Here is a 72,089-nt window from a genome sequence, read left to right as displayed (position 1 = left end):
GGAGGCTCATTGTGAGGAGTTAGAGAAGTTTTTGATAGCCGATGATCCAGAGAGGTTCTTCCAAGTCGGCATACGCTTGCCGCACCAGGAGAAGATGGAGTTGTTGGAATTTCTGAAAGACAATATTGATGTTTTTGCGTGGGACCCTTATGAGGCCCCCGGCGTGGACCCGAGCTTTATTTGTCATCATTTAAACGTCAACCCTGCTATTGTTCCGAGAAGACAGCCACCTCGGCGTTCTTCCAAAGAACATTCCGAGGCCGTCAAGCAAGAGGTGCTCAAACTCAAGAGGGCTGGGGCTATTAAAGAAGTTTTCTACCCCGAATGGTTGGCGCATACGGTTGTGGTTAAAAAGAAGAATGGAACGTGGAGAATATGTGTGGACTTCACAGATTTGAACAGGGCCTGCCCCAAGGATTCGTTCCCAATGCCGCGTATTGATCAACTGGTGGATGCCACTGTCGGACATCCTCGGATGAGTTTTTTGGACGCCTTCCAGGGTTACCATCAGATTCCCTTGGCGTTGGAGGATCAAGAGAAGACTGCTTTCATTACTCCAACGGGGAACTGCCACTATAAGGTCATGCCATTTGGGTTGAAAAATGCTGGGGCTACTTACCAAAGAATGATGACCAGGATGTTCGAATAGCAACTGGGGAAGATTATTGAAGTATATGTGGATGATATGGTGATGAAGAGTAAAACAATACCTTCACACGTGAAAGATCTGGCCGATACCTTCCAGATGCTAAGAAAGTACAAGCTGCGCCTTAACGCCTCAAAGTGCTCTTTTGGCGTGGGGTCTGGAAAGTTCTTGGGATATATGATTACTCATAGAGGAATAGAGGTAAACCCAGCACAGGTTAAGGCTATTTAGGATTTGCAACCGCCTCGGAACCCAAAAGAAATCCAAAAATTGACTGGGATGATTGCCGCATTGAACAGATTTATATCTCGGTCAGCTGACCGGTGTCGTCCTTTCTTCCAATTGTTGAACAAGTAGAAAGGGTTTCAATGGACCGAGGATTGCGTGTTAGCTTTCCAACAGCTTAAGCAATATCTTTCTCGGCCACCCATTCTGTCTCGCCCCGAGGCGGACGAGGTTCTGTTTGCTTATCTGGAAGTGGCCGTCCACGTGGTCAGCCTGGTCCTCATAAGGAATGAAGCGGGGTGCAAAGACCGGTCAACTATGTTAGTAAGTCTTTGAATGAGGCCGAGGTGCGCTACCTACTCTTGAAGAAAGCACTTCTGGCCATAGTTCATGCCACACGGAAGCTTCCTCATTATTTCCAATCCCACACGGTGGTGGTGGTGGTCCTGACCCAATTGCCTCTCAAGGCGGTGTTACGCAGCGCCGATTACTCTGGCAGGGTGGCAAAGTGGGGAACCATTCTGGGAGCCTTTGACGTTAAATACAAGCCCCGCACCTCGGTGAAGGGCCAGGTCCTCGCTGACTTGGTGGCGAGTTTGCGAACCATTGCTAGAAGAAACTCTAAAAGAAGCACACATGGATGGAAAATCAGTTGGTGTGATCACAGCCGCAGTGCCTTCGACTTGGAAAATGTATGTGGATGGGGCAGCTAATCAGAGAGGGTCTGGTGTCGGACTTGTCCTGATATCCCCTGAGGAAATTATCTTCGAAAAATCTCTAAGGCTGTAATTCTCGGCTACTAATAATGAAGCCGAGTACGAAGCAGTCTTGGTGGGCATGAACATGTTACATAAGATGGGTGGAAAGGAAGTCCATGCATTCTCGGACTCTCAGTTAGTGGTCGGCCAGGTCACGGGGACCATGGAGGCTAGGGACCCAAGAATGCAGGAATATTTGGCCCAAGGTCAAGCGTCAGCAAGCTGAATTTGACTTCTTCGTCTTAGCTCACATCTCTAGGAGTGGAAACACCCATGCCGATTCTTTGGCTACGTTAGCAACGTCCTCGACTCAGGGTTTGCCCAGGATTATCCTTGTGGAGGATTTGCTAGAGCTAACTCTTATCGCTGTCAATGCGGCTTGCATCCATCTAATAAGGCTTGGACCTAGTTGGATGGACCCGGTCGTATCTTTTCTTAAGAACGACATCCTTCCTGAGGACAAGTCTAAAGCAGAAAAGGTGCGTCGAAAGGCCCCACGTTTCTGGTTGTCCGAGGATCAGAAATTGTACAAACGATCCTTCTCGGGACCGTACTTGTTGTGTGTACACCCGGAATCAGCGGAAACGCTTTTGGAAGAATTGCATGAAGGGATTTGTGGAAGCCACACTGGGGGAAGGTCCTTAGCCCATAGAGCCCTAACTCAGGGTTATTGGTGGCCTAATATGCAGAAGGAGGCTCAGGACTATGCCAGAAAGTGTGATCAATGCCAGAGGTTCGCCCCTAATATTCATCAACCTGGAGGGGCTCTAAACCCTCTCTCCAGTCCTTGGCCTTTTGCACAGTGGGGATTGGACATAGTGGGGCCATTTTCGAGGGCTGCAGGAAACAAAAGATGGCTTCTCGTGGGGACAGACTATTTCACTAAATGGGTTGAGGCCGAGCCCTTAGCAAATATCAGAGACGTTGATTCCAAGAAATTTGTCTGGAAAAACATCGTCACTAGATTCGGTATGCCACACACCCTTATTTCAGACAATGACGTTCAATTCGACAGCAAGGCTTTTAGGAAATACTGTGGTGACATGGGCATCATAAATAGATACTCCACTCCAGCTTATCCTCAGGGAAATGGGCAAGCCGAGGCCGTTAACAAGGTCATAGTTAGTGGGCTCAAGAAAAGGTTGGACGATGCGAAAGGCAGATGGGTAGAAGAACTCCCACATGTTCTGTGGACGTATCGTACTACACCGCGCAGGTCCACGGGAGAAACACCATTCTCTATGACTTATGGAGCCGAGGCGGTTATACCTTTGGAATCTGGTTTTCCCACCCTGAAGACGAGTTCTTTTAGCCCGGAAAATAACGATGGACTCCTGGAGAAAGGTCTTGATTTATTTGAGGAACGACGCGAGGCAGCTATGGTCCAAATGGCTTATTATCAACAGAAACTAAAACGGGGATATGATGCTCACGTGAAGCTAAGGCCACTCGCACCTAGAGATCTTGTACTAAGAAAAGTAGTGGGCACTTCTAAGAACCCAGCTTGGGGTAAGCTAGGACCAAACTGGGAAGGCCCCTATCGCATTGTTTCAGTAGCTGGCATAGGGTCATATCGGCTAGCTGACCTAGATGAAAGAATTGTACCACGCCCATGGAATGTAAATAACCTTAGAAGGTATTATTATTAATAAAATGTGCTTTTGTTAATTAACATTTCAAAGTTATAAGTACCTCTGGGGCTTGCAGTTACTATTCTTAAGAGTCAAACAGAAACTTGGTTAAGTGTAGTCCTCGGACCACAAACCTTGTGGAAATTGATATCTTATCATTTGTTAAACAGAACCTTAGTTATGCCGGGTCCTCGGACCTCCTACTTTGGGGAAATTAACATTTGGAGTTACTATTCTTAAGAGTCAAACAGAAACTTGGTTAAGTGTAGTCCTCGGACCACAAACCTTGTGGAAATTGATATCTTATCATTTGTTAAACAGAACCTTAGTTATGCCGGGTCCTCGGACCTTCTACTGTGGGGAAATTAACATTTGGAGTTACTATTTTTAAGAGTCAAATAGAAACTTGGTTAAGTGTAGTCCTCGGACCACAAACCTTGTGGAAATTGACATCTTATCATTTGTTAAACAGAACCTTAGTTATGCCGGGTTCTCGGACCTTCTACTGTGGGGAAATTAACATTTGAACTTACCACTCTTAAGAATCAAACAGAAACTTGGTTAAGTGTAGTCCTCGGACCACAAACCTTGTGTAAATTGATATCTTATCATTTGTTAAACAGAACCTTAGTTATACCGGGTCCTTAGACCTCCTACTTTGGGGAAATTAACATTTGAAGTTACTATTCTTAATATCTTGTCACTGTTCTTATTCTTGTCACACGTTTTGTGGAAATCAGTATCTTACCATTCGTTAATTTGATCTTGAGTTCTATGTCTTTAAGTGTTGAACAAAATTTTGTAAGGAATGGTCCTTGGACCTTACATCCTACTGAAAGTAATACCTCAAATTACAAAAGTTCAAACCATCAAATTAGTTTTTTAACTAAGGCATTGTTTAAAATCCAAACTAAGTTAATCTTTGTCAGGTTCTTAAGTACTCTACTTTGCAAAGCAAATATGCGCATGACTGTCTGGAGATTATAATTGTGCAACTCCTGGGGTCAGATTTGTCTGTTCTGTTCTTCTTTAAACTATGTATTAATGAGAACTTCTACGACAAGCACAAAAAGAATAAAGTAAAGCAAAAACAACATGAATGAAAGTTGGATGGAACTGTTCTTTATGAAAGTTGGAAAGTTCCTATACTAGGCCCTAAACTAGGGAAGGGGGTCTTGGAGGGAGCTGTTGCCAGCCTCAGTGCTCTTCAGTTCCAGCTCAAAGGTGGACAAGGCTTGTTTCCCTTTGTCTGTTGAAGGAATGAGGGGCTCCATGTTTTGAATCTGCTCCTTCTCGGCACCACTACACTCGTTCTTCTCTTTATGGGAACCTTCAGGTTCTGTAGGATCAGGAACAAGTTCTTGCACCACAGGAGGAAGGGCAGGAGAGGCAGCAACAGGAGGGTCTTCAATTTCCTGTATGTTTAGGGGAAGCCAAATGTTCTCGGGCTTCCTCAGCTTGGAAGCTTGAGGAACCCCTGCTGTATTCATGGCCTCTCCCCAGACCTGCTGATAGTACTCTCGGCACAAGGCCGCAAAAGCCTCTGTCAGCTGTTCTTGCGTTCTAGTCACCCCCTCCTGATAGCTGGCCTTCTTCGTGGCCTCCAGTGCGTGCTTGTGGGCGTAAGCCTCCTCCTTCGCCCGCGTAAGCTCCTTTTCCAAGTCAGAGCGTGCCTGTTGGACTTGGGCAAGCTCGTCATCCTTTTGGCGGAGAAGCTTACGCTGCCCCTCCACTTGGGTTTTCATCGTCTTCAAGCTGACCTTGTCACCATCTCTCTCTCTTTTCAAGTCGGCCAGCTATGACGTGATCTTCCCATTCTCTGCTAGGGCCTGGCTTAGGGACCTTTCTGCCTCTTGCCTTAGCTCTTGCTCCATCCTAGCGCGCTTCTGAGAATCCTCCACGAACTTCTCGGCCGCGAAAACTTCTTGGATGGACTGCAAAAATGTCAGGAGGTTAAATACGGTAAAGTGTTTACAAATAAATATAAAGTACGAGTGTGAGGTGGAACTTACCAGAGCTAAACCCCTTTTTAATGAAAGGAACAGCTGAGGCTGACCCATCTTCTCCAAGGTTTTCATGTCCTTGGGCAGTAGAAGAGGACGCTCCAACACCTCGGCCAAATGGTGGGCGTGGCCTTGTTGGACTGCCCTAATACTGGAGTGGCAGGGAATTGGTGCGCCGTCCAGCCTCAAGTCAGGAGACCAGGTAGCTGGTGCTCGGCGCACCTCGGCCACGTCCCTGATCTCCCCACTTTCAACTGAGCGGGCGCGCCCTTTGCCCTTGTCCAGCTTCTGCTGCTGGGCCGGCAGTGGCTGTTGTTTTAGCTTCTTTGGCTTCTCGCCACCAGCCCCCTCGGCATCCACTTTTCTTTTCTTCTTAGAATCGTCGGTGGGAGGTTTGGGCTCGACTGGAGGAGGGGGTGGTGGCAAGGCAGGGGGAACTTGGGACCCCCTCGTTCCCTTATTAGCCACTCTCGCGCCTCTCGCGGTCATGAGGCCCTTAAGCTCGTCCATGTCTTCCTTGACGGAGCTGTCTTCTGGACGTGCTATCACTAGGCCCTCGATCCCAGAAATCTCGGCAGGCTCCTCGTCCTCGTCGGAAAGAACAACGAACGGGTTTCCACGAGGTCGTGGGGCGTCCTCGAGTTGAAATTGATCTATCTCCTCGTCCAATGTGTTCGAAGAAGACACCTGCTCCTCTGGGACGATAGTTGCCTGAGAGTGTGTAGCGAGAGGGATCGTAGCAATTGGTTGTGAGTACAGTATGGTGTGGGGGGCGTCAGGAAGGTCGTGGTCGGCCAGGAAATGCGGTCTAGCTACGTGAATCCTCCTACGCCGCCAGTCACCGGAAATAATGGTGTTCTCTATCTCCTGGAAGTCTGAAGATATCGGATCGTAGCCTAGTATCAGATGAGCCGCTCTAAGTTGTAAATCTTCGCTGACGAATACCTCGGAGCGTAGCACGCGGTTCAAATCTGCAACATTGCAGTGGCTTAAGCGTGGGCGCACGAGTTGCTTATCTACAAAGAAAAACATCAAAATAAACAAACATGGTCAGATTCGTAAAACATGTAACAAATTAAAGTTAGACGCTCAAGTAAATGCAAATGCACATTTCTAGATGTTAGAGGGAGTTATGTGGTGGGAAGTTAAATCCTAAGGTGTCGCACCTGGATCCCCCCACTCAACTAGGTAGTGGGGGCCGTCGTGCCAGTTGCCAGAAACGATGAGGTAGTCATCCTTCATGCCTTTATTGGATTTGGGCAGACAAGAGATTAACCTAACGACACTAGAACGGGATTTGATGTAATAACCTACCTTGGTAAGTTTATGGCACTCGTACATGAAAACAACGTCGTGCCTGGTAAGGTTGAGACCCATTTGCTCATTTAGAGCGTCGACGCTACCTAAAACTCTAAAAACGTTTAGAGCGCACTGATCGGGACACAACCAGTGGTTGCGGAGGTACTCCCTAGTTACGGGTTTCATTGGGAGGGTCATCCCACCTTCTACGAAGGCGACCATTGGGATGATGACCTCTCCGGTTTTCCTAAAACCGGCCATGGCTTCCGCCGGGCAGTATTTTAAACCTACGTCGCTGGGAATATGATACTTGACTCTAAAACCTTCCATCCCAGCGGCGGTATCAACTAGACACTTAAACTTTCCCATCAGAAAGGAACGAAAGGCTAAGTTCTAAGAGGGAGAGCGGTTATAAGGGGAGCCGAGGACAGGGTCCGAGGAGAAAGGGTTAAGAAAAAAAGGAATAAGAACTTACAAATTTCAAGTTGTGTGAATTTCCACGGATTTCTGCAGACAAAAGGTGATTACTGATGTTTTGATGGGATTAGCCTCTGAAGAAATAAATGAAGGCGCAGGTTCCCGAAGCGTCACGACGTGCGGGAAGCGGCCTCGAAATTGTATTTGTCCCGCCCAAATTTTCATGGAATAACAAGGACCGTTGGATGCTCATCTCACCGTTGAATGTGGGAGACAAGGTGTAACTTACGGTAATAAATGCGCGCGTTTTTTAAAATAAAACCGCCAAGTGGCACCCTCTGGAACGCGAAATGGTCTCCACACGTGCAATTATTTACAAAACGTGTGGGGAAAATTCTCGTTGGATCAAAACCCTATTTTTCTCCTCGGATGCTGAAAAATAGAGTTTTGAGGGGCTATTGTGGGGAGTAAAAGGACCCAAGTGGGCATGTGGGCCTTTGGGCTCTAGCAAGGAGGGCTGATTTGTTCATAAGTTAGGAGTTTGTTAGTACTATGAATCGGCCCATATGCCGAGGGTCCGAAGATACAGTCGAGGGTGAGTTCCTCCTCGGACCGTTCCAAGAGGACTCGGAGATTCACTACAAAGGTCAAGGCAGAATTCTGGAAAGACTGTTAGTTAAAAGGGGGAGGCCCTGAACCTTCTAGATGCACCAGTGTTAAAGAAAATATCAAGAGTAAAGGCTGCCACCTCCACATTAAAGACTCTACACCTACCTCCCTGGCCGCATTAATGGGGAAGTGACCCCTGAACAGTAGGGCTGAAACTTCTAATCACTGTCCAAAAAGTATCAGGGAATGAAGTATTTAAGGGGGGTGAAGGCCAAAGAGGGGGGGGGGGTTTCTGTAACTAAGAAAGAAATTAAGAATTGTAACCTTTAAAGAAAGAAAGAGAAATAATACAGAAGTAGTCCTCGGCTCACGTCCGAGGAGGTCTATTTGCAATTATCGTTTATTATTTACAAGTGTTTGTAACTTTTAGCCTGTTATCAAGTTCTCAGTACTTCTAACCTAGGTTTCAAGCCTACACTCTACAAATTTCATTGTTTAAGGCTCATTGGGCCTGAGCCCGTAGTTGTCTTTGGGTCCAGGTGCAATTGTGCACTTACAACTATCAAATTAGAATTAAAAAAAAAATTACACCTATCATTAGAGTTTTTTACTCACAAATTATATATATATAAAGAATTTTTTTTTTTGGAATTATCTTAAATAATTTGAAAAATTTTAAATGAATCTTATCATTTTGGCCTCTCATACCTGATAATATATATATATATATATTTAAGAAAGTCTAAAAATGTATAACTTTCATTTAAATAGAATACAATTCATAATTATATGTGTCAAAAACTTACAATAATTAAATATTTAGCATCTTTAAAATAAACGCATAGGTATTTTAACAATTACCTCAACAAATAAAAGGGAAAAAAAATTCTAATTTTCATCCCAACACATCTAGGACTTACTTGTACCATAACAATAGAAAAATTGAAAGGTCAGAAATTTTGTTGACTTGCCGCACTACCAAGTCCCCCACACAATTGCAGAACATATTGCTCTTAGTGCTTTCATAAGTGACTCTCTTTCGGTCTATATTGGCGTTTGTCTTCTTCTTCTTTTGTCCTTTTGTGTTTACAATATAAAAAGTAAAAGCTTTGTGTAACTAGATTAAACAAGAAAGAGTAAAAGACAAACTTGAAGCTTACGTAGGCCCCTGGCCCCTCACCTCTATGAAGTGCTCTTGTGTTACTTTATTTTTCAGTTGCTTTGTTTTGATTATTTATAATATATTATTTGTTATTATAATAATTAATATATTATATATCGTATGACATTATAATTTATAAATGTACTTGATTAGTTTGATTAAAATGTACCATATATACTACTATATTAACATGTATTTAGTTGTTGTTTATAGTACATATTGAGTTATGAAGTATCTATATCTATATCTATACTACTATTTAAGGGGCTTCCCCTGTTTGGATCGGATTTTTTTTTTTGTTCCAAAATACCCCTACACCCCTAGGTTTAAGTAGAGACAAAACAAAAGGATAGTTTGGTAAAAATACATGTCTAACTTGCACTAAAATATTGCCTACAAAATAGGAAAACTCCTCCACTAACCCACTTCTTCAAAGCAACTATATGTTTATTGTTTTTTTTATAAAAAAAAATATAAAAATAAGTTAAATACCCCACGTTTATCTAAAAATAAATCTAAATATATATAATAAAAAAAAAACTAAAGGACAATCCAAATTTTTTTTGTTCTAAAATACCCTTACTTTCCTATGTTTAAGTAAAGACAAAACTAAAGGACAATCCGGTAAAAATATAATCCTAACTTCCACTAAAACATTGCCTAAAAAATAGGGTCACTTTCCTATTGATTTTCAAATTTATTTATCCACTTATAAATTAGATTATCAAAATAAAAAATTATATATATAATAAAAAACATAGATTTTTTTTTTGCTACTACCACTAAAAAAAGAAAAAGAAAGCCTCATCTCAAGCGCGAAGCGTGTGTGATGAGGCTAGTCTATACTACTATTTAAGCGGCTGCACCTGTTTGGACCGGATTTTTTTTGTTCCAAAATTCCCCTACACCCCTAAGTTTAAGTAGAGACAAAACTAAAGGATAATTTGGTAAAAATACATGTCTAACTTGCACTAAAATATTGCCTACAAAATAGGAACACTTTTTCACTAACCCACTTCTTCAAAGTAACTATACGTTTATTGTTTTTTTTTTAAATAGAAAAATAAGTTAAACACCCCACGTTTATCCAAAAACAAATCTAAATATAAATATATATATATATATATATATATATACACACACACACACTAGTCTTTAAGCACGCGCTCACGCGCGTGTTTAGAGGCTCTTCTATTTTTTGGGTAAAGGTTAATAATTTGAATCCATTATAATTTGGGATTACTACATTTTCTAATCATAAAATACTTAGGGGTGTGATGAAAAAAATATTTCATCTACAAATGCATAACATTCATTACACCCTTAGGTATTTTATGATTAGAAAATGTAGTAATCCCAAATTATATTGAATTCAAATTATTAACCTTTACCCAAAAAATAGAAGAGCCTCTGAGCACGCGCGTGAACGCGTGCTCAGAGGCTAGTATTCTGTAATTATCACGCGCTTCTCAGATGCTCTTTTAATAGTTTTGATTCATTATAATTTGAGATTACTATATTTTCAAATCACAAAAAAACTTAGGGGTGTGATGACTCCTATAATGTAGTCACTAATTAAGTACACATCCATAACAAAAATTTCAATGCCTAAAAAACCAAAAAAAAAAAAAATTAAATAGGAAAATCTCTCACGTTATTTTGTTTTGTTATCAAATTATTTTTTAAAATTTTTTATTTAAATGAGATTTATCAAGTTTTTTTTTTTTTTTTAATCCTAAAAGATAGCCACTTAGTACTATTATGTATCCACTAAGTACACATCCATAACAAAAAAATTCAAATACCTAAATACCAAAATAAATAAATTAAAAAAATTCAAATACCTAAAAACCAAAATAAATAAATTAAATAAGAAAGGCTCTCACAGTCTCAACTCTTACATTGTTTTTTTTTTTTTTTTAAATGGGAGTTATGAAGTTATATTTGATCCTTAAAAGAATAAATTATAAGAAAGGCCGTCAACATTAGCAAGTACTATTAATCACCAAAAATATCATTTAATTAAAAAAATGTATTCTCTTGAAAAAAAAAATGATAAAGAAATTGTAGTAAAAAGGCAACAGTTGTTAGGGATAATTTCATATGGAAGAGATGGGATTGAGAAAAATGGAACAATTATTAGTAATAAAAAAAATATATTATTACATTAAGAGTGTACATATGACAAAGTCAATAATGTAGTCCTATAATGATCCAATCAAAGGCTTTTTTTATTTATTTATTTATTTACAAATTGCACAATTTGATACTTATCCAAATTGCACAGTTTGTGTTCTAATTGTAAGTTTGTGTTTTACTGTAATATTGTAATCAAAGAAAATCAATGTAATATTGTAATCAACGGAAAGAAAAACCATGAATAAGCTTTAACCCACAAACGTATAGTAATTTTTTTTATTTTTTTTTAAATGATGATATAAGGAAATAAGAAAATGAAGAAGATCCCGAGTCCAAATAATTAGAAAACCATTGATTTCTTTATAAAAACAATATAGAAAAGAGCAATGTAAATTGACATACATGTTGAACTGAAACAATTAGAATTGCACTTTTATTTTTGTAAGTAAAGTTTCTTTTTCTTTTTAGGATTTTGAATTTAGAGAAAATGATGATGATGGTGTAGAGAAAAAGAATATAGAATTGAGAGGAATTGAGGAAGAAATAAATTGAAGAAGTCGAGATTTAAAACTAACGTGACTGTTGTCCTATTTTGTAGGCTGTGTTTTACATGAGAGTTAGAAATTATTTTTAGCATGTTATTCTCAAGTTTTATCTCTACTTTTTAGTAGGTTTTTTTTTTTTTTTTTTCAAATTCAAAACAAATATATTTAAGGAAAAACAAACGGGAGATGAGATTAAGGAGCAAGGAAAACCAATTATTCAAAAAAAAGATAGTGAGTATTTGCTAGGCCAATTGAAAGAGTGCATCATTCTTGAAAAGAAAGTTGATAAAGTTCAGGCACGAATTTTGTATCTATAGGACTATTTCATCTACACTACACATTAGGATTACCACGTAAATTTTTCTCTCATGTTGTTGCTTCTATTTAAACACACAAAAGCATTTATGATACCTAAAAAAAAATGTAACACAGATTAGCCTCATGTCTAATGTCTAAATTATGCAATTATATTTCAATGCAATACCAATTATCAAAAGAAAAACAAAATAAGAAAAAGGGATGAGAAATCCCCAAAACACTTGCCATGAGTAAAGGACAGAACTTTTGAATACCTTTTAGAAAATTATTTAATAAAATTTGGAAAACTTGATAAGAAACAAAGAAATTGTGATGTTTGTCAGATCAATAAAACAGTTAAACATTGATATGATCCAAAGAGAAAATAAAAACAAAAATAAAGTACCCAATAACCGAAATCAATGAAAGAATAAGAAAAAAAAAATTGCTGGTGGAAGAAACAAAAAACTTACCAACGACTTTGTTGGGTTTGGAGGCAGACTTGGATCAATGAAGACTGAGGGAGAGCATGAGCGACTCAGAGAGAGAGAGAGAGAGAAAGAGAGAGAGAGTGTGTTTGTTTTAATTTTTTAATAATACATTTTTTAGAATTTAATTTATAAGTGGATAAAATAATTTGAAAACCAACTGGAGAGCGGTTTTATTTTGCAGGTAATGTTTTAGTGGAAGTTATTTTTACCAAAATTTTCCCTTATTTAGTTTAGTTTTTTTTTTTAATATTTAAATTTGTTTTTGGATAAACGTGAGTTGTTTAACTTATTTTTCTATTTAAAAAAAAAACAATAAACGTATAGTTACTTTAAAGAAGTGGGTTAGTGGAAAAGTGTTCTTATTTTGTAGGCAATGTTTTAGTGCAAGTTATACATGTATTTTTACCGAACTATCCTTCAGTTTTGTGTTTACTTAAACATAGGACTGTAGGGGCATTTTTGAACTAAAAAATGTGGAATCCAAACAGGTGTAGCCGCTTAAATAGTAGTAGTATACTAGTCTCATCACACGCGCTTCGCGCATGCGATGAGACTTTTCTTTTTTAGTGGTCATATTTTGTAAAAAAAAAACTATATTTAATTATTTTATATATATATATGATTTTTATTTTAAAAATCTAATTTATAAGTGAATAAATCAATTTAAAAATTAATAGGAGAGTGGTCTTATTTTTTAGGCAATTTTTAGTGGGAGTTGGAGTTAGATTTTTACCGGATTGTCCTTTAATTTTGTCTCTACTTAAACATACGACTGTAAGGGCATCTTTGAACTAAAAAATGAGTTTTTACCAGATTGTCCTTTAGTTTTGTCTCTACTTAAAAATAAGACTATAGGGCATTTTTGAACTAAAAAATGTGGAATCCAAACAGGAGAAGCCCCTTAAATAGTAGTATAGATATATATATAAAACTAAAGGACAATCCAGATTGTTTTTGTTCTAAAATACCCTTACATTCCTATGTTTAAATAGAGACAAAACTAAAGGAAAATTCGGTAAAAATAAAACCCTAACTTCTACTAAACATTACCTAAAAAATAGGGTCACTTTCCTATTGATTTTCAAATTTATTTATCCACTTATAAATTATATTTTCAAAATAAAAATTATATATATAATAAAAAACATAGATTTTTTTTTTGCTACTACCACTAAAAAAAAAAAGCCTCATCTCACGCGCGAAACGCGTGAGATGAGGCTAGTTACTATTTAAGGGGCTGCCCTTGTTTGGACTGGATTTTTTTTGTTCCAAAATACCCCTACACCCTTAGGTTTAAGTAGAGACAGAATTAAAGGATTGTTTGGTAAAAATACATGTCTAACTTGCACTAAAATATTGTCTACAAAATAGGAACACTCCTCCACTAACCCACTTCTTCAAAGCAACTATATGTTTATTTTTTTTTTTAAATAGAAAAATAAGTTAAGCACCCCACGTTTATCCAAAAATAAATCTAAATATATATAATAATAAAAAACTAAAGGACAATCCGGATTTTTTTTGTTCCAAAATACCCTTAAGTAGAGACAAAACTAAAGGACAATTCGGTAAAAATACAACCTTAGCTTCCACTAAAACATTGCCTAAAAAATAGGGTCATTTTCCTATTGATTTTTAAATTTATTTATCCACTTATAAATTAGATTCTCAAAATAAAAATTATATATATAATAAAAAACATAGATTTTTTTTTTTTTTTTTGCTACTACCACTAAAAAAAAGAAAACAAAACCTCATCTCACGCGCAAAGCGCGTGTGTGATGAGACTAGTTATGCATAACTATTTTAGATTTCATATACACATGAAAACAAATTTATACATGCCCCCAAAAAGAAATTCGTGACTCTGCCACCAAGTGTCAAGACAAATCGGTTTGTAAATGGTCTGTCTCTATGTTGGATTTTGTATTGGTTTCTTTGATTAGTCTTGAAGTTTTTGACTTAGAATGTGTTTGGATTCAACTGAAAAGGGGCTGCGTTTTGCGTTTTGCGTTTCAAGCCTCTTTTTTTTTTTTTTTTTTCCAGCCGCAGATGTTGACTTGTCTTCCGTGAACAGTGCACGGATGCACTGTTCATGGACCCACAAATTTCACTTTTCAGTCACTTTTTCATTAAAAATGGGTCCCGCGGTACTATTCACACATTTTAAAATTATTTTGCTACAGTATTTTCAGTTTTCAGTTTTCAGTTTTCAGCAATAAGTTCTATCCAAACAAACTCTTAGTCGTTTGGGACGAAGTTGCAGCTCCAAGCTGCAAGGTGAGACAGTGAATCATCGAGTTCGAATAGGGTTGTATATATATGTCGGTTTGCACAATCAATAGGGCATGCGATTGTTCTGTTGATATGGAATTAAAAAAAAAAAAAAAAAAACAGGGGTGTGTCATACATGACTATTACAAGACCAAAAAAAGAAAAAGAAAAAAGTAGTAATATACTTTAGAATAAAGAGTCGCATGCGGAGGCTGTTGAAAAATCGACAGCTAAAAAATCATTATTAAAAAAAAAAAAGTAAAAAGGATTTGCTAAAACTTTTTACCTAAAAAAGTTTTTTTTTTTTTCTTCATATTTGCGAAATTGACGAGTCATTATTGATTATTACATGAACTCATTGGTTACACAAATTTATTATCAACTATTATTAACTAGGGTGGCAAAATCAACCCCAACCCATTTGCCCACCCACTTAAATGATACCCAAACCCACCTAATTATTATTATTTTTTTTATACAAGATAAAATTTTTACTCTAGCCTAATTTAAGTGTATATGTGTGTGAAACTCCCTCCTGAGACTTGAACCCCGGCCCTTGCCCCAATACCTTAAAAACATTTATACTTGTGGAGTGATCACCGCACCAAAGGTGCGTGGAGTAACCCACCTAATTATTAATTGGGTTAAATGGGTATTAACCCAATTAACATTAATGCTTATTGGGTACCCAATTATGATCCAAGTATTATTTCTACAAATCACCCAACTCTAAAATAACCCAAAACCACTAAAAATGACCAAAATACCCCCTAAACTTAAAACATGACCAAAATATCATAAATCCCAAAAAATGACTAAAATACCCCCTAAAACCTAGAAAATAACCAAAATACCCCTGAAACCCAAAAAATGACCAAAATACCACTGAAATCTAAAAATTACCAAAATAACCTCGAAACCCAAAAAATGACCAAAATACCTTTGAAACCTAAAAAATGACCAAAATACCCATAAAACATAAAAAATGATCAAAATACCCATAAAACCCGAAAAATGATTAAAATACACTTGAAACCTAAAAATTACCAAAATACCTCCCAAACCCAAAAAATGACCAAAATACCCCAAAAACCTAAAAAAATGACCAAAATACCTCGAAACCTAAAAATTACCAAAATTTCCCCAAAACCCAAAAAATGACCAAAATAACTTTGAAATCCAAAAAAAAGACCAAAATACCCCTGAAACCTAAAAATGACCAAAATGCCCTCAAAACCCAAAAATGACCAAAATACCCTGAAACCTAAAAATTACCAAATTACCCCTGAAACTCATAAAATGACCAAAATATCCCCAAACTTAAAAATGACCAAAATACTCCCAAAACCTAAAAAATGGCCAAAAGAATGCCGAAGCCTAAAATTGACCAAAATAACCTAGAAACCAAAAAATGATCAAAATACCCCCAGAACCTAAAAAATGACCAAAATAATCCTGAAACCTAAAAATTGACGAAAATAACATCGAAACCTAAAAATGACTAAAATACCCCCATAAACCTAAAAAAATATCAAAATACCCCTAAAAATGACCAAAATACCCTCAAACCTATAAAGTGACGAAAATACCCCTAAACCTTTAAAATTACCCAAATAAACCCAAAACCTCTAAAATGACCACAAACAACCTGAGACCTCTAAAATTACCAAAAATACCTTGAAACCTCTAAAATGACCAAAATACTACATTTTAAGGGTATTGGGGTATTTTGATCTTTTTTAGTTTTAGGAGTTATTTTGGTCAATGTCAAGGTTTAGGGTGTAATTTGGTCATTTTTAGGTTCAAGAGTAGTTTGGTCATTTTAAGTTTTCTAAGTTATCTTGGTCAATTTTTAGGCTTTGGGGTTATTTTGGCCATTTTTTTAGGTTTCGGGGGTAATTTGGTTAATTTTTAGGTTTCAAGGTTATTTTGGTCAATTTTTACTATTAACTAATGATGCTCAAAGAAAAAAAAAACTATTATTAACTAATGATTCTAAACCTATTGCATTGCTATCACATTGCTGGGCGATCACTATCAATATGGAACACGTGGCCTTATGCACGGCTTGGAGCCTCTGATCTATTCGCTCTAGAACTGCTATATATATATATTATTTTATTTTATTTTATTGCGACAAGGCTAGAAAATAAAATATAGAATATAATTAATATATATACACCGCTGTGGACATTGAGAGAAAGCTTCCAATCATTCAGAAAAACTATTTTGTATCGAATGATATTATATCATTATATGTATCAAAATTTAATAAACAAAAGATAAACATGTGTATAAAAATAACTATATATACATTAACATATGTTAATGTGATAATTTTTTACAAACGTATCTATTTCACTTATTGGATTTTGATACAGTCGAAATGATATCATTTGATACTATATAGGACAAATTACAATTTACCTACCTGTGTTTTAGTTGAAATTTAAGCTGTTTATATCTGATTTGAAATTTGATACTTTACCCACCCGAGGTTTGCGTAGTTAGAGTTTTGTAACACTCCTCTATTAAAAAGATGGCTAAATATGGGCCAAAATGGGTATATGCCCATTTCGTCCAAAAGATGTAGCAAAATGCCCATGTTCTAAAACTATTTAGCAAAATGCCCCTATTTTGGAACTCGATTTTTAGAAAATCGAATAATGTGAGAAATTTCACATGGAACTCAACTTCCATCTTTTTTTTTTTTTTTTAAAGTTTGATTTCATATAACTCAATTTTCTAAAAATTGAATTTTTCATTGGAACTCGATTTATAGTAAATCGAGTTTAAATATGAGTATTTTGCTAAATAGTTTCAGAACAGGAGTATTTTGCTGGAGAGTTTTGGCGAAAGGAGCAAATGCCCATTTTGGCCACTAAGATATGTAATATTTCTCTAATTTTATGTCTCTCTCCTCCAAAAAGACAAAAAAAAAAACATAAAAATATTAGATTAAATAAGATAAAAAAAAAATCCAACGGACCACTGAGATTTCAAATCATAGATAAACAACTTAAATTTTGATTGAACTAAAATTTTGATTAAACTTCAGGTAGATAAAGTATTAAATTTCAAATCACAAGTTAACAATTTAAATTTCAATTAAATCACATGTAAATAAATTATAATTTGCCATAATAAATATTTTCTTGTAATTCAAAGTTTCAAATCTAACGATATTAGTCAAACAATCAATTTTGGACCTTATATGGAACCATCACTGTATCACTATTGTAATACATCAATCAATTAAAACTTGTCATTTTACTTGTTATGTTTCGAGACTTATCATTGAGATTTGAGACCCCAAAATTGCAATAATGTCAGTGGTACGTAATTCGGCCAACTGGGAAGATAAGGACAGTCAAGTCGGTTGATCAAAAAAAAAAAGAAAAAAAGAAAAAAGGGCAGTAAAGTCGGTCAACGTGATATGTTCGATACGTAGAGAATTCTTCTTATACATCATAAAAAGCAGAATTTTATTTCGAGTAATTTTGTTTGTTTTTTGTTTTTTTTTTTAATTGCGAAGAAGAGTAATTTTGTTATGTGTTACAAAGGGAATGCTGTGGAATTCTATATATATATATATATAGTTTTATATCCTTTAGGAGTGTTTGGTTTGTGTTTTTAAACAATTATTTTCAGTTTTTAAATAATATTATACATATTTTCACACGTTACGTATTTTCACAAATATTTTTAAATAATAATTTTCAATTTTTAAATACATGTACCAAATGGGTCTTTTACTTTTTGCAGTCATTTTTTTTTGGCAGTCGGTGTTTCTAATCCAATAATAATACTTTGTTATAATAAGAATATATTAGATAGGGTATAGAGGGAAAAAAAGAAAAGAAAAAAAACTAACATAAAGAGATTCTGAAGTCATCATCAACTCCTTGAGAGGTGAGGATGAGCCGTTCACTTCTTTTGGTCATTTGATTTCTAATGTGAAGATCCTTTTATGGAAGTTTTAGTGATATTAGTTTTTCACATGTACAAAAACAAGATAATTATATAGTTTGTAGCTTTATTAGATATGTGAGACATGTCATACATTTATCAGTGTGGATGGAAGATGTTCCTTCAATCTTCACGTCTTAATCTTATGTAAAAATAATTTAATTAGGACAAAATTTAGTTACAAAATTGGTTATAGCTTAAGGCTACAAACTCACTCAATAAAATAAATATTACAACAAATTTTGAAAATGTAACCGTTGAATTGCATGTTCTTTACACTCTTAATACACATTTTAAATTTTGTGTTAATTGGATATTATTTACTATATGATTTATAAGTTTATATTTTGTGCATAATCTTAAATTACAAAAACTTACAATTTAAAAAATTTATTGATAACATAGCTATTGATCTTCAATTTTCTTGAAATTTTGCAAGCATGGAGGATATAAAAAGAAAATGTAATCCAATGGTGGATTTGTCAAAATTCGTTGCCAATAAAAAGATATTAAGTAAGTTTGTAACCTAAGATTACAACTAATTTTGTAACTAAACTTTATCCATTTAATTATTTATTCATTAGTTGTTGAAGTGACATAAATTATTAATTATATATCTATTGTCACATCAGTTTATAATTTGAACATTATTCTTTTCAAAAAAAGATCTTTACATAAAATTAGGTTCAAGAGACAAATTGGACAAATAATCAATTTAGAGAAGGCTAGTAATTTCTTAATAGTTTTTTAGTTCAATTAGCACTTCCTAATATTTTTAACGGAAATATTCCCCCATCCCTATTGTAATTATGAAATTAAAAAAAAAATGATTAGATACTTAAGGCATGTGTGTTATTACTTAGATGTGTCTTCTTTTCAGGGGTGGCTCTACAGCCAACCTAGGGGGTTCAAATGAACCCTCTGGCTTCCCCCCCTCCCCCCCCCCCCCCCCCCAAAAAAAATATATATATGTATATATAAATTTTTTATTTTTTTTGTTTTGACCCTTAAAGTAAAATTTTGAACACTCTAACCCTAAATTTTGTTTAAACCCAAATGAAATAATCTTAAAATATGATCATATTAGTGTTATTTTTACAATATTTTCACACTATTTTTACAATAAAGGTTAAGTGACAAGTTGTAATTGACTTTTTAACTAAACCCAAAACTGACATCACTTTTTTATATACCTTTAACAACTTGCCATCTAGATTTTATTGCATAAATGTTTTGTTAGTAGCACTATTCTTAAAACCGCTCCTTTGTTAAAAAATAAATAAACCTTCTCTCTGGACTTTGGCTTACTTTATTGTTGACGGTAGAATGAAACTATTTTTTCCTGCACTTTTCTTCTTCATCAACAAAAAATTACACCACTTGTACAACCAACTAATCTGTATTTACATTTATGATTCTTTTCTCATTCTCTCTTTCTCTCTTCTATATTTCCTTTTTATCTAATCAAGTAGTTTGATAAGTGTTCTACAGTTATCAAAAAGTTTTTTAGTGCTTGCTCTAATTCCAAGATAATGACCACATATGTCGTTAAAAATCCATACACTTTAAAAGCAAAATCTTAACGTTTACTCTTAGACCTACTCTTAGGTGTGTTACTATTCTTCTTTATCATATATTTTTATTTAATTGATATTACATATGATTATAATAAATTATTATTAATTTGACAAATATTATGATTAGTTGTTTGTTTATATTTATTTATGCATTCTATCGTTGTTTTATTACCGATCTTTAAACTATTAATAATTTTTTAGACTATTTTACAATATAATTGTATTGTATACTATTTAGAATACTATGTAATATGACAAATGTATGTACAAAAAAAAAATCATTTTATTTTTTGCTCCTCACAACAAAATCCTAGCTCAAGACACTATTGATCCTCCTAAAAAAAAATCTTGGAGCCGCCACTGCTTCTTTTCTTTTTTTATTTTTTTTTTATTTTTAATGCTAGAAGAATAGAAAATTACATGATGGGGTACTATTTACTAAAAAAAAGGGTACTAGTCCTCTCATCTTCTAAAATCCCATTTATGCTATAATTGAAATCTGATCTTAGGTCCCTAGTACAACACCAATAACTTTACGAGTCAAGTTATGTTTTCATGGTCCAATGATATGTAACACTTTCCGTGAATAGAGAAAGTAGCAGTAGTACAATGCTAGCTTGTTCCAAAGACAAAGGACTTAATTTCTCTAATTGAATGTATCATTAATAACAACTTCAACATTTTTTTATGCAAGGATAATAGAAAATTAGATACGGTACCACCGCACGCCTTTGGTGTGACGGTCACTCTACAAGTATAAATGTTTGTAGGGTGTGAGGGCAATGGCTAGCGTTCAAGTCTCGAGGAGGGAGTTTCACACATATATAGACTTAAATTATGCTAGACTAAAAATTGTATCTTGTATTCAAAAAAAAAAAAGAAAAAAGATACGGTCGCTTCTTCAAAACCAATATTTCTAGTTGTTAACTGTTTTCTCCTTTACCATTGTGGTGAAGGCTTATTGATATTTTATAAAAGGTACTGAAATATTCAAAAGGGAGTAGGTACTTAGATTTTATGGTATTGGATCTGAATCTGAGTTTATGTGGGGATGTGAGATTCTTTAACACGTGCCTTTTCTAGTTTTTCAACATGAAGATGGTGAGGCATTGAAGCCAATTCCCAAATTAAGTTTTTTAATTATCTGATTATGAAAAAGAATAATAGGCCATAAATGGAGGACTTGGAGTTTCTGTTATTGTTATTCACTGGTTTTTGTGCTAAGTTAAAAACTCATAAGGGCGAAACTAGGTAGTATTTCTTATGTTCTCCTTCAAAGCTCATTCAATAATTGTAAGTTTCCTGCTTAATTGATTTGAAACTTTCAAAATCATTTGGAAAACAATAGGAACCTTCTTCGTGTCTCAACAGGCATGACTCCATGGTACTAGGGTTGTTTGGTAATAGGACTATAGGAGAAGTGAAATCTCTTTGGGGTCTCCCACCTCAAGTGCTGACATTTTTAACATAAATTGATGTACTCCTAAAATTTACCATGTCATTAAAAAAAAAATATCACTTCATTGCTCCGTTGGTCATAAACTTGAACTAAAAAGTAATCGTTTAAAATTTTAGGAACTAAAACTGTTCAACTAGAGTGAATTTTAGGAATTAAAAAGGTATTTCGGCCACAAATCTTTCTAAAAAAAAGCAGCCGTAAACCGACCTTTTATCATCTCCAAATATGATTCCAATAACACTTACCTACTTTGTCTACATCATGCACAATCAATATTAATTTTCAATGTTGTTGCAGAAAAGAAGACCATTTCTTAGTCATTGACACCAACATAGTTCACAAAGTTGGGGATTATGTTGAGAGAGAGAGTCAGCATGGGATTAAAAATATGTTTGTGCAATTGAAAAATTGGAAAGGCAAATCGTGATAAGATTAGCTTCGTCACTCTCTCTCTTCTGTAATTAAAGTTTGTTGTTTTTTTTTAACATTTTACCTTGCTTGAAAGCACCTCTTATTAGGTCAAGTACCTTTCTTTATCAAACTTTTTTGAGCATAAGCCCCACATTCCGATAATAACAAAGTGTGTGTGTGTCGCGTCCTAATCCGCTTGCTACTTCTCGAAGTCATAGCCAATACAAACAAAGTGAATGAAATAATAAAAACTTACGGTGTAGTTGGCTACTTAGGTAGGTTAAGCATGAGCAATATATACAGTACACCATCAATAAAGAAATCACTTGGAGCAAATGGCATTCTCAGTTGTGTTAGGTCCGAATGCATTGGACTAGCTACTATCCGGTAGTAGTTTAATTATTAATTTGCTGCACCAACAAATATGTTCTGCTCTTTTGGACCACCATGCATGGTTTTTACTTTTTTATTTGAATAATATTTGTATTCAAACAAAGACAAAAAGAAGAAGAGCCACTGTCTTCTCTAGAAGGATTTAGAATAAAATATGGAACAGAAGAGATGGGAATAGTATGTTGGGTTGGGTGGATTTTAGGGAGAATGGAAAAAAAGAGAGTAGAAAATAGGAGAGGAAATGAGCGGGAAGGGTGTTTGGTTAAGAGGTGGAGGGGGAGAGAAAAGTGGTGGGACTCACAAGTTTCCTCCCCTCCCCCTTCAAAATACAATCTCTCTAATTTTGAGAGAAAATTAGAGTGAAAAGTGGAAAAAATATTTGGACAAAACTGTCTTCACCTCTTATAATATTTCTGGCTTTTTTTAATTTATTTTTGGTCAAGTGGTGGGTTCTTCTTTTCCTTCTTTTTTTATTTTTCTTAATTTTTATTATTATTTTTTTAAGAAAACACTTTTGGATAATTTCTTATGCTATATTTTGAAATGTCCACTTTCATTTATACACAATTTAAAAAAAAAAAAAAAGTATAATGTATCACTTTTTGTTTTATTTAAGAGGAACATTATGGTAAATTTATACAAATCTTATTTTCAACCAAACCAAAAAGTTTTTCATCCCTCTACTTTTTCACTCTCTCAACCAAACACAAATGAGGAAAACTATAAACTTTTCTATCCTCTCTCTATTTTCTATTCTTTCACTTTTCCATCTTCCCAACCAAATAGACCTTAGGGTCCGTTTGGTTGGAAGGATGGAAAAGTGGGAGAATAGAAAATGGAGAGATGATAGAAAAGTGGGAGAATAGAAAAGATTTTAGTTTTTCTCATTTGTGTTTGGTTGGGAGGGTGGAAAAGTGGAGGGATGGAAAACTTTTTTGTTTGATTAAAAATAAAATTTGTATAAATTTACCATCATGTCCCTATTAAATAAAACAAGAAGTAACACATTATACTTTAAAAAAAATTGTGTATAGATGGACACTTCATTAAAGTAAAAAAAAAAAATAGTATAAAAAATAAACCTAAAACTGTTTTCAGAAAAAAAAAAAAGGAACAAAAACAAAAACCAACCAAAATTAATGAGAAAATAAATATATGAGCACCAAAAAATTAAGAAAAAAAAAAAGAAGAAGAGGAAGAAAGCTAACACGTCCAGAAAAAATCAAAGAAAGACAAGAAAAAAAAAAAGCCAAAGCACGTTAGTAAAAAGAGAAAGAAAAAAATATAAAAAAAAGAAGAAGAGAGAAGCCAAGGACGTCAGTAAACAGAGGAAACAAATCAAAGGAAAAAAAAAAAGCCAACGTCAGTAAACAGAGGAAAAAAATCAAAGGAAAAAAGAAAAGAAAAAAAGAAGCCAAGCACGTAAACAGAGAAAGAGAAAATCAAACGAAAAGTCAAAAGAAAAAAAAGCCAGAAACGTTAAAAAATATGGGGCAGTTTTGTCTAAATATTTTTCTCCATTTTCACTCTAATTTTCTCTTCAATTTGGAAAAATTGTATTTTGAAGAGGGAGGAGAGAAAACTTGTAGACCCACCATTTTTCTCTCCTCCTAGAGTAGCTGTTAATACGAATAACAGAAACTCTGTTATAACCATTTCTGTACATTCAATGTACTCTACGGATAGAGGAATACATAAAGTTGACTCTTCCTCTCAACCAAACAATGAAAAATGACATTTTTCACCGTATTTTTCTCTCCCTATTTTCTATTCTCCCTGTTTTCACTCAAACCAAACATACCCTAAAGGTTACAAGAAGAGGTACATTGAGCCAAAGAGTAGGCAAGAGAGTTATTACCAACTTACCATCTCTTAGTATAGGCTTAAAAAGGCAAAAGGCAAAAGGAACTATTAAAGGATTGTCTGGTAAGTTAACTCAAATAACAGTTTTCATTGTTTAAACACTAAAAATTGTGGGAAAAAAAAAACGTTTGGTAAGAAATTTTTTTTAGGTGTGCTTAAGTTACGTCATTTTAAGGTATTTAAACATTAGATTTAAAAAACTCCTTTTACTAGTTTTCAGTTTTTAAATAAAATTGCTTAATGACACTTTTGTAACTAAGTAAAAAACTGCATGTCCCACTGATTAGGCCATATGTTATCATTAAAAAAAAAAAGGACACACACATGCCAAACACATAATTATATTTTTTCACTTTTGAAAAGACGTTATTAGAATTATAGTACCAAACACATTTATTGTATTATGAGTACTTTAAATACGTGTTTCATAATACTTTTTAAACCATAGTTTTTATATCATTTTGAACAATAATACTCAAACACCTCTACCAAACAAGTATCTAATATCCTCGATAACATATATGATAGACCAATGAGTATAAAAAAGAGAGCAACTTTTTTTTAATTTTTTATTATTATTATTATTTTTTATTTCAAGAGAGCAACTTATTGATACTTCATTCGAGTAATGCTAATATTACAAATTTTATTGAGAAAATCTTATCCATTGATTTGTTAACTTTTAACCGCAAAAAAGAAGGTATTTATTTTGTAATTTTGATATGATACTAATTACATTCATTATCATATTAATACTTCATTGGAGGAGAAAATGAGCATTTGCCCTTTTTGCCAAAACTTTTCAGCGAAATGCCTTATATCTGAAACTATTTAGGAAAATGTTTTTATTTTAAAGTACTTGAGTTCATGGAACTTGAGTTCCTTGAAAAACTTCAAGTGGAACTCGAGTACTTCACATGGAACTCGAGCTCCAGAAAATTTTTTTTTTCTAAGTCCACGTTCACTATAACTCGATATTCCAAAAATCGAGTTATATATTTGAAACTTGATTTTTAGAAAATCGAGTTTCAAAACAGGAGCATTTTCGTAATTAGTTTCAAACCTATGGCATTTTGCTAAATATTAAAAAAAAAAAAAATAAAAAACAAGGCAAAAGCCCATTTTGGCACTTCATTAGATAATATGTCACATCGAGGACTCTATTCGAGCTATAAATGCCTCATCAATAATTGTATAGTGTAATTAGCAGATCAATCATATAGCTACTTTGCCAACTTGTATTGATCGAGAAGGGAAAGACATGCAAGTTAAATCTCAATAGATGATTTTCTCGAGCATCATGTTGGTGGAAAAGTCCTGGAATATGTTTTAACTTTTTAGACCATGACTTTTTTGTTCAAAGAGCGTCACATTATTGAGAAATTTCAAAGCATTCGCTATAGCTGTATTTTCTTGTTCTATTCCCCTAAACCCCACGAGGATTGAATTAATTGCTGTTTCTGGTCCACAAGTCTGGGATTTGTATCTTACTACCTAATTTATGTGGAAAATGGTTTTAATATTGTCTTCGTTTTCTAATGTTCTTGCTTCCTACGTAAATCTAGAAGTTATCACATTTTTTGTACGGCTTTGGACTTTGAAGCTAGGATGCACGGGCACAGATAGCGATACCAGTACAGGTATGGGTACAATATAAAAACACGGCCAATTTTTGAAAAATTATCACATTATTGAGAAATTTCAAAGCATTTGCTATCGCTGTATTTTCTTGTTCTATTCCCCTACTCCCCACGGGGATTGAATAAATTGCTGTTTCAAGTCCTCAAGTCTGGGATTTGTATCTTACTACCTAATGTATGTGAAAAATGGTTTTTATATTGTCATTATTTTCTAATGTTCTTGCTTCCTATGTAAGTCTAAATGTTATCACATGATACGACAAATAGAATACAGTTATGACACATGTATGACCCAGATTTAACTTCTCAAATGAAGAAGTGTTTGTGCATCATAACTTTCAAATACAGCGTTAACTCTTTATACAACATTTTTTTTTTGGCTAATAGTATACAAGTGGCATGAAATCCTTGTTATTTAGATTTTACTCAGTGGAAAAATCAATGGATGCCATTTCATGATAAGGTAATTGTTGATAAAGAAGTGTGGATTGTGTTTTGTCAATTCGAGAAAGGAAAATAAGTAGTGGTAGCTAGTGGGAAAAGTAGTTTTGCAAGTTGGGTTGTGAAGCTATCTTCTTCTTATTCACAGTCATAGATGTCGCTCAGCTCATGATGCCATAGTCTTTTTCTTTTCGTTCCACCAAAAGCCTAAAGTTGATACTCCATTGTAACAAATCGTGGCAAGTTTATGAAGCTAGCATTTTTTATGAGAAAACTGAAAAATGCTTGATAAAGCAATTCTCAGGGATCCTTGTGACAAGTAGTATGTTAGATTATAATGAATAAGCGTAATTTTTTTTTTCATAATTGCTGGCGTAAATTGTTATGATTAGATTTTAATAAAAATGGTATTAGTGATGAGTTCATATAAAAATAACATTATTTTGATCACAATTAGTCATTATTTTAACAAATTAATATAAAAACTGAAAAAAAAAAGAAAAGAAAAAGAGGTTATCCCTAACCTTGTTCAGTTAGATTAAACTAAAATGTTTGAGATTTTATTTTATAAAATATTGTTAGTAAAATTTCTTAGTTATCATTGTTCTAGAGCAACGAGTTTTACATCTAGTGTGCAATGAAGATATTTGTTCCGGCGTAGTAATTAATTTCAGAAAAATTGAATACTACAGAATCAATATTTCAACTATTAGAAAAGATCACCAGCATTGTTTTGACTATATATAAACAATAGAGTCAAAATTGAAATTGCAAAGAAGAAAAGTAGAAAACTGACTTTAGGGAGCATGAAATAAGTCTCTTCATTTTAGTCAATACTGAAATTATTAAGAAAAAGAGGGAGTATTTTTTGGGACAACATATAATATGTTTTCAATATTAATTAATTAATTAATTTAAAGGATGGGTACAAGGGGTTTTCTCCTTTCTATGGTCTTTTATTTTAAGTGTAAAAACATTCACTGAGATCCATCTTGTCATTTGAGCATGTAAGCGTATAAAATATAATTATTAAAACTAAAACTACGTACACTTTAAAAGACTTGACTAGATTTTCAAGCTACCTATAGAGGCTGCGGTTTATTTCTTTTACTTATTTGTGGAGTAAATTTTGCTTTAAGAGAATATTTTAGTAATGAATTTGTACATATGATGTTACCAATCGGCTTTTTTTTTTTTTAATTTATAAATAATTAATCGAGCATATTACGGCGTCGACAATTTGTAAAGGTGACTATTAATTCATGTATAATTTAATGACCTTTGGCCATATGAGATTTTTTTTTCCTCTAGCTAATTCATGAAACTTGTTAAGATTTACAAGTTCAAAATTAGAAAAATAGTGATTTATAGGTTTTTCCTCGTTTTTGGATAGCAAAAAAAGAAGAAAAAGAAGAAGAAGAAGCCAAAGATTGGTAATCAATGCCAGGTGAAGTTGGAACTTGAAGGGCTATTGGGTTTCAATCTATACCCCTCGCTTTTATTTCATTGAAAGGATCAAGTGATTTTCAATCACGAAATGTCTCTATCCTTCTCTCTAGTCTTATGAGACTGATGCAAGAGATATTTTCTCTAGAATAAGAGGTTAAAAATACATTCAATGTGGTCAATTTCATTTACTTTTGAAAACCTAGATTACTTCATCCTATTGAAAAAATTGAATAAACTAAAATAATTGATCTAAAAGCTTTGGTAGATGAGTGAACTTAATCATACTCGTACTTAGTTTCTAAAAACCAATTGATTGCATGTTTCTTTTTAGCACCACTCTTTGAAAATCAAGGTTATAGGAAGCATTATTTCTAGCATCTAATCTCTCTCACGCAAACAAAAGTACTCTCTCTTTAATTAATATCTTCCCACGCAGATAGATAATTTCATGTGGTTTGCATGGAAGAAAAACGGGGTAGTTTTTGTCCTTTTCAAATGGACCACACCAAAATTATTCGGATGAGGCAAATGTGAGAGAAGGGAACAAATAGACTCCCATAATAATATTTGAAATATATGCAATGAATCAATAATTCATGATCTCCTCCACTTGTTTTAAGCAACCTATAGAATTTATCCCTCAAAAAAGCATCCTATAGAAGTTAAATGTTAAAAACATGCAGAAAAAAAAGTCTTGCATCTGAGCTCATCATGCAGCTGCAACTTCCTTACTTTTCTGCCCATCTATCTCATTCATCTATGAGTCCATTATACGAAATTTAAGTGCCTAACTTAATTTATTATGGTTCCTTGTTTTAGCATTCTTCCACTCTCCCTTGTTTGCTTCACTAACCATTTTCAAGCAATAAGCACTCATCAGTTTCATTACACACCGACAAATAGGTCGGGTCGAATGAGATTGGGTTTGTTCTTGTTGGGTTTTAGCCTTGTGATTACTAATAGTTTATGCAATCAATAATTACAAATAGTTTACGAAATTAAATTATTTCACATGAAAAAAATAAGTGTGCATTTGAAAATTGAAATAGCTTTTTGCATAAAGTTGACAAAAGTATAGTTGCACTTAAAAAAGAATTAAAGCCCTGAAAAGTTGTACATAAGTTAAAAGGCTAAAAAGAAAAAAAGCTAATCTAAACTACCAAATAATTTGTAATTTAAGAATAAAATATATCATGTCAAGTAAAGGGAAAGAAAAGTAAATTATTAGGAAGAATATCTATAATGAACTCATAAAAAAACTATTCAATGTACGTTAATAATAGATTCAACACGGAAAATACTGGTATTTGAGAATTATTGCATATCTAGTTGAAGAGTAATGTAATTGATCTTTTTATTCAGAATATAGAAAATCAAATATAACTTTACTATATAAATGTAAGTACTCAGAAAATGAAGGCCCAAGCCGACTAAGAATTGTGATACCTTGTCCTTCAAATTAAGCCCAAACAATAGAATTTCTATAAGGAGTGGGAAAACAGTTTAGGTGCAATTCAAAGCTAAGCTCAAATCTAAGGTGGAAGAACTCAATGTAATAGAGAAATGTAATTCAAGTAGTTGCTAAGAATAGTGCTCTCCTCAGGTTTGTGGAGGATTTGTTTCTTATACACGAATATTCTAGATTTTACACAAAATCTCTCGCTGTTTACCTCACTCTTTCTTTGAGGAAAAATGTTCCCCCCCCCCCCCCCTCTTATTTGGGAGGTTCCCCTCCCTTATATATCATTCCTACTTGCATTCTAGCCCTCCACTTGTATGCTTCAAGGCTTTTCTCAGGATACCTGTCCCATCAAATTCCTACTGAAGGTGGTGGAAGGGGTTGCTAGATGTGAAATCACTGTTCATGTGTTATTTCCTCATTAATGCAGTTGATAAAGTTGTTGCTAGGCATTCAATGCGAAGGGGGAGGTATACCTTTTCAGGAAGCTTCCTTCCACCATCTTTGCCCCCCTTATGGTCCTTTCTCTTCTCCCCGGGCTTTCATGAGACACTAACTATCCTGTCTCCACTCCCATCCTTGGGTTGGCGAAGTCCTCAGAGTTGATATACTTCTTCGGATGGGATTATGAGAGATATTCCATGTTCTAATCCTCTTCGGTCCTCGGACCCCCCACATTAATATATATAAAAATTAGTCAATTAAAGATTTTAGTTTTGAATTTTATTATAGAGGCTTGGTAAACAAGGCATATCAAGTATAGTTCAGAAACTTATTAAACTAAAACTAATTGTTATTCTTTCTAGTTATAACCCATACCCTTATTTTGCACGCGGTTATCAAGTATTCCAAATTTTCAACTCTACGTTTTATACCAAAAAACGTGAGACATACATTATAATTTGGCATGCGACTATTATATATAATCAATTAATTAACTAATTGCACAAATCTCTCTCGAGATTTATGGAAATGACACTCTTCCAAATATTGGTCTAAATGGCATTTTCCCTTTAAAATTTATTAAATGCAACAAATAAGTTAATACTTAATACCCTCCTATGAAGAGTGTCATTTGTTTTATGGGAATGAGAAGTGTCATTTTGATAAACTTTGAGAACATGCTCTGTAATGTAACTTTTCTATTTTATCATTTTTTTTATCACAATTATCAAGTGATATAGTGGCGATTCCATGAATTTTTTTCTAGAAGGATCAAGGAGATGAATCATGCAGTCTACGTGGTTTCCTTATTACAATTTTGTCTATAGTACTAGCAAAAGAATAAAAGATAAATTATAAGTTAATTTGGTATATTGTTTCTTAATACAATGTAAATATTAATTATTATTTCTAAATACAATAAATATATTAATCATTTTTGTTAATTAAACTTTAATTATTATTGTAGGGACACAAAAATTAACCCCCGAGGTACTCTCCATGGAGATCCACTATAATACTTCTCACAAAATAAATACACAACAGGGAACAAATACTCCACAATGGGAAACACAAACAGTGGATTTCTTTACCATTAATGTTACAATTACAATTATAGAAACTGCTAGAGGAAACTTTATTGTTCCCGTGGTGTCACCTTTAGCATTTCTCTCTCTTTACTTCTATTTTTCTCTTAGACAGATTTTTTCCTTTATATTTTCTAGATTGCCTCAATACTTCCTTCTCTCCCCTTTTTATAGCTTTAGTCCTTGTTCTTATCACCACAGCTGTCCCGCACTCGTCCAGTGCCTCAGGGATATTTTTCTCAGGAATATTTTTCTTACTTTATCGGTTTCCTCCCCCCCTTTATCCTGAAATTCTGATTGTTAGGGGTTGCATGTACTGTTCAGGCTATCTTATGTGCATTCAATGCAGCAGAAGTTAGGTAAGAATCCCCTCATTAATGTGGACGTAAAAATCTTCACTCTTCTTCTACATTCTAAAATTTTCCCATGGTTCCTAGCGTCTTCTGGGGATCATACATGGGTTATACGTGCTTCGTGCTTCAGGTAAGTTAAAACCCTTCATTTTTCACAGGGATTGGCTTCCCGTATCACTCATCTTGTCCACAACACTCGGGATGACCCAATTCCACTCTCTTTCATGGTTTATTACCCTTTGTGCTTTCCCTTCAGCATACAGGCCAAACCCAACTACTTTCCCGTAGCCCAATAACTCCTTGGGCTTAAGGCCCGAGTAGAGACTATTCCACTCCCCACAATTATGGCTTAGAATACTTTTATCTATTAGTTTATGTCTTTATTCTTTACAATTATTTTATTAACAATTCAACTCAACTTTGACAAGTCTTTGTAATTGTATTAAAAAAAATTGTGCGTTAACATTTGTTTTTGTCTTCACTCACTCCCCCCTATCCTCTGCCTTGTTTTTAATTGTTTTTTAGTGTTAACATTTAGTATTAACATTTTCTACTCACGGACTAATTGGCCCATGCTCCTAATTCCCACTCAAAAAATAAAAAATTAAAAGTATATTCAGATTCAACCACTTCACTCACTGATTGAGTCAAAAGAACAAATAAATTATAAATTTATTTCCAAGAATATATTAATTAAATTTATAAATCAAAGTAAAGAAAGTAGGTGTAATTTTTTGTCAAATTTGTTAAGATCTAAATGGGTTTTTTTTTTCATGAAATTTAAAATCAACAAATTTTTACTTTTGATATTAGGCTTACTATTTTTCCCCCCATATTTTAGATCAACTTGGTTTTTTGTTAAACTTTTATTTTTGTGTTTAAAAATGCCAAAATACTATCAAGACGATCATATTCAGACTTATTTCAATTGGACTTAAAAAATTTAGAATAAGAGAATTAAAATTCCTACTTTAAAGGGCCGCAACAAAATCATTTTGAAAATCTTATACATATATATATATATATATATATATATATTTGGTTAACAACAATATTAATAATGAGTTCACGTGAAAGTAAAGTACGGATCACATATTATTATTTTAATAAATTATTATTAAAAAAAAATTATGAAAGACATTGTACTAGGAGGTGGTGGTGTACAGCACGTGACCGTAGAATGCCTTATCTAGGAAGTATTTTTGTCTTTGTAGTTGTCTCAATCCCATACCTAATAAACTTGCCCACATGAGTGCTGACTGAGTCACTGACGTGAATCATTAGCCATCCTATTGTGTTTGGACACGTATGCACCCTGTGACGGCGCTCCATAACACGTGGTGCTCAAGTCTCATCTTTCTTTGGTTCGTGGGCTGGGCCCACTCCACCTTAACCCATTCTTATGGGTCACTCAACCTTAATTTTGGAGGTAAATTGCCTATTTTGGAAAAATACTCTTCATTCATAATTAGCCCAAGAATTTTTTTTTTTTTTAATTATCAACTTAGGATTGTACATTCAACCCACCAATTTCACAAATTTAACCCAATCCAATATTATGAGTTGATTTTCTGTAGGTTAATGAATTGAGTTCATTTTTTTAATTTTTTTTTTAACCTTAAGTTGGATTGGGTTTGGGTTGACAAAATTTGCAACCTAGTTAACTTGATACAACTTATGTTAAGAAGATTGTTAGTTTGATTTTTTTTTTTTTGAGAAGCTGATTGTTAGTTTGATTTAATTTGGTATTTTGAAACTGAGTTTTAATTAATTTAAAATATTAGGTTCAATTGTGAAAATTGTAATTATTTATTGAATAGTGAATTTAAATAGTTGAATGAAATTCAATTTTTTATAGCAACTTTGGATTGGTTTTTAGAGTTACGATAGATTAGATTGGGTTAGATATTTCTTGACCTAAGAAGACCGGGTTGGGTAGAAAATTACCCCTAAGTTTTAAGTCCGAACCCAACTTTACGTGATCCATGCACAACTCTAATTATTAAGGAATCTCCTTTGTCATTCTTTAATGGGAGTTGGGATGTCAAAAAGAAATTTTAGTTTACTATTTAAATGTCATTTTGAGATAGAAACTTTGTAGTAGGTGTGCTGCTTCCAAATTGGAAATGCCCCTGCCTTACGTTTTCTAGTTAGGTAATTTGTGTTAATATTTACGTCTAAATTTTGCCTCGAGGAAAGTTGGAAATAATAGTAAGTATTATTTTCGTTTGATAAGTATGTACCATGAGACAGTTTCAAAACTCTGTTTCTGTGCATACGTTTACAAATTTTTATTGGAGTTTTTTCACAAGATGCAACATTTTTAACCTATAAAGCTCATGTGATTAAGCAAAGGTTTATTCATTAACAGTTCCCATCTGATCATATATTAACCAGTCCTGCCAAAAGCTAAACCCTCTTTTGAATCCTAATCTGCCAAAATTTTGCTAGGCATAGAAGTTCTTAGAAACACAACCACCTATAAGATGTTGACGGGAAAAAAATTTACAATCTTTTTTCAACTGTTGACTTGACAAATTATGATTAAAGTAACGTCATTTTTACTTAACCCCACCTCTAACAATACTTTTGTTAAGGATGTTGGGTTATTTAGTTAATTATGTGAAATGGCCCAAGAGCCCTAATTATTTTGTAATCTCATGTATACCTAACTCTAGCCCAATAATTCTTATATATACCCTCTAAGTAGTTTATGAAAAGAACAACATTAGTCATAAATCATGAAATTATTAAGAATCAGGAAAAAAAACAAGAATTTATAGTATAAAAAAAGAAAAAGAAAAAAGAAGCCCGCGTTAGCCGTATAATTAGATGTAGAAAAACTAAAAGCACAAGAAGAAAAGGAAAAAAAAAAAAAGGGAGAAGGGGTCTATAAATTTAAGTAGAAAACATAACCATGTTTATAGCGCAGAGGAGAGAAGAAATTAGTCAAATTACAACAAGACAAACAAGTAAGCAAGCATAGAAACGAAAAGAATGAAGCAATGAGAGAGAGAGAGAGAGAGAGAGAGAGAGAGAATGGGGTATATATTTAACAAAAGAAAATAATAATAATAATAATAATAAGGCACCACTTCTAGCCTCCCATAGTACTAGTATATTTTGCTGGTAAAATGAAATGTTGCATTGAATTTTCAATCATGGAATGGAAGATACAAATTTTGACAAAAGATATATGATAGTAACATGCAACATTTCTTTTCTTTTTTTTTCCTTTTCAGGGCCTAATATGAATGGTAAGTTTATGACTAGGACATAAGGTATCTCCCCAGTAGCATACATCCTAAAGCAAATGTCTGCTTTTTATTTATTTATTTATTTTTTTTTATGCTGATAATTTAAAAGAATCAAAGTCCTTGAAAGGCAATAAAGTCAAAAAGGTTGTTGCTGCTTTTGCATTTCTTGCTAAAAGAAAAGCATCCAAAATTGGCCCAACAACTAATATCTTTCTTTCCACAAGGATTCAACTGAGGACTCCAAATATGTGGTGGTAAAGAAATGTAGTAATTGCCAGCACCACTGGCAAGAGAGAGATACTGCAATAAACAATGTGCATGATTTCCTTTTTCTTTTTCTGATGAATAACCCTGAGCATGACTTGTTCTATACTGGAGAAGCTTACTATTTGCAAGTTACTACACAACTGTGAAGTTGGAAATATATAAGTATGCATTTGGATCAGCTTATTTTGAGTTTATTGTGTGAAAATAATCTCAACCAAACTAAACCCAAGTCCAAAATATTTGAAAGTGGAATAAAATGCTTTTAACATTTGCATCAACTTGTGCAAAAATTATTATTTATTTCAGAATAAGAACCCATTTTTATTTTAACTAACTATTTTTTAAAACACTCACATCTGATTATCTATCATATACTCTATTTCATTAAGATATCAAATTTCCTTGATTTTTAAAATTTGTTTCTCTCTCTTCACACATAACTACCATCCACTCTCTTTCTTCACTCTCAAGAAACACAAAGAAAAAAAAATCATCTTGAATAAGCTACAATGACTTGTATATTTGCTCAAGCACCGTAACACAATCTCATTTTGCATAACTGGTTCATGATCTAATGTGATTTTTGGGCTTCATTAGCTATATTTTGAACTTTATGCTATTTATATGAATTGGTGCAAATGCTCAAAGCTAAGGTGAAGCACAACAGATAAGCATGGCTTTTTGTTTTACTGTGTTCTCGCTCCATGTTCGGCAAAATTTCAGTATAATCCCCAGAGAATAGGAATACATTTACTGCTTGTGATATATGTGTGTATGCGTGTGTGAGACAGAGAGATAAATAAAAAATATTATTAATAAACAAGGGAGTATTAAGTACAAAAAAAAGTACAACAATCCAGCAAAAATACCAGAACAATGCAAACACCACACAGCCAAACCAAACCAGCAATCAAAACAACATTACCACAACACAGCACTAACAAGTAACAACTAAGACACGAAGACAGTAAATGGAAATCTCCAAAGGCAACAAAGAGATCTGATAAGAATAGAAGTTCTAGCATTCTTGTACCAATATATTCTTGACATCAAACATCACAGAATGGATAAGAGAAGATAGAAGAGAATGTGCATTGAAGACAAAAGAAACCTATAATGGATTCTCAGAGTTACAACAGGAAGCCAATACCATGGTAAGATTTTATCATTCCTAGTTTAGTTTCAAAAACCTTTATCAAGGGTCCAGCATAGAGATTGCAATGGGAATACAAAGTCAATGAATAAGGCAGTTTTAAAACATGACAAACAGATTACACCATATATGTCATTCCCACTCGAATGATATTCATGTGAGGTGTTCTCATGTTTGCAGTACCTGCTCTACAGTTCCTCCTCATGAATCCATAGAAGTAATTTATAACCAATTTCTTCAAGAAAAACGAGTTTTTCTTTGCCTTCACATCTCCGTGGGCCAGCATATAAGTAAATCCAGAATCCATTGCCTCTCGAAGAGCTGAAAGCTCATACTCCAGACTTGGGTCTTCATCCTGCGACGTGACACTTGATAGCAAAGCCGAGGAAACTTCTGAGATAGAAGTTCCTATTTCTTCCAATCTTCGATCCTGCATCAATGGAATCCTAAGCTCATCATTCCCATCAACACCAGGGGCTCCAGAATCCCTCGACCTCACTGAAACACTATCAAACTCCAACTCATTTAAATTGCTCTCCAACGCAAGATCTTGAGCCTCCCTTCTTAAGAATTTCTCTAGGCTTTCAACCAAAAGTTGCTCAAATGCATGATGGTCTTCCTTCCGGACATCTTTGTAACCATATCGAGCAACACAACGGAACATATGGTAGTCTTTTGGGCAAACTCTTCGAAACAAAAATCTTTCCTCTTGAGGAACCACTGGGATTGGGACATATTTAATGCAAACAAACACTATTGTAGAGTGGATAGCTGGAAGGCTCAGTAAGAACTGCCCAAAGATGGAGGGAATCCCCTGGACAAGTTCATTGTAAAGCAATCCAATTCCTGGGACTCTTACAGTGCCAAGGGTTGAACCTAGTTCAAGCATGAAGTCCATGGATATCTTCTCTCTGACTTCACTCCGGTACTTCAACACACTCCCATAGTTCCAAGTGTACATCACACAGAGGAAGCAAGTAGCAAAAACAAGTGGAAGCCAACCACCCTCTTTGATTTTAGTTAGCACAGCTGACAAGTAGATGAGCTCTACTGATCCAAAAACAAGTGGGAAACAGAGAGCCAAAAACAGGTTCTTCTGCCAGATTAGAAGCATTACAAGTGTAACCAAGGAGGTGCTCACAATCATGACACCAACTTCAGCTATGCCTGCAAGAACAAATTGAATGGTTTTAGTAGACATTACTTCCATAGGATAGTGTTCGTATGTGTGAACCAAAAATTCCCTATGTTGTTAATAAATAAACATTAATGGTCCTGTCCAATAGTAGATCAACGACTTTGGGATTCAAGGGATTATTTGCCATCATCAACCTATATGTAATTCAGCCATTTAGTACCATGCAAAGGTCAACACAAAATGACACAATTTATTGAGGAAACGAAAAGAGTGTGTCTAGCAGTGAAGCATCACGTGCTGAGTGAAAAGATAAGCATATACTGTAATTCCAGCAATAACTACTGACCTCCAGGTCTCAAACATACACGGATTATTTTCACAATATATTTGATGAAAAACATTAGAATATGTAAATCGATTGAAAAGGCATAATGCAGTGTAGAACTTCTGTATAAAACCTTCTACTATTTTCTTAAAAGACACTTCCCAGGAAGAAGAGGAGGAAGATACTTAACCATATGCATTGGCGATATCTGTGGTGCTCTGAAAGATAGCAACTACAACTATGCACATGATCATTAAAAACCAATTCATTACAGGGATGTAAATTTGACCCATTCGCTTTCTTGAGGTGTGAACTATCTTCAGCCTTGGAAAGCATCCGAGAGCCATTGATTGCTTTACGCATGAAAATGTAGCAGATATCATTGCTTGGCTGGCAATCATGGCAGCAAGGGTTGCTAACACAAAAACTGGCCAGAATAGAGCATCTGTTTGTTCCCAAGTTCCAAGATCAGAAGTGTAAATATGAGTGCTTAATATAAACACGTTTCTCTTGAATATAACATAAAATATTACGGTAATTTGGACAAATATAAGAAGCCATGTCATTAGAAAGTGTCACCTGGCACAGAGGCATAGAATATACTATCTGCAGATTCAGGCGATTTCATCAGATAAGCAGCTTGGCCCATGTAAGCCAAGAGAAGACAGGGAAACACCACACAAGTAAAGGCAATCTGTGTAAGTAGTATGGTTAATTACAATAACCTTCCATTAAAGCAAATCCATGAAGTTATTCAAGGAAGAAATAAAATTGAGGTAGTGCAGAAACATACCTGTATGGCTTGTACAGAAAAATGGCCTAGATCAGCAAACATTGCTTCCGCTCCTGCAACAACATCAAGAAATCTCAACAAAGAGGCTCCTTTCTGCAAGTTTATGGCACAAATTGAAAAAAGGAAGAACAAAAGGCCATTTCTCATTCTGACATGGAAGCTATCATTCATTGGATTTATTAAAAGTTCATTAACAATTTCCAGAAAAGGCTTATTCTTTCATGGTATCTACCAGCACAGTAAAACCACCAAATTAGGTGAAAACACCTATCAAGAAAAGAAAAATAATTCAGCATACTTATTAGCCAGCAGATCATCTCAGAAAGCCCTTGGTGAGATAGGTTTTTAACTTACAAAATAAAATACCCCTCCAGTTTAGGTCAAACCAACTATTATGAACTTTAGGCATCATAGCCAAGAAATGGCAATGGGGCAGAGCGGGACAGGCCAGGATGGATACCTCACCCTGCACTCCCAGCCATAGATATCTACTTATCCTGATCTTGCTCCATACTAGAGTTGAGCAAAATTGTAAGCCCTTCCCCCTGCCCCATCCCGCCTTGTAGTGGTGGCAGTGTGAGAGATAAACAGAAAACCAGAGATGCACAAAATACTAAATTTTTTAGTCCTCCCCCCCCCCCCCCAACCCCTCTCCTTGTTTGACTTAATTACCGGTTCTGTTTGTCACGGTTGTTATACAACTTGAGTTAAATGGAACATTTAAACCTAAGATTTTGGGTGATGCAATGATTTCCAGGTTTCCACTTCTATAGAAACACTTGGGTATTTAAAAAAAAAAAAAAATGCAGCTGATGAGGTTAGGATATTTCAAAAACAAAGTAGGTATAATCTTATCTCTATTAGGGGGGATCTGAAAATCTCTGCTGGTTGGCACAGATATCGATAAAATTTTTCCAGTTTAGTGAAGGATATGAAGGTGAGATGTACCTGTAATGCATAGAACACAACCACCAAGAGCTGACCATGCATCTGTGCTGTTCCTCTTGAAGAATAAATAGATATAAGCTGGGTTGAATGCCCTTACAATAGTAATATCATACTTGACTATATTGTAAATTCCAATAGATCCCAGAGAAAAGAACCACAAAGCAAGTACAGGAGCAAACAGGAAACCAACTTTACCAGTCCCAAACTGCTGTATGCTAAACAAACACGCAAGGATCACGATTGAAATAACAACTACAACACCTGAAAAAGAACCATTCAGATTATAAACTACCCTGTTCAAAATGCTAATATTGGTCTGTCACCCACATCTCTTCATTAGCTAAAGTCTATAGAAAAAGAAAATGCATCAATCAGATGGTTCAAAATGCAAACGCTAATTAGTCTTAAATCTGTATCTTGTAATGCGGTGACTAATTAGATTGTTCAGGCAGTCCAGCTTAATGCAGTGTGGTCACCAAATGATCCATGTGGACAGGCATCAAATTTATATCTTAAAGAGATATAACAAAAGATGTCACTGTCGAAGTCATGCTGCTCCAAGGAAAAATGTCCAACAAATCAATCCCCTCCAAAATATTGATGCATTTAGAAACTTCTTTATGATTGATGAGATATCATAAGGAAACATAAAAACTCAGAATCACACAACAGACCTGCTCTCAGTTCTTTCACTTGAAATCCTGGTAATAAACAAATCTTAAATACTTTAAGTGAAAACAAAGATACCCACCTGTACTAATTCCTTCTATTTCATCCTCCAGACCACTCACAGCAGACATCACTGCAACAAGAAATATACATTAGTGTAACCTCAGGCAGTTAATGTCACCTATCAAAAGTGATAGCGCAAATTGTTGCAAATTGAGGAGTGTAGTATAAGAATATTTCACTTCAAAGAAATAAGACAGTGAATAGAAAGTGCCAATAATCGACTTGGACAAGTCAAGAAAGTCTCTGTTCCAGCATAAGGAACACTGACTGCTAATCATGGTTAGCACATATCTCATATAAAATATAACAAGGCCCATTGTTGCACGGTTCTAGTATGGATATTCCCGTTTCAAACATATATGATGCTGGATGAAAGAGATATTGGTTAACTCAATCAAGTCAAGAAAGCCTGTGTCCCTACAGCACCAAATATGTTATCTCCAAATAGATAGCTCTGCACCCCTTTAAGGCAAGCTTTCTGCTCCTTCTGAAGGAGCAAATATTCTTTGCCCATGAACAAAACATGGAAGCTAAAAGTAAGATAACCATGGGCAAGGAGTTTAACAATATCAGAAAAATATGCAACCAACTCACTCCAGGCAAGCATCTGCTTATCTTCATATTTTCAAGCCTATAGAATATACAACTAGGATAGAAGTGGCAGTGTCCATGTAGTCCTAAATAGATTATGAGAACACAATTATACATACATGACTTTGTCTGCAAGCAGAGAGACCCTAGGCTAAAAAATTGGGTAGGTGGAAAAACTTTATGATATCTAGATAATTCCAAAGCAGAGGAGATTGGCAGAGCTCAGCAAACAAAACTACAGACACAGATTTCATCACATAGGGTAGAATGGTCAAAGGACCAAACCCTGGTAAGCAGAAGTAAATATCCAGCAGAAGATAATATACTATTGTGGGGGCTTATTTTAAAATATAAACAAAAAAACAAACAAAAAACAGCTAACTGTAAATAGTAAGCGGGGAAGGCATCGAAGCATGAATTGACCTAGCGAAGTGAACCTTGGGTGAGGTGCACTAGAGAGATAGCTTTTTTTCTTCTTTTTTTGGGTTCGTCAAATTTTGTAAAATATGGAACTACTTCTTATCTTGACTCTTTTTATTTAATTCAAAACAAATGAATGCATATTTTCATAAAAGACTAAAACATGAATCCTTTCTGGGCTAAACAAACTGTGTAATTACAATATGAAATACTTAGTGGTACGATACATCTGGTAGAATTTAGGTATTTCTAACGGAATGTCCTCAGTAATAGGAATATTGGTATCAGTGCCTAATCTTTATATCTATGCAACAATGTACCTGATATTGCTGGGGTTAGAATGCCATCGCCTATAATCATTGAAGTACCCATAAGAACCAATAGCAAGAGAAGCGTTTTCAAGGATGATCTTTTTTCCAACGAGTCTTTTATCTTTAAAGCCCTTTCCAACTCTGGAGTGGGTAGTTTGAGTCGAAAACTTGATATTTGTTCATCAGCTGTCTGGCGATTAGGCAGCATATTAACATTTGCATACCTGCAAATCAGTGAGTACAGCGCAAATGTCCCTCCTACAATTGAAATCATAAATTTCTTAACAATCACATCCTCTACCAGATGACAGCAAATAAAAGGAGACAGTAACTAAAAATAGAGAACACTTACCTTCCCCATTATCATTGGCTTTGAGTACAACAAAAACATATTTTGCCAGAGGAAGAAGAGCAATTGTGTACATCACTAGTGATAAAGCCCCCAAGATGTCAACATGGGACTTGATACGCACCTTGCTGAACACATCAGCAAAGACATATAAAGGGCTTGTACCCATGTCGCCATATACCACACCAAGTGTCTGAAACGCTAATGCAATAGTGTACCACATGGAGATATCCTGATTCATTGTGAGCAATCGTCTTAGTATAAGAGGAACAGTCCATTACATTGACATGTAAAGTTTTTGTTACAGGATCAAGTAAAGTATTTCTGGCTGTGGATAGATGAGAGTGTGTGTGTGCGCGAGTAATTTATGAGGGCTTTCTCCTTGTAGACTTGCAGTTGGGACTGTTGAAGCTTATTCCTTCTCAACTGCCTCTGAAGCCTTGTGCTCTTCACATGGAATGTCAATTTTGAAGTGATAAAGACACTATATTATGAGAACTTGCTAAGTTGTTTCACACTCATCATAGAATAGGACACTAAAATGTAAAGTAAGAGTTTCTTTCTACATCTGGATTTTAACAGTATACCACCTTCACTAATATATACAAGTTGTCTTGTTGCTAGTGCTGCCATCTTCTAAATGTTCACTTAACTAGTGTTTCGCTTCAACTTTTTTTAACTAAAAAAGGATAGGGGGTGACTAGTCCATGGAAGACCCTACATGGACATGACCATAATAACACCTACCCACCGAGGAACCAATGCCTGAGGTTTCACTTAAAAGAACAATAGTCAAAAACTCCACCAGATGGGCAACACAAAGCCAGATTGACTGCTCTTGCCTACAATATAAGTCCTCCCACATTTCAAGATGACTCTTTTAAGTCTCCAACACAGAGTGCATCATAAAGCAAATCTGTTAAAGCCTGTTAACATGATGATAGGAGGTACTTGAGGTCACTCAACTTAACCACTCCGTTTATCTTTTTCAATTTACGGCTACGACTCTATGCCAATACCCTACTTTAAGGATAAAACTGTTTAACAGAAAGGTTCAATCTTTTCCTTTTATTAAACAATTATTTTAATTTCAAAGTCCAATAATATTTTCTGCCCCTAATTTCATAAAATCTAAGACCCTGTTGATAATCTGAAAATAAACATCACATGAAACCACTAAGATAGTACACAATTTTTGTAAAAATGGATAACAGGTTTCTCCAAATTGCCAATAAGATAGTACACAATTTGCAAAGTCAGATTTTTTTTTTTCTTTAAAAAATGGAAGAAAATCACTCTTAAGATACTTTTCTTGATTAAAGCATTAACTTTATTCCAAACTCCCATAATATATTCTACCCCTATTTCATAAAATGTAAGACCTCGTTGATGAATTTGAACATAAATATCACATGGCACAACTAATTAGCACAAGTACAACAACAATAAAGCCTTAGGCCCTTAGCACCAAAAATTTGGGTCAGCTATGGATCTTCAACACAGAATTGGCCAAATTTATTTCTTTTCTAATTAGCACAAGTATAAAGTAAAAATGTATAAATGGGTATCTCTAAATTGCCAATAAGATGGTACAAAATTAGCACAGGTACAAAAACAACAACAATCAAGCCTTAGTACCAAAATTTTGGAGTCTGCTATAGATCTTCAACACAGAGTCAGCCACAAGTATTATTTTCTAATGAGCACCAGTATTTAGTAAAAATGGATAAACAGGTTTCTTCAAATTGCCAATAAGATAGTACACAATTTGAAACAACTGCAAGTATATGATACCTTGGTATGGTGGCCATGATCTCCTGCAATCTCCATGGCTTCAACATCAAAAGAGTCCACTCTCCTGGCCTTCTTCACCAGCCTCCTCCTTAAAGATCCTTGCTCTTCTCTGGTCTCACTTTCATCAAGCAGTGACCATGGAGGTGACTCTGAATCCACTTCACTACCATCAACCCACCTAGAGTCACTGCCACCACCACCACCATTAACACTACTACCCGTCAACCTCCCACTGCTCTCTTCAATCCCATCATGTTCTTCCATATTTCCACCAAACCCACCTCCAAAAATCACAGCTTTTGTACAAAAACACTTCAAAAATCACAGCTTTTGCACCAAAAATAAAAATAAAAAACGATACCCACTTGGCTCAAGTGCTTCACTCTTCAGCAATAATCCACAGAACTAGTGAACGTTAAAAGATTTTCTTATAAAATCTAAACAAAAATTTGCTATTGATGCACAAATTTGCAAGCAAATTGCTGCAACTTCTCATTGTTTATTCAAATGAAATTGTGTCCGACAATTTTTGGCTGTTGGCTGTTTGGGACATAGAAACAACGATAGTCCTAAACAATAATTGTTGCTGCAACCTCTCATTGTTAAACAAAAGCTCTGGTTGTCAGGTTCTAACTTCAACAATCAAGCCTTAGTTCTAACTCCTAGTGACACGGCCCTTATTATCTCCATTGGCTATTGGCTAACACTCAGACAGAAACAGTTCTGGTTGGCCAATTTCTTTCTCCATCTGTTCTCAGTAATTTTAGGAAAGTGATCTGGTCACTTACTCAACTGAACCGTAATTCCTTCGACTTAGGAGTTGAATGATGTTTTAAAATTTGACTTACGGTTCAATTATAATTATAATACTGTACTCTGGGCCTGATCTATTTGACAATAATTAAGTTCACATTTGTGACAATTATAACTCATATTTATTTGGTCAGAATAAATATGAGCAATTCTAACTACCCTTTTTTTTCCTTTTGCGGTAAAAGAGTCCATTTTTTGTTGTTTTATTTTATTTTTATTAAAAGGCTCACTTTTAACCCTAAAATGTAGTGTTTTGTTTAGGAAATGCTCCAGATGTGTATCCAGTTTTTTTTTTTTTTTTTTAATTTATGGGAAAAGGCTCAATTTTAACCCTAAAATGTAGTGTTTTAATTCATAACAAAAGTTAAAAAGAGTTTACATTTCAAATATATCAACTATCTTTAAAATTGAGAAAAATGTACGCAACATTTTTTATGGAGTAGTAAATTAATAACATTTTTCTTAAAGGAAATGCTCGGGGAAAGATCCTAAAATTTATTAACTACACATCCACTTTTTTTTTTTTTTGGGTGTTGTTGATGTTATTCTTTTTTTCAAATTATATGTATGAAAATTATCATTTTTTGTTTAATCCTAAAATGTAGTTTTTTAATCCTAAAATTTAGTCATTTACTACACATCCATAACCGAAGTAAATAAAAGCTTAAAATTAAAATTTTATGTATGGCAAGAAATACACATTTTTTTGGTGTTGTTGTTCTTTAAAAAAATTTAATAACCGTTATCAATTTTTGTTTAATTCAAAATTTTAGTTTTTTAATCCTAAAAGTTAGCTACTTACTATGTTAGGTTCTAAGGATTTAGGATTTAAATGTATTAGAACTTCAATGTGTAATATTGACAAACCATGATAAAAACTTAGAGTCTAAAATTAGGCTGCTCAAAGTGTATTTATGTGTATAGTTGGAATCAAGTGTACTGCAGGATTTATTATGTAAATCTGCAAGGCTCGATCAATCGAATATTAGTCTTGATCGATCGAATCTCGTGTAGATTATTTTTCTGCAGAATTTTTCCAACTCAGCCTAAGCCTGTTTGACGTGTTGGGTTTTATGTTTTGGCTTAAGTATAGAAGGAAAAACCCTAGCCACGTTTTGTGGTTATTGTTTATACTGTGTGTGTGAATCTCTTGTGAGATCTAGAAGTATTTGTTTTCATACATACTTAGGGTTATCAAGATCGAAATTGATGTCGAGAGCTTGGTGATCATTTAGTTGTCGTCTAAAGAACTTCAAGAAATACAAGTGGTGTACTTGTGGATGCTATGGATATGAGAAAGAAGTAGTCTGTGGATTTGGAGTTGTCACGTGGTCATGGTAGTAAGTTTTCTACTTGAGGTAGCAATAAGATGTTAGTGGTCTACGTCGTTATTGTAAAACTCCAATTCTTTCATAGTGGATCTTGTTTTACCTTGAGGATAGCTAAGTTAAATCATTCCCAGGTTTTTTATCGGTTTGGTTTTCCTGGGTTATCATATCGTGTGTTATTTACTTTTCAGCACTGCTTTACATGATATGATTTGTTTATGTTAACCTAGATTTGAATAATTTACCTAAGTTAATCACTTGGCTAAATAACTAGGTTAAACAACTTGTATTTAAGGGGTCTAAAACGTACATACTATATATCCATAACAAAAATTAAAAAGAGCTTAAATTTAAAATTTATCAATTACTTTTAAAACCGAGAAAAGGTACGTAACATTTTTGATGGTTAAGTAAATTAATACTTATAAAAAAATGTAAATTGAATTTCACATAGACTTATAAAAATGATAAACAAACAAATAATACCATAAATTTTTGAGTGGAAGTTAAAATTTTTATTGAAATGGATTTAAAATTGTTTACATCCATGGCTCACAACAACAAAATGTAGTGAACATTCGTAGTAGTACATTAATCCTAAATTCAGCCAATTGATGAGACATTTTATTACTGAGAGATAGATTCAAGTTACACCTGGTGTAACTCTATTGACGTTACACATTTTTTACACCATAGATCTCTAAGAGATCTAACTGTTTAAAAAATATAGTTGACTATTTATTGTTTTCCAACTCATTTACCTAATTAATAGCAATTTTTTCCCTCTCCTTAATAATTCCTACCCTCCCAGCCTCCATTTCTTCTTCTTCTTCTTTTGGTAGAACTACTATATTAAATTAGAAGCAAGTTCCTACTTTACATTGTAAAAAACAGAGACATTGCCTAGTAAAATTTTGAACAAGCAAATTGCCGAAACTATCCAAGGGAAAAAAATGGAAAGATTAGTATATATATAGTTGACGCCACTACAAATAATCAAGTTCATGAATAAATACCAGCAGATATTGTTGCCAAAAGGCTAGATAAAAAAATTGGTTTATAATGCAATTGTGAGTGAGTGAACAACTATTGGTATCTCCTTGCTAGGAAAATGTCATTGGTACCCTATTAAAACAAAAGCTGCAATATAATTAAATGCCCTATCAAGCCACAGATTATTGAAGATGACATCTTTGCAATTTTTTTTTGGTTAAGAATTAGTGTCAATAAGAAGACATTTCAATCAAGGTACTTCAAGGCTGAAATTGGAGGTATTGGCTATGGCAGGGTGACCTTAAAGGCTCCAAAAGTTTCTTGAAAAAAATGGCAGAATGACATTTAATGAGGTGGAAAACAATAGTATCTCAACCATTAAAAAAAAAAAAAGGAAAGTAATAAATAAGGAGTGAGAGAAAATGCTATTAATTAGGTAAATGAATTGATAAGGAATCAATATTTAATGTTTTTTTAAACCGTTAGATCTCTTAAAGATCTATTGTGTAAAAAATGTGTAATTTTGATAGAGTTATACTAGGTGTAACTTGAACTCATCTCTATTACTCATTATACAAACAAATTACTCAATAAAAAGTGTATGAAGTGAAGGCATAATGTGATCACGCATCCTTGAATAATAAATAATAATAAAAAAAGCTCCGAATTATAATTACTTGCAATCCACAAAATTTGTGCAAACTTGAACCTAAAAGAGATAAAAGAATTAGGGTTAAACCAAGTATTTTTTTTTAAAAATTTATCAACATACCAAAGCTAGCGTGCGTGTTATTAAAGATAATAGTATAGTCCCATTAAAAAAAAAAAGATAATAGTATAGGTTTGTTAGAGTTTGTGTTTGATTTAAACTTTGATGAGATCATTTTTCCTTAAAATCCTAATAAAATTGTTCAGAATAAAGATAAAGATTTTTTAGAGTTTAACTCTATCATAGAGTTTTTCAAATCTTTAACCATATCATCAGCTATTTAAGTAAATAACTAATTATTAAATGTTTTTATTTGAATTTGTTTCAAAACGTTCATCACATGAAAATAATTAATCTACTAATTGAATGGATAAGATTATCAACTGTAATAATAAAAAAAATTATTTATCTCGTTGTTCACTTAATATCATTCAAAAAAAAAAATGTAGTGTATACAAAATATCATTCTTAAAAAAAAAACTAAAATTAATAACTTTGTTCAAAAAAATGTAGCGTATACAAAAAAAGAAAAAGAAAAAACCCAAATACAATTTCAATTAGAGAACTTATATAGATTGAAAGCCCACCAGGTTAACACCCATCAGGTTCATGTGTAATAAAAAAAATCAAAATTTAAAAATTAAATATGAAAGTAGAGCCAATACCTAGAATTATGCTAGAAATCAATAAGTCAATCATAGAGATAGAAAGGGGTTGCGACAGTCTAGAGTAGACACAAAACAATCAAATAATTGAATAGATTGAAAGTGTTGAGAAATTTAGACCACAATTGATAAAATTAACTAGTTTTAAACCCAAGTTGTTAATTATATTTATTATAAATAAACATTATTAAAATAAACAAACATCAATATCATGTCAATATCATACATAGCGGAATAGTAAATAAGACAAGATATGATGACCCAAGAAAACCAATGAAATAAACTAGTTTTACAGTAAAAAACCTGGGAGGAAACATTCTCGAAAAGCAATTCACTATAATAAAGAGAAGTTTCAGATCTAGTACAAAACATTTTTCCCTAAACTCTACAATCTCCGTAGATGAACTTACAACAGAAACTTTCTACCGCTTCAAAACCTCTAAACTCTTCAATATATGAACGCCACCCTTTTGCACAGATCCCAGTATGTGACTAACTCCAGCAACTTGAAGATGGTGTTGGCTGCAAAGTTTTCACTTTATCAACAATGAAGATCAAGAAGTACTTAGTTACAAAACCCTAAGGTGCAAAAAACGTAGTAACTTCTTGCAGGAAGAATAAGGCACTAGGTCACTCTCTGCATATATTCTCTATGTATAACGGCCTTTAAAATAAGCCTTATATATGTCTAGGGTTTTGAGAAAATATATGTCTAGGATTGTGAGAAAAGAAACCCTACACATACATGTCAGTTAGGGCCAAAAATTAGATCTGAGAATTCTGATTTTGTAGATCTTGATAGATTCAGCTTTTGTCGAGCTTCGTTCTTAAATCTCGATATATACTATTTTTGTCAAGGTATCTATCAAGCTTTAATGAACAGATTTTTTCACTTATTTCTTGGTTCAATCTTTATAACTTTAATACTTGACTTGAACTCTTATTTCTTGAAGTACTAAACTCATTCTAGATCTACCCAATTGCAAGTAAAGTGCATTTTGTCAAAAGATTAGCCAATTACATAAAATATATCCTTAACAGAGAAAAAAAGGGTAAGATAAGGACAATTGAAGCACAAACCTTCCTTGTTGAAATTTCAAAGTCAGCCACAGGTAATTAGTAACCCTCAAACACCCTTCAATCCCTAATCACATTCATCCAAAAGTAAGTACTCCTCAAACTACGAATACTTGGTAGCTATGGTAGATATGAACTCAAAGAAAGTCAATGATAAAAAAAAAAAAAAAACTTGCAAAAGATAGAACCTGAAAAGCCGTTGGAGCCTTTGACATTGTTTATAAACCAAATCTGAAAGTAGAAAAAGAAGAAAGAAAGAGAATGTAGAATGTCTTCAATCTAAAGAAAGAGAGAAACTGAAGAAGAATGAGAGAAACTAACAAAGTGTACGTGAGTTTGTGGATCTTAAAGTGTAGGAGTTTTAATTTACATATTTATCCTCGATATTTGAAAACTTGTAAGTGAGATGATGAGGGTAATTTAGGCATCAAAATTGAGGAATTCAAACAGGGGAAGCCCCTTAAATAGTAGTATAGATTATTATTATTATTATTATTATTATTATTATTATTATTATTATTATTATTATTATTAATGGTCTGTTTGAGATTCGCTTATTTTGCTGAAACTGAAATTTTTTGCTGAAAGTACTGTAGATAAAGATAAAAGTTAGCTGAAATAGTACAGTAGGACCAATAAATAATACTAAAAAGTGCAGTATGGCCTATGAATAGCAGCAAAAATAAGCTGAATAGTAAAATAAGCTGTCTTTTTAATTTTTGCCAAATACACACTAAGAAGATTTAGAAAGTTAGTTATGGTTTTAAAAAAATGTCAAAGACACCCCTAATCTAATTAGATAATTCTTATTATTAAAAAAAAAAGGTTGAAATTGTAATTCAACAAAATTCAAAAACAAAAAACTACTAGGAAATTTTTATTCTAAAAATTAGCACACTCTTTACTTAAATTAGCCTCATCACACACGCAACGTGTGTTCGATGAGGCTTTTTATTTTAGCCAAAAAAAAAAACTGTGTTTTTATTTTATATTTATAATTTTTATTTTGAGAATATAATTTATAAGTGTTTTTTTTAGAATGAATCTAATTTATAAGTGGATAAAGCAATTTGAAAATTTATAGGAGAGTAGTTCTATTTTTTAGGCAATGTTTTAGCAGGAGTTAGAGTTGCATTTTTACCTGATTGTCCTTTAGTTTTGTCTCTATTTAAACATAGAGGTGTAGAGGTATTTTTGAACTAAAAATAAGGATTCCAAATAGAGGAAGCCCCTTAAATAGTAGTATAGATATATCTCACACATATTTAATACATTTTTTCCTAAAACCTAGCATACACTAAACCCAGTAGTTTACTCCATTTCAAATCCTAAATTTTAGTTTCTTACAAATCCCTTCTATAATAGATAAATTCAAATGAAAAATTATATTAACTCAAAGAAAAAAAAGCGCCTCATCACATGGGTGAAGTGAGTGTGAGGAGGCTAATTATTATTATTATTATTATTATTGTAGGGGTATTGGGCCCAATAGTATATGAAAGATGGCCCAACGAAGTATTTTGGGCTAAAAACCCAAATCCGAAGACACTAGAATGATCGTGGACTATTTAAGTATCCAAATACGTCCGAGGAGTAGATTTGTCCTCGGATTACTATGCCGAGGACATAGGAAGAGAAATTTAGTATCCCTGGGTTATATTATAAAGAGTCCTACCATTATGGGGATACATGGTATACGTGGAGGACGATAGAAAAAACGGTGGAATGTCTAAAAATAAAGCTGCTACCACCGCCCATACATTAAAAGCTCTGTAAATTGATACGCTGGCTGTTTAGATGGAAGGATGGGACCTGAGCATAGAGCTTGGAACTTGGTCCCTAATCCCAGCGGGCTTTAGGGAAGAATGGATGGGACAAGTATCCAAAAATGAGGATTGCAACGAGAAAGTGGAAGGTGAGGAAGGAAAAGAGAAGGATATAAATAGAGGGGAAGACATACAAAGAAAAGGGGAGAAAAAGAGGAGAAGAGATAGAGTCAATAGTAAATGAGAATCAACACTTGTATCCAAACTTGAGAAATATTATAAACCATCCTCAGAAACAATCCGAGGACGATTTCTAAGTCTTACTCTTTGCAAACGATTCTTTGTTTTGTTCCATTAGGGCCCAAAGCTCGTTCTTTTTGTAATTGTCTAAACCATCCTTGAAATCTAAATTACAAACCCACCCTCTACAAATTCATTGTGAAAAAAGGCCTTTCAAGCCCATCTTTCTCCCAGTCGTGGTTTGGGAATTTGAATTGTGTCCTTACAATTATTATTATTATTATTATTATTATTATTATTATTATTATTATTATTATTATTATTGCATAAAGTATCTTTATTATTTGATTCAAGTATTTTTTTATCAGTAAATCTAGGAATTATTCCATTATAAAAAAAATAAAAAAATAAAAATTCGGGGATTACACTTGAGAAATGGTTTTTATATTATCTAAGTTAGAGGAAATTTTTCGCAACATAATGTTAAAAAAAAAAAAAAAAACCGTTCATATGTACTTATACTTATGGAGTAACCATCATACCAAGGGCGTGCGGTAGTAAATTTGCAATTTTTCAATAGTTTAACTTTTTGAGAGAATTGGTAATTTACCATAATATTAGAGCATAAACTATTTTGATCCACTCTTCGCATATTAAAAAGTAGTTTAAGCCCACATATGATGGAGGTTATTAGATATATGTGATTAAATGGTTAAATTTACTATTTTCAAGTAGCTTAAGGTTTTGGGATAGATTGTATAAAAACATTGCTCTCTTTCTTGAGCATTGGGCTAATGTGAGATAGTAACAAAAGTTTTCAAAAATATTATGTTTGCTTCCTAAGCACAAATGACACATAATTCCGTTAAAAGTTTCATGTTCCTTTAAGTCTTTGCTTATTTCCAACCACTTGTTTATGGAGAAGGAAGCAGGAGGAGCATTTTTCAAAACTCAAATGCTTAAGTGATATTTGTGTTATGGAGCAAATTGGATATTTTTATATATTACCTAGCATTAGCCCAAATCTCATGGTAATTTTTATATTTTACTATTCTTTTTCTTATTAAACGTGTAACATTTTTATGTTGTAAATACTAGTAATTATAGTTTGTGTGTGAGTGTGAGGGTGTGTAGACTTGACAAATTAGTCAAGTTAATTGTATTTGGGTTTGACTCAATCGGGTTTAGGTAATGGGTGCCAGTTAGCTCAACTGGTAAAGTCTTTGATGGTTTTATAAGAAATTTGGAGTTCAATCCTCACATATACCAAAAACTGATTGCTGTCTTGGTCTGATAATAATGAGCTATCATCAAGAGCAGACGCCATAAGTTGAAACTTAAAAAAAAAAGGGTTTAGGTCAGAAACTTGTTAGATTAAAATGGGTTGTTATTTTTATGACTCTTAGCTAGACTTTGACAGTTCAAGTTAACTAAAAATGACTTGTATTTTATAACAAACAAAAAAAAAACTTTAAACATACTTTCTAACCACTTTTTCCATATTTATTTTCAATACAAATGAAAAAAAAAAACACTTAGAGATCAAAGTTAAATAACACAAAAATACTTCAGTTTTTAATCCAATTATCAATTCCAATACTCTACTAGTTTAATAATCAATTTCACAGAAGAAGAAAAACAAATGTATATACATGAAACATGAAATAAAGTTTAAAATACCTATAATTAAAAGTGTCCTTTTGATTAGTCTCATTTTAACCTACCTGAACTTGAATACTAATTTAGTCTCATTTTTTTCGTCTCAATTTACCTTAATGCTTTTAATTTGTCTTATTGTTAAATCACTTTCAATTAGGTAATAAGCTCTTCTTTTTTTTTTTCCCTAGTATAGAAAAACAAAGTTTTAAATTCCGGAATGGTCAAAGAATCAAAAAAGGGATTGGTTCTCGGTTCTTGACCTATTTTTTGTTAGTTTTCTTAGTTTTTACTGGACCAGTTTTATGTTCGATCCCTAGTTCAACCGGTTGAACTACTCGGTTTGGTCCAATTTTTAAAATAGCGTAGTGAAGTAGATATAAAAATTTTCTATTTTGGATTTTATATATATATATATCCTTAGATTGTAAATAATGTATATACATGTGCGTATTTTAAGATAATTGCAATTATATAAATATAAAGCATTTTTATATAAATTTAACATTCATTAATATCTATTTTTGAATCTTTCTTAATACTTTTAAAAAATTGATATGATTTAGTAAAGTATGAATTTTAATTTTGTACAATTGATACAAAATTAGAATGGATTAGGTTTGATATTTTTTTAATTTTTTAATTTAATTTTTTAAGCTTCCCCCTATATTGAAACTAGTTACAACTTGTGTAATATACGCAAAAATTTAATAAAACATGATTTTATCTTTCTTTTATTATTTATATAAATATGATTGTGTTTGTAAAATATGATTTGATAATTAAGATGGTTATTAATAGATATTTTATTTTGATTTTGTTTGTAAATGATATATTAAATATGAAAATTTATAATTTTGATAGTTACTGATAGGTATTGTATGGTCAATGGGCCCAGGAATATGTGTTGGGTTGGCCCAAGAGTGTTCGTTGAGCTAAAAGCTCAATCCAAGGACACTGAATGGTCTGAGGATGTGAGAATATCAGCCCACTAAGCAATACTAATAGGTAAAGAAGTGATATCTGATCATGTATATCCAAGAAGGTGATCCGAGGAAGAGTATGTCCTCAGCTACGTAAAGCCGAGGTAGGAGAAGGGCTTGTTGGCATCCACATGTAATATTCTAGAAGATCCTATAGATAAGGGTATACATGGTAGATATGGAGGATAAGAAGAAGGATGGTGAAAAATATCTAAGATAAAGTTGTTACCACCGCCACCGCATTAAATGCACTGCAACTGCTTCTCTAGCCGCATTAATGGAAAAGTGATGTCTGAGCATCAAAGTTCAGCCTTACAATTGCCTCTAAAGATTTGAAGAGTGGTGGATGGGACAAGTATCCAAATCAGAAATTTGATCCATACATGGAAGATGGTTAGAAGAAGCTGGAGGATATAAAAGGAAAGGAGTACGCTCAGAAGAGGGGAGGAGAAAGAGGGAGAAAAGGCTGTATACATCACCATCCTTATTTGTAATCTATCTTTAAAAGAGTTATTACAAATCATCCTCGGTTTGTGTCCGAAGATAAAATTCTTTCATATAAACAGTTTCTTACGTGTAATGTTGTGATCGAGCCCATCATCTTAGTTATCTAACATCACTAAAACCTAGGTTTCAAGCTCACTCTCTATAAATTTCATTGTATTGGGCTTTTTGGGCCTATCTCTTTCTCACTGTGGGTTTGGGTGCAAATTGTGACCTTATAATTGGCGCCATCTGTGAGAAATCTTGTGTTTTAGGAGGTTTAGCATTATGGTAGGCTTAGGTCCACACCGCGTGGAGTCAGTGGGGTCCTAGCGTGAAGATCACTCCTTGCATCTTGAGCATGATAGGGACCGAGAAGGTAGTGTGTATACAACGCTCACTAGTAGGAGTCATTCACAAGATGGAAGTAGAATTCCTCACGAGGAAAATGCTAAAGCCATGCAGAAGGAAATTGATCACCTGAAGAAGAAATTACGTTGAGAAAGGCGAAGACGAACTTCTTCTTTTTTGATCCTTCTTTTGAAGGTTCTAGGGATGACAGTTACAGGCCCAGGTCAAGAACTCCCCCGGATGAGTCTTTCTCCTATAAGGAAGAAAATCTACATGAATGTGAGGGTAAAAATTCTTTTTCTAGGGGCTTGGAAAATGATGCTATGAGTAGGGTATTACATCAAATCTCCAAGTCACCCTTCACACGCAGAGTGGAAGAAGGGAAGCTCCCTCGGTGCTTCACATAACCAGCATTCACCATTTATAATGGCCGAACAGATCCTGTGGAGCATGTGAGTTATTTTAATTAGAGGATGGTTGTGCATTCTAAGAATGAGACTTTAGTGTACAAAGTCTCCCCCTCTAGCCTAGGACCTGTAGCGATGAGGTGGTTTGATGGCTTGAGGGCAAGATCTATCGATTCTTTCATGGACCTTACCAGGGCATTTGGGTCTCGCTTCATTACATGCAGCAGAGTTCCTCGGCTCTTGAATTCATTATTATCCATGGCCATGAGAGAAGGGAAAACCCTAAAAACATACTCAGACAGATACTGGGAGATGTTCAATGAGATCGATGGGGACTTTGATGATGTTGCCATAAGGACCTTTAAGGTTAGCCTACCTGCCGAGCACAACTTAAGGAAATCTTTGACTAAAAAGCCTGTAAGGAGTGTACGTCGGCTCATGGATCGCATTGATGAATATAAAAGGGTTGAGGAAGATCAACAGTAAGGTAAGGGAAAGGCGAAGGTTATCCCTCAAGAGAGGAAGGATTTCAGGTCAGACAGATACAACAACAACAGGCCCAGAAGAGATTTTGCCAGGCAAACTGATCTTCCCACTCCTCAGGTGGTTAATACTATATTTTGGGAACCGGTGCACCAGCTGTTGGAAAAAATCCAGAATGAACCATATTTCAAATGGCCCAACAAGATGGCAGGGGACCCCATGAGGCGCAACCAAAACCTTCTTTGCCAGTATCATCGAGAAAGGGGTCATACCATTGAGGATTGTCGGACTTTGTGGAATTATTTGGAGCAGTTGGTTAAGGAAGGAAGGTTAAAACAATTCTTGTATCGGCCTAATGGGCAGGGAAACCATTCAGGGGCAGCGAACTAGGACAACACTTTATCAAGGCCTCCTCTAGGTACTATCAATGTTATTTTTGCTGTCCTGAGAGGACTGGTTCTCATCCTTCCAGGGTGATGTCTGTAGCACGAACCCTGGCCGAGGATTCTAGGAATGAGTCGAAGAGGATTAAAGGGAATATCCTACCAATTTTAGGTTTCTTAGAAGAGGGCAAGATTGGGACTATCTAACCGCATGATGATGCTTTGGTGGTGACGCTAAGGATAGAGGGCTACGACGTGAAGAATGTGATGGTTGATCAGGGTAGTGGTGCAGATATCATGTACCCTGACTTGTTCAAAGGGCAAAACTTAAAAATTGAAGATCTTACGTCTTATGATTCACCATTGATAAGCTTCGAGGGGAAGGCTGTCATACCAAAGGGGCAAATTAGGTTGCCCGTGCAATAAAGCCCAGAAATGGTAAACGTGGATTTCATTGTGGTAGATGCCTATTCTCCATACACAACCATTATGGCAAGACCTTGGTTGCATGCTCTAGGTGCCGTATCCTCAACTTTACATGTCAAAATCAAGTTTCCATCTAGGGATCAGATTGAGGAGCTAATTGGGAGTCAATTTGTGGCTAGACAATGCATGGCGGCTGCAATTCTGCATTAACCTAGGCTAGAGTCCTCGGCCTCAATTGAGGAGGGTCTATAGCAATCAATGGCTCTAGCCACACCCAGGATATCGGCGGTAGAAGAACTTGCGTGTGAAAAATTAGAGAAGGTTCTTATAGGTGATGACTCTGAGAAATTCTTTCAGGCGGAAGTTCAGTTGCCACCTTAGGAGAAAGCGGAGCTAGTTATGTTTTTGAAAAAGAATGTGAATGTATTTGCATGGAATGCTTATGAGGCCCCTAGGATTTATTCGAGTTTCATTTGTCACCATTTGAATGTCAATCCGGCTGTGGTGCCGAGGAGGCAACCACCTCGGTGTTCATTTAAAGAGCATTTCGAGGCCGTCAAAGAAGAGGTACTCAAGCTCAAAAAGACTGGTGCTATCAAAGAGGTGTTTTATCCTGAATGGTTGGCTCACACAATGGTAGTGAAGAAGAAGAATGAAAAGTGGAGAGTATGTGTAGACTTCACAGACTTGAACAAAGCCTGTCCTAAAGATTCTTTCCTAATGCCTCGTATAGATCAACTGGTGGATGCTACTGTTGGGCATCCTCGGATGAGTTTTTTGGATGCTTTCTAAGGTTATCACCAAATACCTTTGGCTTTGGATGGTCAGGAGAGGACAACCTTTATCACTCCCATAGGAAATTATCATTATAAGGTGATGCCTTTTGGTTTGAAGAACGTAAGAGCTACCTATCAGAGGATGATGACCAGAATGTTTGAGCCACAGATGTGAAAGACTATTGAAGTGTATGTGGATGACATGGTGGTGAAAAGTAAAACGGTTTCTGTACATGTGGAAGACCTAAATGATACTTTTCAGACGCTAAGGAGGTACAAGTTGCGCCTTAACGCTTCCAAGTGCTCTTTTGGCATGAGTAAATTTCTGGGTTATATGGTAACTCATCAAGGAATTGAAGTTAACCCTGCATAGGTCAAGGTGATTAATGGCTTACAGCCAACTTGAAATCCTAAATAAGTTCAGAGGTTGGCAGGGATAACTGCTGCCCTCAACCGGTTTATTTCTCAGTCCGTAGATAGGTGCAGGCATTTTTCCGGTTGCTGAATAAATGGAAGGGATTTGAATAGACCGAGGAGTGTGCTTTAGCTTTTCAACAACTTAAGGAGTATCTTTTGTGACCACCCATTATGTCTCGGTCTGAGATTGATGATGTTTTGTTTGTATATATTGCTGTGGCTAGTCATGCCGTTAGCTTGGTTCTGATATGGGTTGATAACAGGGTGCAGATGCCAGTTTATTACATGAGCAAATCTTTACATGAAGCCGAGGTGCATTATTTACCGTTGGAAAAAGTGATTCTAGCAGTGGTGCATGTTACACGTAAGTTTCCCCATTACTTTCAATCTCATACAGTTGTTGTTTTAACTCAACTTCCCCTTATGTCTATACTTCGGAGTGCTGAATATACGGGAAGGGTTACCAAATGGAGTACCATCTTGGGGGCTTTTGATGTCAAATACATACCTCGCACCTTTATAAAGGGCTAGGTCTTTGCTAATCTGGTGGCGGAGTTTGCTGAGCCTTCATTAGAAAAGAATGCAAAGAGGTTGGACATGGATGAAAAATTAGTTGACATGGTTTTGTGCAAGAAACCTTTGATATGGAAAGTGTATGTTGATGGGGCAGTGAATTAAAGAGGATCTGGTGTGGGGCTAGTTTTGGTATCCCCTGAGGGAATTACTTTTGAGAAATCCTTAAGATTGGGGTTCTCGGCCACCAACAATGAGACAAAATATGAAGCTTTATTGGTCGGAATGGATATGGTTCAAAAAATGGGTGGAAAAACAGTGCAAATATTCTCAGATTCACAATTAGTGGTGGGCCAAGTGGAAGGAAAGTTAGAGGCTAGAGATTCGAGAATGCAAGGGTATCTAACCTGGGTTAGGTATTTACAATCAAAATTTGAATCTTTTACCTTGTCAAATATCTCCAGGAGTATGAATACCCACACTGACTCCTTCACCACCCTTGCGACGTCCTCGGCACAAGGCCTACCTCGGGTCATTCTTATTGAAGATCTGTGTAAACCCGTTGGAACGAATAGTGACACCATTCGGATTCATCAAATTAGGGTGGGACCCAATTGGATGGATCCTATAATGTCATTTCTTAAAAATGATATCTTGCCCGAGGAGAAGTCTGAAGCAGATAAAATACGTAGAAAGGCACCTCAGTTCTGGTTGTCCGAGGACCAGAAGTTGTACAAACGCTCTTTTTCAGGACCATATTTGCTGTGTATACACCCTGAAGCAACGGAGTTACTTTTGGAAGAGTTACATGAAGGGATTGGTGGAAGTCACACAAGAGGAAGGTCTCTATCTCATAGAGCTTTACACAAGGGTATTGGTGGCCCAATATGCAAAGAGAGGCACAGGATTATGCAAAGAAATGTGACCAATGTCAGAGATTTGCTCCCAATATATATAAACCAGAGGGTGTCCTTAATCCTCTGTTTAGTTCTTGGCCTTTTGCTCAATGAGGCTTGGACATTGTAGGGCCTTTCTCAAAGGCAGTAGGGAATAGAAGATGGTTGCTTGTTGGAACAGATTATTTCACTAAATGGGTTGAAACTGAGCCATTGTCAAACATTAGGGATGTGGATGCAAAGAAGTTTGTCTCGAAAAACATTATCACCAGGTTTGGAATCCCTTATACTCTCATTTTAGGTAACGGCCTACAATTTGATAATAAGGCCTTCAGAAGATACTGTTGTGATCTAGGCATTATGAATAGATATTCCACTCCAACATATCCGCAAGAAAATAGGCAAGCCGAGGCGGTCAGTAAAGTTATAGTTAATGGGCTTAAGAAGAGATTGGATGATGCTAAGGAAAAGTGGGTTGAGGAATTCCCACATGTTTTGTGGACATATCGAACTATGCCTCGAAGATCCACTACGGAAACACCCTTTTCTATGACCTATGGAGCCGAGGTTGTGATTCCTCTGGAATCTAGGTTTCCAATATTGAGGACGAGCTCTTTCATCCCAAGCAGTAACAATAATTTATTGAAAAAAAGCTTAGACCTAGTTAAGGAACGGCGAGAAAATGTCATGGTACAGCTAGCTTATTATCAGCACAAACTCAAGCAGTGATATGATTCCCATGTGAAACTAAGGCCACTAGCACCTGGAGACTTGGTATTGAGAAAAGTTTTGGGTACTGCTAAAAACTCAGCATGGGGAAAATTGGGACCTAATTGGAAAGGATCTTATCGTATCACTTCAGTAGTTGGTATAGGGGCATATTATCTGGAAAATTTAGATGAAAGGGTTGTACCATGTTCCTGGAATGTAAACAACTTACGAAGGTATTATTACTAACGAAAGGCATAATTACTAACGAAAGGCATTTCTGTCATTTTATTTCAGTTGACATTCTATTGCGTTGGTTATAGTGCTTTTGAGTATCAAACTGAAACTTGGTCATGCCTGGCTCCTTGGACCACAACTCTTGTATAATTGATATTTTATTAAGTAATTGAATAGAACCTTAGTTATGTCTGGTCCTCGGATCATCTACTTTGGAGAAATTAACACTTCAATTCATTTTTCTAAGTATCAAACTGAAACATGGCCATGCCTGGATCCTTGGACCACATGCCTTGTATAAGTTGATATTTTATTAAGTGTTGAATAGAACCTTAGTTATATCTGGTCCTCAAATCATCTACTTTGGGGAAATTAATACTTTAGTTCATTTTTCTAAGTATCAAACTGAAACTTGGTCATGGCTGACTCCTTAGACCACATGCCTTGTATAAATTAATATTTTATTAAGTGTTGAACAGAATCTTAGTTATGTTTGGTCCTCGGATCATCTACTTTGAGAAAATTAACACTTCAGTTCATTTTTCTAAGTATCAAACTGAAACTTGGTCATGCTTGGTTCCTCGGACTACATGCCTTGTATAAATTGATATTTTTATTAAGTGTTGAACAGAACCTTAGTTATGTCTGGTCCTCGGATTATCTACTTTGAGAAAATTAACACTTCAGTTCATTTTTTTAAGTATCAAACTGAAACTTGGCCATGCCTGGATCCCCAGACCACATGCCTTGTATAAATTGATATTTTATTAAGTGTTGGACAGAACCTCTGTTATGTCTGGTTCTCGGATCATCTACTTTGGGAAAATTAACATTTCAGTTCGTTTTTCTAAGTATCAAACTGAAACTTGGCCATGCCTAGATTCTCGGATCACATGCCTTGTATAAATTGATATTTTATTAAATGTTGAACAGACCCTTAGTTTTGTCTGGTCCTCGGATCATCCACTTTGGGGAAATTAACACTTCAGTTCATTTTTCTAAGTATCAAAATGAAATTTGGCCATGCCTGGCTTCTCGAACCACATGCCTCGTATAAATCGATATTTTATTAAATATTGGTCAGAATCTTGAATATGTCTGATCCGGGGACAATCTATTCTTGGATCAACCTTTATCTAACATGGATTTATGCACAATTTTTCCATTCTATATCACATATCTTGAAGACTCCTAAAAAAGTGATGAATAGATAGAGGCTCATGAGTATCACTTAAAGCATTTGCAAGCATATTAAACGTACTTGTTGTCTTGATCATGCCTGATTACTTCATCAGAATTATTAACTGTTATGGCAAGTGAAATGGGTTATTGTTCTATTGTGACATATAGACTTTTCAGTTACAAGATGTTTTTTATTTATTAATAGAATTGGTTGACTGGAAGTCATAAAAAAAGAATTATCATTTATTAGAGGATGAATCTAGGCTATGTCATTGTCTTATTCAATAAGCATCAGAGATGATAAAAACAAATATAATAACAATAATATAAAAATAATAAAGTCTGAAACACATAAAAGGAATAGGTTGATCTCTTCATTGATTTAAAGTTCTTTAAAAAAGTACAACTTGCTTGCAAGTGCACAAGATAAAAAGAAAAAGAAAGAGCTGAAGGGAAGAGAGTCAATCATGGCTTCAGTTTTATCTTCAGGTTGCCCTTTGGGTCTTTTGGAAGCTAGATTGGAGTTGAGGAGTCAAAAGAAATCCCTTTGCCTTTTGGATCTTCCTTTATGGTTATTGGAATTGCCGTCAAGACAAGTTCTAGTGTCTCATTAAACCCTTTTTCCTTGGAGGATTCTTTAGGAGCGTTAGGAGGCTAGGTATCATCATGTGCCACTCCTTCTGCTGGTTCAGCATGTTCTTTGGTGGCCTTAGATTACGTAACCTCCTTGGGCTGACCTTCAGTGGAGGCGGAGTCCTCGGCTATGCTACCTTGTTTGACATCTGCTCCTTGGATGACAGCATCATCCTTGGTACTGGGTGGAGTAGAGGCTTGGATGGCTGGGGGATAGCAAACATTTTCTGTCCTCCAAAGGGCAGAGGAGGCATCAACCCCAGCACGGGTAAGTGCCTCGTTCCACACTTGGAGGCAGTAATGCCTACATACCTCCGAGAACTGTGATTTGAGGTCTTCCGTTGTCTCAGCCACACCGACCTCGTATCCATCTTGCTCAACTTTGTCCACTGCTTTCTCAGCCTCTTCTTTGGCCCTTACAACTTCTTCTTTAGCCTTGTTAGCCTCCTCACTAGCCTTCTCAGATTCCTTCAAGCTTTTCTTTAAGGCCTCTATTTGTTTCTTCGCCATTATGTTTTCCTCGTCAGCTTGGCGAAGTTGCAAACGTTGGGTTTCGGCCTGTTTCTCGGTCGTCTTCAACGCCGCATCAGCACTCTTCCACTCAGTTTCTGCCTTGTTCAATTGGGCATTGACCTCTTGTAGTTTTTTCTCTCTTATATCAAGAATCCTCTGGGTGTTGCTGCGCTTTGTTTCCTCATCCTTGAAGGCTTTGTAAGTGTTAATGACTATCTCTTCAGCCCTATAGGCAGATTGAATAGTCTATACACAGTAGTACAACAAGGCAAAAAAGTATAGTCAAAACAAAAAAAAATTTAGGGTAACAGAAAAAGAAATAAACAACGGTTAAAGGGGATTCTTACCATAGCAAGCTCTTTCTTTAAGGTCATAAAGACATTTTGATCCTTCATCTGCCTGAGCTCAAACATGTCCTCGGGCAATAAAAGAGCTTGCTCTAGCGCGTTTGCTACGCAGGCAGCTATTCTTGCATCAGAGTTCCTGATGGATGCATCGATGGTTACCGTGTGATCATCCATGGTCATTGGAGGAGCCCAAATTGGGGCAGGTACAGGCACACAAGTCTTAGCCCATTTTTTTGACCTCATCTGCATTGTGCGAGCATGTTTAACTCCTTTCTCGTGCTCCATATCTTTAGGAAGGAGGTCTTTTCCTCCCTCAATCACATCCTTCCCCTTGTGCTGATCCCTTTTTCGCTTGAGATCAACTTGATCAATGCGTTGGGACTGGGAAGGTGGGGGAGGAGGGATTTTTGGCTAAGAAGACTTCTCTAGGTCTTTATCCTTCGTTTCAGGCAGTTTGGTCTGAGCCGTCTTTTGGATCTCTTAGCCTCCCACCTAAGATTCCATTATGTCTTTCAGGTTTTGTTTGGGCTTGCGTTGGATTCCCATTGCGTCAAGATTGTGAGTTTCTCCTTGTGGATGGGCTGAGAAAGATGTGCCGAGGTCACCAGTTTAACCCTCAAGGGAAGGAGGTTGGTTGAAGACTTCAAATTTGTCCTCAAAATCTGAAACTTTAACAATCTCTTCTTCTTCCTCTATGTTGGGTTGAGAGGAGGTTGCTTCACCGGCTGTGTGTTGAGTTGGAATCGAGATGAGGGGAATATCGTCTAGTATAGGTTGTATAGGTTGTGTGATGAGGGTGCCTTGAGGAATAGGGGCGCCTTCAGGTAAAAGAAAACCCTCAACGACAACACTTATCCGGTGTAGGCGTGGGTCTGTCGCTCTAATCACGCACTTCGGCACTTGGAAAGCTTTGGAGATAGGATTGTAACCGAGGATCAAATGCGCTTCTCGGAGTTGGTTATCTGTGTGCACGAACACCTCGGCCTTCAATATTTGGTCCAATCTTTCAAAGTTGACAGGATGGGAGTGGTGAATAGCTACGTGTGGGTCTGCAAAATTGTTAAGAAAAACAAATTCAAATCAAGTTAGTATTCTCATATAAACTCTAATTAGGAAAGAAGGAGAAATGGTGATTGTGCATAGTTCATCTAGAACTAGGGCCTCACCTGGTTCCCCTTCCCTGGTCGGACAGGGGACGCCATCGTGCCAATCCCCTGATATGATCAAGAAGTCTTTTTTCATTCTCTTATTAGATTCAGGGAGACATTGGATTAACCTAACCTCGGGGTGCCTAGATTTTAAGTAATACCCCTGCCCCTTTAAGTGGTGGAGGTTGTAAACCCAGTTCACGTCGTGATGGGTGAGCCCTAAACCCATCTTTTCATTTAATGCAGCTATGGAACCCAAAATCCTAAACATATTTGGGGAACATTGGGTAGGAGATAATCTACAGGCCTTAAGATAGTCCTTAGTAACCATCCCCATTGGGATTTTCATCCCTCCTTTGATGAAAGCAATCATCGGGATTACTACCTCTCATGTTCGCCTTTTTTCATGCCACTCCCCTACCTTACAGTATGTTACAGATACCCCCGGTGGAATTCTATACTTAGCCTTAAATTGTTCTATCTTCTCATTAGAATCTACTAAAGAGGCGAATCTACCCATTTTTAGGAGATGATTAAAAGTGTTGGTGAAAAGATAAAAGAAAGCTGAGCCGAGGTGAAAGAAACACAGAAAGGAGAAAAAAGAAGAATACGTAAAAAGGTAATGAACGAGGAAATTTGGGAAGACTTACTTTAAGAAGAAACGACCACCTCGGACTAAATCTTGGGAAATGTGAGGAAGCGTGTGGATCGAAAATTTTCGCAAGTTCGTTGTATGGATTGTTGAAGTGAGGATGATGTTTAAATTGTTGATATTTATATCAGCAGGAGTTATGAAGCGGGAGAATTCCCGCCTATGTTCCTATATAATCCTCAACCATTGGATGTGCATCGTGTGGTTGAACGTGGGGGACAAGAATTTAATTAAGGGATGCTTCGCATACCAAAACATCAGGGACATGTAGTGGGCAGTTCAAGGGACGTCATCATTGTAAGGGAAAAGGTGTGGCGTGTACAGATTAGCGGAGACAGATGTTGAGATCCTCTTTCCTCCTGAGATAGCAGAAAAGAAAATCTCGAAGGGCTATTGTAGGGTCAATGGGCCCAGGAATATGTGTTGGGTTGGCCCAAGAGTGTTCGTTGGGCTAAAAGCCCAATCTGAGGACTTTAAATGGTCCGAGGATGTGAGAATATCAACCCACTAAGCAATACTAATAGGTAAAGAAGTGATATCTGATCAGGTATATCTAAGAAGGTGATCCGATGAAGAGTATGTCCTCGGCTACGTAAAGCTGAGATAGGAGAAGGGCTTGTTAGCATCCACAGGTAATATTCTAGAAGATCCTATAGATAAGGGTATACATGGTAGATATGGAGGATAAGAAGAAGGACGGAGAAAAATAACACTTCATAAAGCTGTTACCACCGCCACCACATTGAATGCATTGCAACTGCTTCTCTGGCCGCATTAATGGAGAAGTGATGCCTGAGCATCAGAGTTCAGCCTTATAACTACCTCTAAAGATTTGAAGGGCGGTGGATGGGACAAGTATCCAAATCAGAAATCTGATCTATACGTGGACGATGGTTAGAAGAAGGTGGAGGATATAAAAGGAAAGGAGTACGCTCAGAAGAAGGGACAAGAAAGAGAGAGAAAAGACTGTATACATCACCATCCTTATTTGTAATCTATCTTTAAAAGAGTTATTACAAATCATCCTCAGCTTGTGTCCGAGGATAAAATTCTTTCATATAAACAGTTCCTTGCATGTAATGTTGTGATCGAGCCCATCATCTTAGTTATCTAACGTCATTAAAACCTAGATTTCAAGTCCACTCTCTATAAATTTCGTTGTATTGGGCTTTTTGGACCCATCCCCTTCTCACTGTAGGTTTGGGTGCAAATTGTGACCTTACAGGTATTTATTATTTGAATGTTTATATGGAACTAAAATATATAATTATGGTAGTTATTAATAGGTATTTATTATTTATATTTTTATATGGAACTAAAATATAATTATGTAATTATTAATAGATATTTATTATGTTTGCTTTTTATTTATTTATTTATTTTTATTTTTTGTATATGGAACGATCTATTCTATCATTTAAAAATGATATGATGTGGCAAGATTTTAATTGAGGATTTAAATATAGAATATAATTTAAACTCAATTAAAAAAAATTATATATCAAAATATTGACATTTAAAATTGTGAGCCACAAAAGCTTATGTGGTAATGAGTAAGTCTAGAGTCTAATACAAATTCTTTATCTCATTTTCTGTTTTACCAATCACAACTTATCATATGCTTGATTTTTTTTTCCATTTAAAATTTAGTTATTGTATAAGGAAAATCAATTGAAAACACGAGAAGTTGTAATTTGTGAAACATAAAGTGGAAAACAACAGGTGGGATAGAGATACACCCAAATCCAAACATGCTTAAGCATCACCTTGTAATTGGTGCAATTTTTTCCTCTCCAACAAATACCAACAGTGGTCCCATGTGTAAGTGTAAGTATTGAAATCTGATCACAACTTAACACTCATGTTGTGAAATTAAATGTGAATTTGAGTGTTTTGTTATGACTATATGATATTTATATATGTTTATTTACTTATTTATTTACATTTTTATTATCTAATAATTTGTATTTATCTATTTATATTAATAACCGGAAGAGAGATATCACTATCTTATAAAGGTGAATGATAACGTGTTCATCATTAGAAATTGCTAGATAGATTTCACAAAAATTGTTGCAAGTATTTCATGCCCAAAACACTGTAGGGATAGCTTTTGAGTTAGTATAGAGGGTAAAAAACTGAATTATCATTTTCTATTTTTATTGTGATATAATTTTTTTAAAAAAACCAACATGTAAATGAAGGATTTGAATTCTAAATGTTTATTTGAAAATACCATGAGATGTCTCTTGAACTACAAGTCATTTGACTAGATAAGTTATTTTAGTGAATTAGTATAGAAATGTTTGGGTTTTATTTTTAGCATTAAGAAATCTTATTCTTATATTATTCTCACATACGCACATGAATCATGATAATTGTAACTTGGAAAAAAAAAAACTTTAATAAAGTTCTCATATTGATGGTCAGTTTAGTGGATTATTAGGTGGCTATTAATATCATGATGATATGCTAAAATGTCAGAGATGATATAAGTGAATCTCGGCAAAAAAAAAAAAAAAAAATTATAGGAGAAATTGAAAACATAAACACAGTACCTTATAAAAAAGAAAAATAAAAAATAAAGAACACATTACGGAAAACAAGAAGATGATGACTGACTTCAATCGCCGAAATTTTATTTTTTTGGATAAAAAGATTAGAACAATTGATGTAATTGAAAAACTTCTAGCAAGGTTCAATTAAAGCATAATATTATCATTAACTATGATATGCTTCACTGATAATAATTATGAGCTTGTTTGATATGCAAAGGAAAGGAATAACTATTTAATTATATTATCCTAATATTTTTTTATTTTTACAAAATATATTATCCTAATAGTTGTTTCTTATTTGGTTGGACTTTAATATTGTATATCAACTATCCAACAAGAAAATTTATTAGTAATGAATACCCACTAAGGCTGAGTACGGTTCTAGTTTAGCCAACAATGTGAAGTACCACCATGCATCCTTGGTGCGGTGATCACTCCACAAGTATAAATAATTGTGGAGTGCGGGGGGCAAGGACTGGAGTTCAAGTCTCCAGGAGAGAACTTTACACATATATACACTTAGATTAGGCTAGAGTAGAAATTCTATTTTGTATAAAAAAACAAAAACAAAAAACAATGTGAAGTTGAGCATCAACCCGTCATTCCATCTCATAAGATCAGGTTTTTAGGGTCCATAACCAATCCCAAAGAATGAAGAAGGCATTTCAACTCCACCACTTCCATTTCGAGTTGTCAATCATAAATCATAATCAGTCGATTTCATCGAGCATGAAAGCAACGTGAGTTAGCTAGAAAACAATCTTGGAACCATAATTTTTGCCACAACTTACCACGTGGTGAATTGTGAAAATAGTTGTGGTTTTAGTATTTTTCGTTAGTTAGGTGCGGGAAGGAGAGTGATAACAATGCACAACAAAGAAAGGGAAGGCATGAGAAGGGACAAAGGCACACAGAAAGCACCATGATGCCTAGATCTAACCCTCCATGACCACAATTTAGCCTTCCATATCGAGATGATATATGATGTGCATGATATCTTTTTTATTTTATTTTTTATTTATTTTTTTTATAATGGTTGCGTTGGACAACATAACCTAAATCTGGCTTTGTGTGGTAAGAAAATTCATTATTTTCTACGATTTAACCCTCTATCAACCTGACATCCAATAAGATCATAATCGGCCTATGGAGTAAGGAGTGGTCCTTCAATTATTTGCTCATGGGATAACTCACGCTTGATAGACCAATTATTCAATGCCCATAATGGATAACCAACAAAAAGCATCAAAGTGATCAATAATATCAAAATTGAAAAAGGGACCACCATTTCCAACTCTGTTGTACTCATTCACGTTATGGAACAAACTCAATCATGCATTGCAGAGCATGCATCCCACTAGGCGGAGTCAGCAATTCTTGTTTGGAGGCCGATTTGTGACACCAATGTATTAGTCAAGGCAACTCCCCATATATATATATATATATATATATATATATGTATGTATGTATGTATGTATGTATACTTTTTTATTTGATAAGTTATATTTACACATACAAAAAAAAGTTTAGTATTTTTAATCAAAATTATATTTGTATCAAATTGTATACCAAAGTGTGTATAAATATTTTAATTGAACTAATGTAATTTAAAAAAAAAAAAGAATGATCCAAAACTAAGAGGTACAAGTTTGGCTTCAAATATGTTTGAAGCTATTTTGCTTTAACTCATTATGTGGCAATTAAAAAGACATTTCATGTGTCGTTTTAGTCATAATATTTTTTTGATGAGTCAATGACTTGTTTAATTGTCACATAATGGGTTGAAAAATATAGATTCAAACATGTTTAATGCCAAATTTTATAAAAAAAAATTGATAGATATAAGACCCGCATTTTACAATAGAAAATAATTTTATATACTTATTGTAAGTGCACAATTGCACCTGGACCCAAAGAAGATTATGGGCTTAGGCCCAATGAGCCTTAAACAATAAAATTTGTAGAGTGTGGGCTTGAAATCTAGGTTAGAAGTGCTGAGAGCTTGATAACAGGCTTTTATAAACAAATACAAGTAAATAACGAATGATAATTGCGAATGGATATCCTCGGACTCGAGCCGATGACTACTTCTTTATTATTTCTCTTTCTTTCTTACAGGTTACAATCCTTAATTTCTTTTCTTTTTCTTTAGAGAGAGAGTAAGCGAGAGAGAGAAAAAGGGAGATCCCCATTCTTTTGCCTTCCTCCCCCTTAAATATCCCTTTTTCAGATGCCTTTTGGAACCCTGACTAGAAGTTTCTACCCTACTGTTCAGGGGTCACTTCCCCATTAATGCGGCCAGGGAGGTAGGTGCAGAGCCTTTAATGCGGAGGTGGCAGCCTTTGCTCTAGATATTTTCCTTAATACTGGGGTATCGAGAAGGTTCAGAGTTTCCCCCTTTAACCATTAGTCTTTCTAGAGTTGAGCTTTGACCTTCATAATGAAGCTTTGAATTCTCTTGAGCTTGTCCGAGGAGAAGCTCGTCCTCGGCTGCACCCTTGGACCCTCGGCGTATTGGCCAATTCGTAGAGTTTAATTCTGGAGCAGGTCGGCCCTTCATGCTACAGTCCAAAGGCCCATATGCCCATTTAGGTCCTTTTACTCCCCACACTTATTTTATAAGAGCACATTTTACACTATAAAATATTAAATTAATTTATATATATAATAATTGCTAAATTGCTTCCATTTGTATAAAGGGACCACCATTACCAACTTTGTTGTACCCATTCACTTTATGGAACAAACTCAATCATGCATTGCAGAGCATGCATCCCACTTGGCAGAGTCAGCAATTTTTGTTTGGAGGCTGAGTTGTGATACTAATGTATTAGTCAAGGCAACTCCTCATATATACACACACATACTTTTTTTATTTGATAAGTTATATATACACACATACAAAAAAAAAGTTTAGTATTTTTAATCAAAATTATGTTTGTATCAAATTGTATACCAAGGTGTGTAAAATATATTTTAATTGAACTAATGCAATTTAAAAAAAAAAAAACATGAATGATCCAAAACTAGGGGTACAAGTTTGGCTTCAAACATGTTTGGAGCTATCTTGCTCTAACTCATTATGTGGCAACTAAAGAAACATTTCATGTGTCGTTTTAGTCACAATATTTTTTTGATGAGTCAATGACTTGTTTAATTGTCACATAATGGGTTGAAAAATATAAATTCAAACATGTTTAATGCCAAATTTTATAAAAAAATTTGACAGATATAAGACCCACATTTTACAATAAAAAATAATTTTATATACTTATTTTATATGAGCACATTTTACACTATAAAATATTAAATTAATTTTATATATAATAATTTCTAAATTGCTTCCATTTGTATGAAGGAAGCAATTTAGCACCACTCATGTGCTAAACGTGGATAGCTTTGAGAGTGTGTGTTATTTAAATATTGTGTTAGGGTCATATATATATATATAATATATATATAAAAGCAGAAACTTTATGTGGGAGTGCATGCGATTCTGCCAAATGACACATTCTTTGCAAAGAGGATTGAAATATTCTCAAGTGACACATCAGAGACAATGACAAATTAAATATTGACTTTTTTTTTTTCATTTGGTTCAATGTTTCAAGACTTTTCTAATTAAAAAATAAATATTCTTTATATCATTTGGTTCAATGTTTCAAAAAATTTCATCCCTCACATACACACAAAACTCTTTCATTTTAATTTACAATTTTCACCTTTTGCACTTCTACCCCTTTATATATATACTTACACATAGCCCTTCGTGTCATCCCATGTCAAATACACAAAGACAAAAAACGATGTCTTTTACCTTCTATATTTCAACAACACCTACCTAATTCTAACATTGTTATTTCATCTAATCCTAACTCGTATAAAGGGACCACCATTACCAACTCTGTTGTACTCATTCACTTTATGGAACAAACTCAATCATGCATTGCAGAGCATGCATCCCACTAGGCGAAGTCAACAATTTTTGTTTGAAGGCCGAGTTGTGATACTAATGTATAGTCAAGGCAACTCCCCACACACACACACACACTTTTTTATTTGATAAGTTATATATACACACACACACACACAAAAGTTTAGTATTTTTAATCAAAATTATGTTTGTATCAAATTGTGTACCAAAGTGTGTAAAAAATATTTTAATTGAACTAATGCAATTTAAAAAAAAAACATGAATGATCCAAACTAGGGGGTACAAGTTTGGCTTCAAACATGTTTGGAGCTATCTTGCTCTAACTCATTATGTGGCAACTAAAGAGACATTTCATGTGTCATTTTAGTCACAATATTTTTTTGATGAGTCAATGACTTGTTTAATTGTCACATAATGGGTTGAAAAATATAGATTTAAACATGTTTAATGCCAAATTTTATAAAAAACTTGACAGATATAAGACCCGCATTTTACAATAGAAAATAATTTTATATACTTATTTTATAAGAGCACATTTTACACTATAAAATATTAAATTAATTTTATATATAATAATTGCTAAATTGCTTCCATTTGTATAAAGGAAGCAATTTAGCACCACTCATGTGCTAAATGTGGACAACTTTGAGAGTATGTGTTCTTTAAATATTGTGTTAAGGTCATATCAAAAAATATATATATAAAGCAGAAACCTAATGTGGGAGTGCATGCGATTCTTCCAAATGACACATGTTTTGCAAAGAGAACTGAAATATTCTTAAGTGATACATCAGAGATAATGACAAATTAAATATTGAATTTTTGTTTCATTTGGTTCAATGTTTCAAGACTTTTCTAATTAAAAAATAAATATTCTTTGTATCCTTTGATTCAATGTTTCAAAAAATTTCATCCCTCACACATACACACAAAACTCTTTCATTTTAATTTACAATTTTCATCTCTTGGACTTCTACCCCTTTATATATATTCTTACACATAGCCCTTCGTTTCATCCCATGTCAAATATACACAAACCAAAAACGATGTCATTTACCTTCTATATTTCGACGACACCTACCTAGCTCTAACATTGTTATTTCATTTAATCCTAACTCATATGAGTTGGCTACAACCAAGGAAGGGGAGCTTGAATTTTATATTGAGTGACAACAACAATTATCATTTTGATGTTAAGGTTGAACGTTGTGAATTTGTGGGTTTTGTAAATGATGTGATTGACTGTGGGTGTTTGAGATGTGTATTTTGTTTTTAAATTAAGAAGAAAGAAAAAGACACATTTTATATCAAATTTTATATTATAATATTCTTTCTAAGTTTTTTTTTTCTTATTTCTAATTCTTTCAATTGAATAATTATAATGGATATATGTGTGAAATTTATAATTGTTACTTTTTATAATGAACTCATTACTAATAATTTTCTATAATAATTGTGTTATAATATATTCCAAAACCTTCTTACATAAGATATTACAACATTATCCGTTTATCGCATAAGAAACTTACTAGTTTTATGTAATTGGCTAATCCTTTGACAAAATGCATTTTACTTGTAATTGGGTAGATCTAAGATGGGTTTAATACATCAAGAAATATGCTGTTCAAGCATATGAAGTGTTTGTATTAAAAGACATGAAGATTGGTCCAAGAAACAAGTGAAGAAAAGCTGTTC

General features: G+C 34.5%; 1 protein-coding gene across 1 annotated transcript; it reads right to left on the bottom strand.

Annotated features, from left to right (window-relative positions):
- Nucleotides 1-35,627: 35,627 nt before the first annotated feature.
- LOC142628236 (putative potassium transporter 12) lies at nt 35,628-43,844 on the bottom strand. Its single transcript, XM_075802296.1, has 9 exons — nt 43,118-43,844; nt 41,327-41,555; nt 40,984-41,232; nt 39,672-39,722; nt 38,921-39,181; nt 37,973-38,025; nt 37,759-37,873; nt 37,370-37,624; nt 35,628-36,883 (listed from the first exon to the last, which is right to left on the bottom strand). The coding sequence occupies exons 1-9, from the start codon at nt 43,379-43,381 to the stop codon at nt 35,835-35,837; spliced, it is 2,526 nt and encodes an 841-aa protein (XP_075658411.1). The 5' UTR covers nt 43,382-43,844; the 3' UTR covers nt 35,628-35,834.
- Nucleotides 43,845-72,089: the final 28,245 nt, after the last annotated feature.

The sequence above is a fragment of the Castanea sativa genome, chromosome 3 (assembly GCF_040712315.1).
Source record: "Castanea sativa cultivar Marrone di Chiusa Pesio chromosome 3, ASM4071231v1".
In the NCBI taxonomy this organism is placed as follows: domain Eukaryota; kingdom Viridiplantae; phylum Streptophyta; class Magnoliopsida; order Fagales; family Fagaceae; genus Castanea; species Castanea sativa.
Note: the sequence above shows the minus strand (reverse complement) of the source record. Positions and strands in the feature narration are given on the sequence as shown.

Bases quoted from the DNA above. Each gene is read 5' to 3' on its own strand.
- LOC142628236 (XM_075802296.1), bottom strand. From the start codon at position 43,381: ATGGAAGAACATGATGGGATTGAAGAGAGCAGTGGGAGGTTGACGGGT. The intron at 39,723-40,983 runs GTACATTGTTGC...TTCTTGTTGCAG, and splicing joins TCTAACCCCAGCAATATCAG to TGATGTCTGCTGTGAGTGGT. The intron at 38,026-38,920 runs GTACATCTCACC...ATGTTGTTGCAG, and splicing joins TTGTGTTCTATGCATTACAG to GAGCGGAAGCAATGTTTGCT.